Raw genomic sequence first — 72,089 nt, 5'->3', positions numbered from 1 at the left:
TTCTAGTTCACTTACCCACTGCACCTTATTTAGGAATTGCCTCATACCTGTTGTAGTTCCCTTTTTGAAAGCTTGGCTTCTCCCATCCTTCTCGTACTGCTTCACTCTCCATTCTCCATTGCTAACTCTACTATGTATTCAAAACTTATGACCACGTTATCGTTAGCGCCTAGGGGCCTTTCAAGTGTAATAGTCCCAGTGTCTGAACTGTTCAAGGTGAATACGAGGCCCAGCCTTGCTGGTTCATCATCTCGTCTCTTCTCTCTCTGGTTGTGTTCTAACACGTTGGTACACGAAGTTTTCTAGGACCGCCTCTCCACGTCTCTGGTCCCCCATGTGGCTCCAGATTCTCCCAGTCAATCTCCTAATGCTTGAAATCCCCTCATGATGAGTAACTTTACTCTGCTTATGTGGGCCCTTTTGGCAACCTCGGCCAATGTGTCGACCATCGTTCTGTTGCTTTCACTGTATTCTTGTCTTGGCCTCCTGCTGCTCGGTGGCAGGTTGCACATCACTGCTATCATAACTTTTGGACTCCCAGTTTGAAGTGTTCCTACTGTGTAGTCATCGGCAACTCTGACTAGTCTTCCCATCTCCTCTAAACTCTACTGGTTTTTGATGAGTAGTGAAACTCCTTCTCCTTCTCTACTTCCCCATTCTTTGCTCAGGGCCTGATATCCAGACATTAAGATCACATTTGTTATCTTCCTCGTGAGCTTTCTCTCTGTGATTGCTATGATGTCCTGGGATGCCTCGGTGATTATATTTTCTGCCACTCCTTACTCTTTTTTTTTGTGTGTGAACTCGCCTGTATTTCCTCGCCTATATGTAGTTGCAGATGTCAAGTCTCAACTTCTGGCCCTGCCTCTTAGCTGTCCGCTACTGGATTCTCTCTTTCCTGGCTTGGAGAACCTTACGTATGAAATGAACATCTCTGTTCATTTCATTCGACTTCCTGATCACTCTATCAATTCCTCTCAGTATTTTCTGTGGTATCATTTTGCACCTAGTTCTACTTTTCTCTCATGTCATTAGATTTAGCTCCCGTAATCTCTCCTTATATTTAATACCACTTAGCTCTGAGACGAGTCTGGTTCCAAATCTCTGAATTTCCTCCAGTTTCTTCAAGTGCTTGTTCAGGTGTGGATTTCCTACTGGTGCTGAATGCTCCAGTATGGGTCTGATGTATGCTGTACACACTGAAATGAATGACTCCTTGCCTTAGTTCATGAAGCTAATCACAGATTTGCCCGAAGCGCATTTCGTGCAGCAGTTTTCGGCTTATTTCAGGTAAAATGTCTGGTACCCTGTTCACTCCAAGTGATATTTGAAGTCTTTGCCTTCCCCTCTCCAGAGCTTGCTATTCCAGAGCCTGCTATTCCATCTATGGTCTTCTTTGTTTATTCCCATTCTTCAAAACTTGGCACTTTCTGGGGTTGAATTCAAGCAGCTATTTGTCAAACCAGACCCAAATGTTGCCCAGGCCTATGTAAAGCCTTACCTGTCCCTCACCTGTTTGTATTCTTCTCATTAGAATTGCATCACCTGCGAACAGGATACCGTCATGTTATTCACGTTCCAAGTACTAATGCTTGTGGAACCCCACTCATTACATGTGCTCATTTCGATATCTCTTCTTGGGCAATCTTTCATTGTTTCCTTCCTGTTAAGCCTTTATTGATCCATCGTTATGTCTTCCCTGTTTTTCTCTTCTGTACCTATACATTTTTTCTATCTGTTGTGCTGTATTGTCTAGTTGCTGGTTTTTTACAATTCAAAAAAAAAAAAAAATGGCAGTCTAACCATCCCTCCCCTGCCTCATTTTTTTAATATTCTCGTAGAACTCCGATAGGTTTGTAAAACAAGATTTGTCATCTCTAAAGCTGTGCTTACCTGGAGTTTACCTGTAGCTAGTTAAACTCCAGGTAAGCACAGCTTTAGAGATGACAAATCTTGTTTTACGAACCTATCGGAGTTCTACGACAATATTAAAAAAAACGAGGCATGGGAGGGATGGGTAGACTGCCAGTTTTTTTTTTTTCGAACTGAAAAAAAAACAGCTTACAGCACTGTTGTCGTGTACGAACACGCTCCTCTCTAGGTGCTCCCCACTCATCTGATAATCTCCATAACGTTGTATAGTATGCAGGTGAGTGCGAGCACCTGCGTGAGGCCCCCACTACCTTGTAATTGCCCCTTGACTCACGAAATTTTAATAAGACGATTGTAAACAAATCACAGAACGGGTGGGACTTGAACCCATGGCAGGTGATCACCTGTTATGGGTTCGAACCACACCAATTCTGTGATTCAAAATTACCTGTCCTAGTATGCAGAGCGTGAAATCTCTCTCTCTCTCTCCTTCTGACCTCTAACTTTTGGCCGCCTGACATGAAATATTTTTCATACCTATTTTTGTATTTCCCAATAGTCTGCTTCCTATATTACATTCTTTAGGTCAATATTTTTACTAATAAAATAAAATCTCATAACCCTGTGGTTCATGTAGTTCAGCACTTTCCATCTATGAGTTTTTGTTGTTTACGTCTTGGTAAAGAAACTATCCTTGCCTGCCTTGTGTAAGTCCTGCAATGTTTATGTCGTAGTTATAACGTGTTTTGTTATTCGTCTTCCTTCTTACTTTTTTCATAGCTCATTTCTCTAAACTCAGGCACTAGTCTTGATGACGTCCTTTGAGAATTTCATTAAGTGAGAGTTACCCTTATGAGAAAGTTTGGACATATTGTGTCATGGTGACTGCCATTCATAGCGCCGGTCAGGCGTGTGTTGATGTGTACCTCGATACACACGAGAACATTAATACACTGTGCACCAGTTGTTTCTAATATACAGTTAAATATTTTAGAATAATTAGAAAAGTCATTCTTTAGTAAGAGCATCAAATGAAGTCATACTCAGACCTAATTCAAAACCTACATTAACAAACACCAGGTTTGAATCCAAACTGACGAGACATATTCTTGTTATCTCAAAGCCACCAATATCCCCCGCCCAAAAACGTTGCCCATTAAGTTTGAAGCCGCTCAGAAGTTGCATTATAAAGTGATAAGCATTGGAGTGTTAAAGCCAATCGGACGAGGCGCTCAGAAAAAGACATTCACGGAAGTTCACAGGACAAAAACCAGTCCAAACTGTTGACTAGTGTTTTGAATTAAACGAGTAATTAAGAAACAAACCAATACTTTTTATTTAGGCTTGGGCTACTAAAGTCAGTTTTTACAATGATCTTGAAGGCGACCAAATGACGCATTCTCCAGTTAAAAAAAAAATCTGTTTCATTAGATGCATCAGAATAAGAATTGCTTTATTAATTCAGGGAGAAGCAATAAACTCGTAGGAATCATGTAGGTGTTAGGAAACGAGAGACATTATCCCTTCTATAAATCCAGTCAGAATAAGTCAAGTTCTCTGGAACAAGAGCCTCTCACCATCATCAAGGAATCCTTCTTAAGGAGGCAAACTCCAGTAATTTAATGCAAAATAGCACTATACCATTTTGAAATTAAAAGTGGAAAATGGCACCTTCATCCTCCATTAACAGCACCAGCCTTCTAAATAGGATACACGAGTGCTGAAATTTTGAAGCCGATCTAAAATAGATTTCTAAAGATACTACACCCAAACTAATTTCGGGAATAACCCTAAGGATAACTGGTAATTGCTAATTATCCCGCGAGCCTTCACCTGATAATAGTTCACAGGGGATTAAAAACTGAAACCGATCAGATAAGGCATTTTGTAGCTTTAAACAAAGGCCTTGTAGAACGTTAGTGGAAAGGCCCAGTAATTTCACGAAAATTAAAAACAAAATAATCATAATCTTTATTTCTACGAGTATATGCACAAAGTATACAAGCCTAGCTGGAATCAGTGACATATTACTATATAAAAAGCCGATTGTTATGCAGAGCATTTCTGCAAATTATGTCAATTTTGTCCCAGGATGCGACCCACACCAGTCGACTAACACCCAGGGACCTATTTTACTGATAAGTGAATTTGGACAGCAGGTGTCTTAAGGAAACACGTCTTAGTGTTTGCACCCGCACCGTGGATCAACCCCCGGACCTCAGTGTGTAAGCAATGTGTGCTATCAATCGAGCTGCGGGACACCTAAAACGTGAATGTTCAGTATTTCTCTTTCTTGTAGTTCTATTTAAAATTCTCCTCAATCCTTTAAGAAAACATTACCAATTTTATTGAAGTCTGATATATTTCCTGTGAAACTGGCAAACTCACTCTTACACAGCCCAGCTTCAGTACAACAATACTTCCATTAAAAATACATTAACACATTGTTTGAAGCCGACCAGAAGAGGCATTCTTTAGTTATTACTTGGAAAACTATTTAAGTAAATTGGCAATTTAACATTTACTTCCCTCTTTTAATAAAACTTATCAACAATGAAAGTTTGAAGTCTGTCGGAAAAGGTATTCTTCAGTAATTGATTTGAATCAAACGGTTTCACGTTCTGCAACAATTTCAGTTAATTTTTTGTTAAATTTCATCCTTATCGAATGCATCATTATTAATATTTCAATATTAACCAGACGAGGCATTGTTTAGTTTCTGAATGGATATCAGAATCGCTATATATTTAATAAAACTGGCAAACTGTGACTTGGGCAGCCCAATACCAATGCAAAATTTGCTTTCTCGAAAACACAAGAGGCGAACTTATATTCATCGAACGTGATTTAACGGGAATAACAAAAACTATTTTGCTTTAAGTTGGCAAATGTGCATCTACACACTTGATTTTTTATCACCGCCGTCGCCAAAGTAAGAAGCATCTTTTTTAAATGCTGGAAGTCAAGCAGTGGAGGCTTTTGAAAGTTTTCGCGAAAATTCAAGAAGTCTTGGAATGGGTTCTTCAGTATTGATCATACCAAGAGTTGCATGAACTTTGCCATAGTAACCATACATCAAAGTTTTAATTTGAAGCTGATCGGATGAAAAATGCTCGTGTAAGGGGTGATTACCAAGAGACCCCCGGCTGTCATCAAGAAGGCACTGGATAGGCTCCTAAAGTTAGTACCTGACCAACTGGGCTGTGGTTCACCCGTTAGTTTGCGTGCGGCCAGCAATAGCAGCCTGGTTGATCAGACCCTGATCCACCATAAGGCCTGATCTATTAGCTGCGGGTTTGTTGACCCCTGAAACCCCCTCCAGGTATCCAAGGCAATAGATCGGTTACTTTTTATCTGTTTTGTTCTGGTTTCTTCAAACTCAATTGCAAGTTCTTTTTTAGGAGAGATTTATTTTTATTATTACATTTATAAGAAAGCGCTAAGCCCGTAGGGGTCATACAGCGCCTGGAGAAATGGACGGCACCCAGACTCGATCCAAGGATCTGTATTATCATATATGTAGTCTTAGTTACAGCAGTACTACACATTAATGACAAATTGCATTTGCATTTATGCTAAAACCATCTGTAGGTGCAATAATTTTATCGGTTTTTCTTTATAACACTTGTTAGTGATTGATAAAAACCTGTTCACTAGATTCCAAACTGCATTTGGCCTCTGGTCCTTGAATTAAATTCTGTTGTTTCCACCCTTTTCACCCCTCAAGGGCGGTTCATTGACGCTGGTGAGGGGCTCTTGATCTAGGGAAATGGATCTGTGCTCCAGTTCCCTGAATTGAGCCTGAATGCCTCCTCCCCCCCCAACATGCGCTCGCCCATGATAATAAAAATAATCCTCCCTTATTAATCACCGTCTCGGATGTTACGTAGTTCAGTTTCAGTGCAACGCTCTAAGGAATGATTTTTTAATCAACTATTTTCAGCATAATTTTTTTTCTGCTGGAGCTAAATTACATTGACCATTTATTTGTGGTTACCTGAAGTCTGTCCAGGTCATTCTATAGTGTTCGGGAAAAACAGAAATTGCAATTAATGGCAAAATAGAGAAACATAAACTGAAAACTTATAGGAACAATTAGAAAAAATAAACGAAAAGAATGAAAATAAACGAGAATATAAATAAAGGGGAGCACAAGAGATGATGGAAATGAAAGGGAACGGAATAATCAAACCAAGATGGAAAATTGTTTTCAATTTTTATACTTCGGGTTAATGAAGATGGAAGTAGAAGAAAGATAATTAAAAAAGCACACAGTAAAAGGTTTGGAAAGCAGAGAGAAGTGGAGCGGACATTATAAAATAAGAAGTGAATGTGATGAGGGAAAATGAGTATGAAGGAAAAGTGGACATGAAGGAAAATGAGTGTGATGAGGGGGAAAATGAGTGTGATGAGAATTTGAGGATAAAGAGGGAAAAATAATTTATCAAAGGACATTGAAGAAATTGGCTAAATACATTAAAAAAAATAGGAACTGGTAAAATAAATAATACATAGAAAGAGCAGGAGAGAAGGAAAATAAAAGAGAGGGCAAAGGAAGAGTGTCACATGACAAAACTATAAGAAGTAGACACATACTGGCTGGGTCGCCTGTCAATACTTTGTGAATATATTCAGAATTATTAGGATCACCAGAGTAAGACAATATCTCTTATTTTATCTCCTCTCTCTCTCTCTCTCTCTCTCTCTCTCTCTCTCTCTTTCTCTCTCTCTTTCTCTCTCTCTTTCTCTCTCTTTCTCTCTTTCTCTCTCTCTCTCTCTCTTTCTCTCTCTCTTTCTCTCTCTTTCTCTCTCTCTTTCTCTCTCTCTTTCTCTCTCTCTCTCTCTCTCTCTCTCTCTCTTTCTCTCTCTTTCTCTCTCTAATTTACAAAACGGTTTTACACGGTTAGGTTATGAATTCTTAGCTTTATATACAAGCTAAGAGCTCTAACCTACCACAGCTCATTTGAATTCTTATTATTGTTATGAGACATATAAATAGGGAATAGGGTGAAGTTGGAGCCATCTGTGGGCCAGAAGTTTCACTGGGCCAACTGACTTATTTCATCGATGTCTTCATGGTATGCGAACATGTCCCAGACTCAGGTCATTCTAGAAATAAATGATTTCAGATGATGATGTTCTGAAGAAGGATACAGAGTGTATTTGCTCTTCGCTGCCCGTCTTGTTGTGTAGAAGCTCTGTTCTCGCTGGCCACGAAGTGGGGTTTAGTATGGTACCTTAACAATGGTTTTGTACGTAATAGCAAGGCCACCCTCATCCCTCCTGTGTTGAAGGCTTTACTGAAATGACAGGCCTGTCCAGGCTGGGTCCTGACGAGATGTGTGTCGTCGTGGTCTGTTCTCTATTCTGTCAAGAAGTCATATATGAGGCGGTGAGGGAGAGTGCAACTAATCCAAGAAAATGGAGCATACTCAAGGTGTGTGCGCACTAGTGCCTCGTACAGTCTTGCAACCTAGACTGTCGAACAGATGTGAGATATGTCTAAGTGTTGTAACTATCCTGGTTGCATTGTTTGCGAGGTATTTTACGTGTTTCTTCATAGTCAGTTTGGAAACAAATTTCAACCCAAGGATATCAGCCTCATCCACGGGCTCCAACAATCTCCCATTCATTCTTATCACTGCTCCAGCATCACTAACATGGTGCCTTGAGACTATCATTTGTGTTTTCTCTGAAGCAAGTATACCCTGCCATTGTTTTCCCCAGGCTGATATAGCTGTAAGCTGGTGATTGATGTAAGTGAGAGCAGCTGGTATTTCCTCCCATGTATAAGTATATGTTAGAGTACAGTCGTCAGCATATACGTATGACTAGGATGAGCTGACAAAGGTCAAGGAAATAGATAATATCATTTCTCTGTCTATCTCTCTTCGGTCTAATGAGCCAAAATTGCCGAATAGGCTGAACCCCCTTAAGATTTTCCAAACGAATTTTTTTACAGATTCATAGATATATTTTTTTTCATTAAGAATGATACCTATTTTAAAAACTTCACCTAACCAAACTAAAACCTAGCATAATTTTTTTTTTAGTAAAATTCTCCTATGCATAGCCTAGGTAAGTTTGTTTATTTAATATTACGTAAAATCAATGATGTATATGTTTATTATTGTAACCACGAACGAGTGATACTGATCAGTAACAACCCACAGGATCACGCAATCCTATAAAAATGACGCAACCAGCCAAGCTAGGTATTTTACCGTAATCCAAGGACATACGGTGGTGTGAGTGCCCCTGAAATAATTTCATTCTACTCCCTGTTTAGAAGTAGAGAAAACTTCCCCACATTTCTTCAGTTGCTATTCTTGCAACATTGCACAACTCCTGATGACGCACCAAGAAGTGTGAAAGTACTTGAGCTAAAGATTTCCACCCCATGTGGATTGTCTTCCAGTGTTTACATATATTATATATCTATCTTTATGTTTCGGTTAATCTGGTAAATAATCCTTTCTGAATACGCCAAACTCGCCGGTACAAGTTTTCACTTATATCATGTCCCCCAATTTAAAAACATATATTAACACAATAATGTGCTTCTGTCCCTCATTAAAGCTGAATGATACCGTGCAAAAGTCAATAATGTTTTTTGCGTATCTGTGATTAGTTGTAACAGATGTCGTGTAACCAGGTGACGCTCAACAAGTGTTCTCTCGTCACAGACTCCCTTCAGTATAAGATAATGTGTGTTAATATTATTTCCTACTCCAGTAGAGAAGATCTGGAGAGCGTCTGCTTAATTACCTGTACGAGTTTTCTTCAGGCGCTGTATGGTCAGTAAAGCCTTAATGCTTCCCCATAAAAAAAAAATTCTTGAACATGAACTCAATTCTTAATTTGTGATTGACGTGAATTAGTTTTATATTTATGAATTCGGCATTTATGTCATTTTCTAACTTGTCTGTTTTAGTTTCATTCGGAAACTGTAGCTTATGCCAACAGTATGATAAGGGTGCGACGTGAGATTTATGCCAGGGACTTCATTAATTCTTACAAAGACTTGATATTTGAGGTAATATATCTGTAAAGGTTAGATCTGTGCGGTGAAGAAAAGTCATGTCCGAGTAAGGACATTGGTGTTGGCAGTATCATTGTCAGGAAGGGAAATAGTAAATTACCCAGAGTTTTCTTGAGTTGTTGGTAGTGGTGATCAAAGCTGAATTGCCCGTCTGTTTCTCTTACAACTAATTGCACTTCAGGGAATTTTATCTAGTTACTGCACAAATTGCCTGTGTCGTCCCTCTTACACGTATATTTGTGTTCCTTCATTCTTGACCTAACATAGTTCTTTACCAGATTTCTTGGTATAAACCTTGGTAATAAATACCGACAAGCTGGTTTAGAAAGACACGTAAGCAAACACTATGACATATTTATTAGAAAACGTTTCGGTCCTGGGACCTTGATCACTTGATCACTTTCGGTCCCAGGACCGAAACGTTTTCTAATAAATATGTCAGTGTTTGCTTACGTGTCTTTCTAAACCACCACCCCTCAAGGAAGGTTCCTTGATGTTGGTGAGGGGCTCTTGATTTAGGGAATTGGATCTGTGCTCCAGTTCCCCGAATTAAGCCTGAATGCCTTCCACATCCCCCCCCCCCCAGGCGCTGTATAATCCTCCGGGTTTAGCGCTTCCCCCTTGATTATAATAATAATAATCTAAACCACCAGAGTTCTTGTTACACGAACCATAAATCTTCTCCGACGCTAAATGCATGACAGTCTCAGTTTTATTTCTGCCATGGATATCCTCAACGTGATCAAACTGTCAATATTTCTTTTTTGTTCGTGAAGTATTGCCTTTCGGGATGGGGTCACTCTTAAGTTCAGTCGTGGCCAAGCTTACATATGGAGCAACTGGAGGAGAGAGGTTGAAAATTTATTTCATAAGAAGTATTGTGTGGTTGAACAAGTCGATGGTGCCTTTGTCATCGCCCATAATTGCCCGAGCACCGCTAACCTACGATGATGTGGAACCCAACATTAAGTAGACCTCACATGAAAAACGTAAAGGACATTCGATTCTGTAGAAACAATGATAAACCTAATTTAAGGTTTATTGTAAACTCAAGATAAAAGTCTACGCTTCATATCACATGACAATAACAAACGAAACGAACGGTCATCAGGATCTTTTACTATTCAACTTCACTCAAAAGAGAATGCGAGTAAATAAATATACAGGGTCTTCACCTAGCTACACTATCCGAGACACTTCACCTCTGACTGGGAAAGGAAATTGGAAAAATATTCTTCGTGTAATAATGTTAGTAGAATTACCAACAATATGTAAAGTAAAAGGACACAAGTGCAACTAATGTGACATTTTATTGTGGCAACGTTTCGCTCTCCAGGAGCTTTGTCAAGCCGTTACGAACAGAACATGTATGTATAATGTTCGCCAAGACTGTAGTCCTGGCACGGGTCTCAATCTTGCGATGACCCGTCTCTGGCTCCCGAGGGAGAAAGGTTTCTACAATGATGCTGCTCAAGCACTCTTCTGGTCAGTTCAACTGGTGCATCTCATAAGCGACAACACCATATGTACTAACTATGGACACTAGCGAGGAGGAGGTTATGTCGTTATCACGGGAAACAGCTTGTCTGGTTCGTTGACTCCATTTTACACTAGTGTGGCCGCAGTCATCTCTGGGTCCACTTCGGGAGGGAATATCACTCCTAGTTGCCTGCGGAGTGTCTCAGTAACTTCGCACTCCAGAAGATAGTGTGTTAGGGGCCGCTGGACAACGTGCAGACAGTACTGGCACATCTTCTCAGCCTTGTCTACCATCATCTTGGCTGTGGGAAAGCCCAAACGAAGCCGATGGATGGCGGTACACTGCGCTCTGGACCAGCTTCTATCATATGGAGGGGTTCTCCCTGAGTCGCTGCTCGGTACCACTGTTGAGATGGGGTATCACCTAAGACCTCTCCCATAAGTTTCATGGCTGGCGGCCACCAGTCTGGTCTGTCGCAGGCTGATGGGGACAGTAATTCTAACATGTGGATAGTCTGCTGCTGCCTTGGCTGCATCATCTGCCGCCTCATTTCCCCGGATGCCAGCATGGCTGGGGATCCAGTTCAATGTCGATCTGTTACCCTGAACTTCTAAGGCTGTCATTATGCTCAGGATCGATGTGATGTGGTGAACATTGTCCTGTGGTTGAGGATGGGAGAGGGCATTGATTGCGGAGGTGGAATCAACATGTATGACAGGTCTGGGTCGATGTCGTAGGGCATGTGACAAGGCCTGCTGAATCGACACCAGCTCAGCTTAAAGGATCGTGCAGTGGTCAGGGAGTCGCCAGCCTTGTGTGTGACCATTGTGGTACAGTCCAGCTGCTGCTCTCTTCCTGTCAGGGTCGACAGAACCATCTGTGAAATACACTGCACATGTGCCTCCCTCTGCCATTGCCATTCTTGTCTCAGCATGATTTCTGAGGGTGTCTTGACTGCAGAGACGCTTAGAGATGGGTAGCTGCATGATGCAAACATCGGCTGGATCTGGGCGCCTGGGAGGTGGTGGATGGTACCCAGCAACAGGAAGGTCACAACTCTTCTCAAGGAGTAGTTGTATAGGCAGCAGCTTCCGCCCAGCAGCACAAAACGAATGAATCCAGGAGTAGTCCGTGAAGAGTGTGGGATCTTGTGTCATGGTTGTCAATATCCGTCTCCTTAGTGGGGTACCTTGCTGCCGGTGCAGAATCGTGGCTACTTTGCAGGCGTTTATGTATCTTACTGTCAGCCAAGGAAGGAAGCCGGGCCTCAGATCTGAGACATACTGTGTTGATCCCGATGGGGGCCCCAAGCATAGTTCTTATCGCCTGGTTTTGTACGACCTCCACCCTTTGCCTGCTCTGCGGGAAGAGATGAGCTAAAGCCGGTGCACCGTAGTCAATGAGCGAGCGAATAGCTTGTATATAGTACAAGCGAAGTACATCTTCGCTTGCCCCTGCACGGTGCCTCGTCATGGCTCTCATGGCGTTGAGTCTGAGTAGAGCACGGGACCTGACATACTCGGCCTGTTTCTGAAAGGTCAGCTTTTTATCAATGTAGATTCCCAAGTACAGGCAGGAGCCTGTCCACTCAAGTTCTATATCCTGAATACGTAATCTATTCACAGGATCTGATCCCTTGAACATCATTGCAAGAGATTTCTCGGCCGAGATCTTGAGGCCTAGTTCCTTGCAAGACTGCGTAATTAGGTCCAAAGCTCTTTGAGCCTGTCGCTCTAAATTGCCTTTCCCATTCACTATGAGTGCAAGATCAGCTTAGCTGAGGAGCTGTGTACCACAATGAAAGGGAGGCTCACAAGTTCCTGCATAACGATGTTAAACAGGGTAGGACTGAGCACACCTCCTTGTGGCATACCGTTTTCCAGGGTTTTAAAGGAACAGTAGTGTCCCTGAAAGCTGACACAGGCCTGCCTGCCTGCCTGCCCCTAAGGTAGGACTCTATCCAGGCCAGGAGTCGTCCTTTGATTCCCTTCCGAGCTAGTATTGCCAGAATTGCTGTGGGGCTGGCTAGCTCAAATGCCTTTTTAAGGTCGAGGTAGACGACGATACTAGATTTTTTGTTACTATCAGCAATCTGGCTTAGTAGAATGGTTATGCACTCTGCTGTACCCACTCCTTTGGTGAAGCCAAATATGTGATGATGAGAGGGTCCAAGTTTCCATAGGAGGCGGTTTAACACCATCCTCTCAGCAGTCTTGGTTAAGCAGCTGGTCAGCGATATGGGTCTCATACTGCCTGGGTCCTTGGGCTTTGGAATTGGTACGATGGTAGCTTTTTTCCAAGCTGCTGGGAGTGTCCTGGCCCTCCACGACTTGTTAATGACGTCTAGTATGGCCTCCCATCCACTCTGCCCAGCCCGTGCAATCATGGATTACGTAACACCATCGATGCCCGGGGCAGTGTCACCTGTGTTCTTAATGGCACGTCGGAGTTCCAAGTCCGTGAGGTCTTCATCAGTCTAAACTTCCGACTCACATGCAGCTTGTATCGTTAGCTGGCGCTGTGGCAGAAGATCCGTCTGTATATTCCGGATGCCCTGTGGGAGCTGAGTGGAGGCTCCCCTGGAAGTGAAAAGCTCCACTAGTTTCTCAGCTTCCTGGGATGGGTTCGGGTGTGCTGGTGGCCTCGGCTTGCTCTTGCCAGTTGCTATGTTGAGCTTGCCCCATATCTCAGATAAGGTGGTGTGATGCCCGAATGTTGAGCACCACTCCAGCCATTTCTCAGATTTTACTCTGAGAGAGAGACTGCGGGCATGCTGCACAATGGCTCTCAGAGTATTCCTGTTCTCTGCCGTAGGGTTACGCCTGCATAGCTTCCTAAATGAGTTGATGCGGTGGTTCTGCTCCCGCACCTCGTCGTTGTAGAACCATCAGTCTCTTTTGTGAGTGCTTCCTGCGGACTTCTTTGGAATTGCGCACTCTGCTGCCTGGATGAGAACAGTGATTAGCTCCTGTTCAGCCGTATCACAGTCTTCAGATAGAGAGTATGAGGACCACCAGTCATGAAGATAATCCTGGAACACCTTCCAGTTGGCCCTCTTTACGTCCCATCTAGGAGGCAGCATTACTGTGGGAGGCCTGTTGATGTTGAAGGTGGTGATCACTGCAAAGTGGTCACTGACAAGGTGAAGATGAGTTTCCCATGTGGCTCCTGCTGCGAGTTGTCTTGACCCGAAGGTAAGGTCGAGGCAGCCACCCAACAGGTGTGTGGGGTCTCCATTGTTTAGCAACTTTACTTCGTGTAGGAGCATTGCTATGTGTCTGCCAGCAGCATTGGTTGCTGAGTGAGAGTGCAGCATTGGGTGATGTGCATTGAAATCTCCACCCACAATAATACACTCAGTGCGTGCTAGTGCGAGGAGCTCTGCAATGTCGAGGGTGTGTGTTGGGTTCTTGTAGATGTTATAGATGGTAATGGGCCCCCCAGGTATGTGCGCAAGGATGGCCTGTAACTCGACATCCTCCCCACAGTCCACAGGGTTGGCTATAACCTCGTGAGGTATTGTATTGGATACAAATACAGCTGTGCCTCTGCAGTGAACGCAAGGGTCCATGTACCGAATATACCCAGCAAAACCGGGTAGTCTTGGGCAGATAGTCGGGACAGTCAGAGTTTCTTGTAGCAAGACGATGTCAACCCGATCCCGAATTACTGCCTCCAGCAAGAGGTGTTTGCCCCTCAGGCCCTGAATGTTCCATTGTAGGACCTTGAGGGTGTGATTTGGTACCGAGGTTATTCCATCGCTGTTGTTTCCTGAGATGGAGACTGAGTCCTGCCCGCTCTGAGAACCTGCAAATTCATGGCATCCAGTGTCTCCTCCTCGGTCAGTAAGCACACTCTCAGGAGCGTTCTGACTATCTGCCGGAATACGCTCTGTTGTTCCGTGGAGTTGATTGTGTTGCAAATAAGATCTGTGAACACCTTGATGAGTGCTACGAGATCCTCCCTGGTGAGGGCCTGCTTTGGGGTTGGGTTCGGAACAGTGGATATTATCTGGGCTGTTGTGGTCTGTAGGGACTGCTGAGGGTTGGATTTCTTTATTGTATGTACCGTGGTCTGTTGCTGTATACCAGGTTGGGTAGCCGGGATCTGCTGGTGAAGTGCCAGTTGAGCCTGCAAAGCGCCTGCGCTGGGTAAGGAGTGCCTGCGTTGTCGTGCTATGGCCGGTGGGGGCTCGTTTAGTGCCGCCTGCTGATCGCATTGACCAGAGGTACCCTGTTGACGCCTCCTGTTCCTCTTGTGTCTGTTTCTTCGTTGAGGTAGGGGTGCAGGAGGTTCTTGACTTTGACGCCTGGTTGAGGCTTCGAGGGTTGGGAATTCCTGGGCATTGACATGGGTTAGCTGCTGAGAGATCTGCGGTATGGCAGGGTTCTCTGCACCCATCGTTTGCTGAGAGTGATGATCCGTCGTAGCCTGTTGCCGAGTTTTTGGCTTCTTCCAGACTCCTTGAATTCTGGCGAGCCTCTCGGGGCATCGAGGATTCCAGGCATGGTGTTTCTGCCTGCAGTTCGGGCATTGTGGAGTGGGTGGCGATGCGTTTATCAGCTTGCTGATGCATTCCTCGGTAGGGTGGTGCTGGCTGCAGACACCGCAGATTACTCTGTTCGGACAGAGTGCACCCAGGTGTCCATAACGCTGACACTTGAAACAGCGAACTGGTTCTGCTGTGAAGATCCTGACATCGTACCTGCCCCAAGAACCGAGGTCCAGCTGGGATGGCAGAGGTCCTACATGCTGAATGAGGACCTGTTGGGTTGGTGCGTTGCCTGCCGTCTTTGCCTTGAGACGTTGAGCTTACACCACACTGGGGTGAGCTGCTACTGCCTCGATGGGCATCATCAGCGGGTATCGCATCACTACACCCTTGGTGATCTGCCGAGAGTCCAGTTCCCCCAGGGTGAATGAGCGATCTGTCTCCATGACTCTCTTCAAGGTGGTGTACATTTCCTTGTTGAGAGGAGTCAATATTGGTTCTCCCCTCAAGTTGAACCATATCTTGAACTTCAGGTTGTGTCGTGATTCCAGGTATGAAACAACGCCATAGTGAGTTCTGTGGTCCCCGTAAGACTTCACCTTGAATTTGCCAGGTTGGTTGAGCTGGTTTGCCTGCTCCTTGGGCGGACGGCGCTTCTTCTTCTTGTCCATAGGGGTCCATCCTTCTTGGTTTTCGGGGGTGGGGTGTTTATTTCCTCCCCTGTTTCCATATTCGCTGGCTCCATGGTTGGAACTGTCAGATCTGCTACAATGTGAGCAAGATCTTCCTCTTCCTCTGATGACACGGAGTGGTCTCGGAACTTCTTCGTTAGAATTGCGCCCCACATTTCCAAATCCGAGTCCTCCGTCGTGTTCATGGAGCATCGTGGCCTCTTCTTTTCGGCAGAAGCCATGTGCCTGTCTTGTGATAAGGTAGTGAATTCCGTGAACTGAGTGTGTGAACTGAGGTCTACGTCTTGAACATGGACACAGAGGGAAAGACAGAGGGGGAGGAGTGGCACTGCCCATCAAAAACCAATGGGATTTTGAGGAGTTGGAGAGAGGAGACAGAGTAGAAGGAAGGGACACTTCAGAGTGGAGGTCCCAAGGTGGTGATTGCAGTGAAGTGTAACCCACCACATTATAGAAGGAGGCCAAGACAAGAATATGATGAAAGTAACAAAGCGATGGTTGACACACTGGCTGAAGTGGCCAGAAAGGCCCATGTGGGCAGGGCAAAGCTACAGGTTGCGGGTGACTTCAGTCACGAAGAAATTAACTGGGAAAACCTGGAGCCACATGGGGGCCCAGAAAAGTGGAGGGCTAAAATGATGGAGGTGGTACTGGAAAACTTCGTGCATCAACACGTTAGGGGCACTACCAGAGAGCGAAAAGGGGGAACGAACCAGCAAGACTGGACCTAATATTCACCTTTAGTAGTGCAGATATTGAGGAATACATAGTAGAATTACAAGTGGAGAGAGAAGCAGGAAGGGCAGGAGACTACACAGAGGGGGCTACACAGGTATGAGGAATTTCCTGCACGAGGTTCACTGGGACGGAGAACTGGCAGGGAAATCAGTAAATGAGATGATAGAATATGAGAACAATATGCAAAGAAGCAGAGGAGAGGTTTGTACCCATGGGCAACAGAAATAACGAGAAGCCCAGGGCGAGCCCTTGATTCACCCAAAGGTGTAGAGAGGCCTAAACCAAGTGCGCTAGAGAATGGAAGAGGCATAGAAGGCAAAGGACCCAGGAGAATAAGGAGAGTAGTCAAAGAGCCAGAAATGAATATGCTCAGGTAATGAGGGAGGCCCAACGACAATACGAAAATGACATAGCAGCGGAAGCCAAGTCCGGCTCGAAGCTGTTGTTCAGTCACATCAGGAGGAAAACAACAGTCAAGGACCAGGTAATCAGGCTGAGGAAGGATGCAGAAGTGATCACAAGAAACGACCGAAAATCATGTGAGCTCAATGTGAGATTTAAAGAGGTGTTCACATGGAGACAGAAATGTCTCCAGAAAGACGGAGTGGTGGGGTACACCATCAAATGCTGGACACAATACATACAACCGAGGAGGAGGTGAATAGGCTACTAAGCAAACTTGATACCTCAAAGGCGATGGGGCCGGATAGCATCCCTCCGTGGGTCCCAAGAGAGGGAACAGAGGTACTGTGTGTGTCACTAACAACAGTCTTCAATACATCTTTCAAAACAGGGCGATTACCTGAGGTATAGAAGTCAGCAAATGTAGTCCCAGTTTTTAAAAAAGGAGACAGACAAGCAGCATTAAACTACAGACCAGTGTCACTGACATGTATAGTATGCAAAGTCATGGAGAAGATTATCAGGAGTGAAGGAGCACCTAAAATGGAATGAGCTTATCAACGACAACCAGCACGGACTCAGGGACGGGATATCCTGTGTCACAAACCTACTGGAGTTCGATGACAAGGTGACAGCAGTAAGACAAAAGAGGCAGAGGTGGGTAGATTGCATTTTCTTGGACTATAAGAAGGCTTTTGACACAGTCCCACACAAGAGAATAGTGCAAAAGCTGGAGGACCAGGCAGGTATAACAGGGAAGACACTACAATGGATCAGAGAATACTTGATGGGAAGGCAGCAGCGAGTCATGGTACGTGACGAGATGTCGGATTGGGTGCCTGTGTTTAGCAGGGTTCCACAGGTGTCAGTCCTAAGACCGGTGCTTTTTCTGGTATATGTCAATGACATGATGGAAGGAAGAGTCTCAGTACAGTTTAGGGAGTCAAAGACCACAAACCTCCCTCAAGGAAAATGACTAGGGGAGAGTAAAATAATGAGCACATCTCCTGAGGCGCACATCAACCAAATAACTGCTGAAAGTTAAGACACATGTGCAACATCTGGATATCTTTATTGTAGACGTTTCGCCATCCAGTGGCTTTATCAATACAGATTCTAGGACATAATAGGAAGACAGTAGAACTATATACAAAAGATGAGGTAATCAGTCCCTCAGCCTTGGAGTAAGTGTTCACAGCATCGTGGTGGAGGAGAATCTGGAGCAAAGGCAAGAAGACTGGCGGTTATATAGGCGTCAGTGGATAAGGACGGGCAGCATCTTGGTTCAGAGGACATCTACAAGACCTTCTTCACGGCTGCTGCAACTAACCCATCTCTTTGGGGAGGACCTACTTCCACGGGAATCCCGCCTACCAGTGACTATGCCCTCGTCTGCTGCCCGTCCTTATCCACTGACGCCTATATAACCGCCAGTCTTCTTGCCTTTGCTCCAGATTCTCCTCCACCACGATGCTGTGAACACTTACTCCAAGGCTGAGGGACTGATTACCTCATCTTTTGTATATAGTTCTACTGTCTTCCTATTATGTCCTAGAATCTGTATTGATAAAGCCACTGGATGGCGAAACGTCTACAATAAAGATATCCAGATGTTGCACATGTGTCTTAACTTTCATATTGTCGGTATTTTATACCTTTCTTGCACAAATAACTGCTGCAGCATATTCACGCCATGCAAACCTAAGAATAGCATTCCGACATCTCGGTAAGAAGTCGTTCAGGACTCTGTTCACCGTGTATGACAGGTCCTTATTGGAGTATGCAACACCAGTTTGGAATCCACACCTGGTCAAGCACCTCAAGAAATTAGAGAAAGTGCAAATGTATGCAACGAGACTAGTCCCGGAGCTAAGGGGCATGTCCTACAAGGAGAGGTTAAGGGAAATCGACCTCACAACACTGGAGGACAGGAAAGATAGGGAGACATGATAACGACATATAAAATACTGAGAGGAATCGACAAGGTGGACAGACAGGATGTTCCAGAGATGAAACACAGCAACAAGGGGTCACAATTAGAACTTGAAAACTCAGATGAATCACAGGGATGTTAGGAAGTATTTCTTCAGTCACAGAGCTGTCAGGAAGTGGAATAGTCTGGAAAAATGATGTAGTGGAAACAGAATCCACACATAGCTTTAAGAGGAGCTATGATGAAGCTCATGGAGCAGGGAGAGTGTGACCTAGTAGCGACCAGCGAAGAGGTGGGGCCAGGAGCTATGAATCGACCCCTGTAACCACGATTATGTGAGTACACATACGCAAACACACACACATACCACTTACAAGTCTAACACAGATAACTGGAACACGATCAAGGAGTCATTGCCTAAACTTACTGAATGTCTTTCAAATCCGGGACATTCACAGAACGTATCAGACAGGTTCACATACAACTCATCCGGCAGGATCACACAGAACCCCACTGTTAGGTTCACCCACAACCCCTTCCTCAGGTTCGCACACACACGCCATCCGGCAGGATCGATATGCAAATAATATTTCCTGGCGTAAAGGTTTCTGGGTCTTGCAACATGATTTATCACAAACAGCTTGTGCTCGTTGGTTGGGTGATTAGGTGGGTGGGAGGGCTGATGGGTGGGTGGTTGAGTTGATGTGTATGTAGGTGGGTGGGTTAATGGTGGTGGTGGTATCGAATACTGAGGTGTCAGCTGCAGGGGTCAACCAACACAAGGGATCAAATATTGAGTTGTGTATCGCCTCCAGCACAGCTGTTAATGTTGTCTTGCGCAGTTTCAACTGCAGTTTGCTCACTACCCCATCTCCCCAGCAACTTGACCTCCATCCCTTTCTTCAACAGCATTTCCTACAACCTTGCCTAGAACCCTTTTCCCCAAAACCTTGTTCACCACCCTCTTTTTCCAGGAACTTGCCCTCTACTTTCTTGCACAACTGCTTGTCCCACAGCTATTCCCAGCAGCTCCCTCAGAGCACCTTTCCCTAGCGGCTTGCCTGCCACCGCCTTTTCCCAGCAGGTCGCCCACCACCACTTCCCACTGGCGTTCTTAGAAACAAAATCCTAATCTCTGTGGTGCAGCGTGCTAAGCCAGACCCAGATTAAAGCATTTAAGAACATAAGAAGGAACACTGAAGCTGGCCTACTGGTCCATGCGAGGCAGGTCCAAGTGACCTCCCACCATTTGTAGCCTCTGGGCGATCAAATAATCTTAGGCCTCCAGGATATAACTATACATAAACATTTACAATGCATACAATATGTGGGATCAAAATGGAACCTATTTACTTTATTCATTCCAAATAATGGAAGCAATAGAAAGTGGCTCCAAGTCGGGGATCAAGAGCCTTTCACCAGCAACAAGGCAGGCTCTTTGTAAAGTAGCATTACAGTGGTTTAACTGGGAGGGTAAGAGGGAATCGTCTTGATGCAGGCAAGAACCAATTCAAGGTACTGGAGCAATCTTTCTCCTTCACGGATCAAACCTGATTACCTACTTACAAGTGCGTCCCCATAACAAGAATAATATTAATTATTATAATAATGCAGCTATTATTATGATTATTATTATTTAGTATTAAAGGAGCGTAAGTTTATATATGATAAGGCATATGTAAAAAAGTGAAAACTTGTATCATAGTTCCTGCCGAATTTTTTTTTAGTACTATACCAATACATTCTGTTTTTATCAAAATACAAGAGGCGTCAGTAAGAACTTAAGAATATACGGGGTTAACACTGCAATAACTGTAAGGGTAATACAAGGAGAGAGAGAGAGAGAGAGAGAGAGAGAGAGAGAGAGAGAGAGAGAGAGAGAGATCGACGTCCCTAACAGCGGTAACAGCAGCATCACCATAACACTCAAACAAACAACTGAAACCATAACGAAAGACAATAACAAGAACAAACAGCAAAACAACAGCAAGAATAACACGCCAAAAATAACAACAGCAAAACAATAATGTAAAGAACAAAACAAAGCAACGACAGCAAAAACAAAGGAGCAGCAGCACGACACAACCACCACCGCCACGGCCGCCGTCGCTGCCGCCGTCGCTGCAGCCACCACCACTATCGTCACCACCACTATCGTCACCACCACCACCACCATCACCACCATCATCACCACCATCATCATCACCATCATCATCACCACCATCACCATCACCACCACCATCACCACCATCATCACCACCATCATCACCACCATCACCATCACCACCACCATCACCACCACCATCACCACCGCCGCCACCATCACCACCATCACCACCACCACCACCATCACCACCACCACCACCACCACCACCATCACTACCACCACCATCACCACCACCACCACCACCATCACTACCACCACCACCACCACTACTACCACCAAAACCACCACCACCACAATCACAACCATCACCACCACCACCACCACCACCACCACCACCACTGCCACCACCACTGCCACCACCACAATCACAACCATCACCACCACGCCACCACCGCCACCATCACAACCATCACCACCTCCACCACCACCATCACCACCACCACCATCACAACCACCACCATCACAACCATCACCACCACCATCACAACCATCACCACCACCATCACAACCATCACCACCTCCATCACAACCATCACCACCACCATCACCACCATCACCACCACCACCACCACCATCACCACCACCATCACCACCACCATCACCATCACCACCACCACCACCACCACCATCACCACCACCACCACCACCACTGCCACCACCACTGCCACCACCGCAATCACAACCATCACCACCACGCCACCACCACCACCATCACAACCATCACAACCAGTACAATAACAATAACAAAACCAAGAATAAGAAGAAGAATAAGGATGATTTATGCAGTGGCCACCAACTTTTGCTACAGTGATGTATACTCTGGCAGCTTGTGCAGCAGCCAACTTAACTGAGTAACACGAAAAAAAGCTTAATATCAGCTGATGTATAGCTGGTCCACGCAGCATGCAGAAGAAACTTATTGCAATCAACATTATGGTGCATGTTGCTCTATTGGACCATTCCTGTTGGCAGCATTCTGACTTTGCAGACTTTATGTATCAATTGTTACCAGTCTGCTTACAAATTTAATTCATATATATATTGTAGGTAGTAGGTTGGTAGACAGCAACCACCCAGGGGGGTACTACCGTCCTGCCAAGTGAGTGTGAAACGAAAGCCTATAATTGTTTTCATGATGGTAGGATTGCGGGTGTCCTTTGTCTGTCTCATAAATATGCAAGATTACAGGTACGTCTTACTACTTCTACTTACACTTAGGTCACACTACACATACATGTACATGTTTATTTATACACACTCATCTGAGATTTCTTTGATTTTATCTTAATAGTTCTTGGTCTTATTACTTTTCCTTTTATATCCATGGGGAAGTGGAATAAGAATCTTTCCTCCGTAAGCTATGCGTGTTGTAAAAGTCAACTAAAATGCCGGGAACAATGGGCTAGTAACCCCTTTTCCTGTAATAATTACTAAAAAGAATAGGAAGAAGAAAATTGTCAAAGTGGGAAGTCTGAATGTGCGTGGATGTTGTGCGAATGATAAAAAGATGATTGTAGATGTTATGAATGAGAAGAAGTTGGATGTCCTGGCTTTAAGTGAAACAAAGCTGAAGGGGGTGGGAGAGTTTCAGTGGAGAGGAATAAATGGGATTAGGTCATGGGTTGCAAATAGAGTTAGAGCTAAAGAAGGAGTAGCAATAATGTTGAAGGATAATTTATGGCAGGAAAACAGGGTCTATAAATGTAGAAATTCAATGCGGAGTAAAATAAAGGTTGGATGTGAAAGTGGGTTATAGTAAGCGTATATGCACCTGGAGAAGAAAGTGTAGAGGAGAGAGAGAGAGATTTTGGGAAATGTTGAGTGAATACGTGGGGAGTTTTGAACCAAGTGTCAGAGTAATGGTGGTTGGGGATTTCAATGCTAAAGTGGGTAAAAATGTGAAGGGAGTAGTAGGTAAATTTGGGGTGCCAGGGGTAAATGAAAATGAGGAGCCTTTAATTGAGCTATGTAGAAAGAGGTTTGGTGATAAGTAATACATATTTTATGAAGAAGAGGATAAATAAATGTACAAGGTATGATATAGCACGTAATGAAAGTAGTTTGTTAGATTATGTATTGGTGGATAAAACGTTGATGAGTAGGCTCCATGATGTACACGTTTATAGAGGGGCAACTGGTCGTTTCGAGGTGGGGAGTACATTGAAGGATGAGTAGGGATGCTGGGGGTCTGGAGGTGGAAAGTACATTAAAGGATGGGTAGGGATGCTGGGGGTCTGGAGGTGGGAAGCGCAGTTAAGGATGGGTTGGAATGCTGGAGAGGTGGAAAGCACAGTGAAGGATGGGTTGGTATGCTGGGGCTACTACATCATGATGCCAGGGCATTTCTGGATACAGCTGTGATGTGAATGATTTTTTTTTTTTTGGATTACTCTCTTGCAGTTACAACAAGATTGCAGCAGCGTTAATAACATTCAGCAGGGTTGCAACAAGAGCACTAAGCAGTGGTGCAACAGGAACACTAAGCAGTGGTGCAACAAGAACACTGAGCAAGGGTGCAAGAAGGACACTAAGCAAGGGAGGAACAAGCACACAAAGCAGGGGTGCAACAAGGACACTAAGCAGGGGTGCAACAAGGGCACTAAACAGGGGTATAACAGAAACGCTAACCAGGGGTATAACAAGAACACTAAGCATGGGTATAACAAGAACATTAAGGAGGGGTATAACAAGAACCTTAAGGAGGGGTATAACAAGAACCTTAAGGAGGTTATAACAAGAACCATAATGAGGGGTATATCAAGAACACTAAGCAGGGGTATAACAAAAACAATAAGGGGTATAACAAGAGCACTAAGCAGAGGTATAACAAGAACACTAAGCAGGGGTATAACAAGAACACTAGCAGGGGTATAACAAGAACACTAAGCAAGGATATAACAAGAACACTATGCAAGGGTATAACAGGGACACTATGCAGGGTATAACAAGAGCACTATGCAAGGGTATAACAGGAACACTATGCAGGGGTATAACAAGAACACTAAGCAAGGGTATAAAAAGAATACTAAGCAGGGGTATAACAAGAACACTATGCAGAGGTATAACAAAAACACCAAGCTGGGGTATAAAAAGAATACTAAGCAGTGGCATAACAAGAACACTAAGGGATAACACAGTAAAATCAAACTGTCCACTTCATACCAGTCATTCCTCCTTCATGTAAAAGGGAAATGAACAGCAGACCTCTAAGTTTGTTACTGAGATACACTGACAAGCTCCTTAAATCAGCGTTCGAGCAGCCGCGTTGTGGTTGCCTACATCTTGATTGATCAGACCATCATCTTCAGGTGGATCACAGAATCAGTTGAGTGTAGGTTATTTGGTCCTCACGCTCACAGTTTAATCCATGGACTCATTAGTCCAGTCCATGAAATTGATATTTTTTCATGAAACTGATATTTCTCATTTTATTTTTCATTGTTTATTTTTATTATTAAACTGATATTTCTCATTAATTTATATATCTCATTAAATGTACATTTCTCATTTAATTGATGTTACTTATTAAGTTGATAATTTTCATTAAATTAAAATTTTTCATTAAATTGAAAGATCGTTGAATTGGTCCCAGAGCACTAATTTTGCCATCTTTCTAACAGTCTTTGCTCTGCTTCTAGCATCTCAAGCACGTGCATGTGTAGGCGAACATGAGTGATCTCCTAATCGTGGCCGCAAGGGTCGAATCTCCGCATCTCAAGTGGCCGTGACAGAATTCACTCTTCCAAAGCCTCGCGGTACCTATTATATCAACTCCTAAACTTGTAATGGAGAGAAAGAGAGAGTGTGTGTGTGTGTGTGTGTGTGTGTGTGTGTGTGTGTGTGTGTGTGTGTGTGTGTGTGTGTGTGTGTTGGAGGGGGATGGGGGCTCGCACAGGACCGCGCATATTCTAAGTGAGAGATTAGATGAGGTGGGACACTTGGCAATGGGCGGAGGAGAGATTGTGTGATAGACGGAGATGTTGATGATTACAGTATGGATGAATGAGATTGTGAACAGCGAGGTGAAAGGATGTGTATGTGGGGTGGGAGATTAAGCGATGGGCGAAGTGACTGAGTGAGTGGGTGGAGTGGTAGTGAGTGGCGTAGGTTGGTTTTATGGGTGACCGTGGAATGGGTAATAGGTGGGGAATGATCGATGAGGTAAATGATAAAATGGTTGGGATGAGAGACGGATGGAGTGGGTGAAGGATAGTGTGGGTGGTGAATGGGGTGGGAGACGGATAGGGTGGGTTGTTTACCTGTGGATTGGGTGGGTGATAGTTGGGGGTTAAAATGACTTAGTTCTTTCTTCCATGCTAATTTATGTTCCACGAACATCATCAATATTCGTGTAACATAGATGCGGGTCTACTATTCTTCACCATCTCTTAAGAGCAGCAGCATCCTCTAAACTCGGACTGATACTACAGCAACACGTTTCCCGGAAACTAGATCTAGCCCAAAGTAGGTTCCAGCAAGTTTAATTCTCCTTGCAGAACGTTTAGTTCTTGTTCCAGGAGGATTAAATACATTTCTAGCAAGTTTAAATCTCGTTCCAGCAGTTTTATGATTTTATTCAAGCTCTTGGGAGTCTAACTGAAGCAGTTTTGGAGTCTGGATCCAGTTGCTTGGAGTTTCACTCCAACATTGTCATTCCAGCAGCTTTAGTTCTTGCTCAAGCTATTCCGTTCGTTCCGGATCTCGTTCCAGCAGGTATTAAGTCTCGTTCCAGTTGTTTTGAGTCTCGCTCCAGCAAGTTTGCTTTATTCCAGCTGTTTTTAGGTTATCATTCCTGCGGATAACATGTGATAACAGATGGCAAAACTGGTCAGTGTAACTGGGTATACATCACCAACTGTATCGTTTGTAATCCAAAATTGCATCACTATGAATTTTCCCATACAGAATGTTCCACAAAAATTTTCCAAGCGGATGTAATAGCGTCCCGCAAACCAAAAAATGCATATATTTTTGTATTTAATTGTATGCGTGCGATATACAGCGCTGTGCAAGTCTTCTATATAGGTTTAGCGCAGTTGTCCGCCATCGGTAAAAACAATGAAGGGAGATTAAAATTGTCATTTTTTTTTGTAAAGTCTCGCACATGGATGATACGTAACAACAACAACCACCACCACAACGCCACATCCACAATGAAATAAGAACAACAATGAAGAGCAACAATTAATTAACAGCAGGAACTACTTAACAGCAGGAACTACTTAACAGCAGAAGCCAAGAGCAATAATTAATTAATATCAACAACTAATTAACAGCAGTAACTAACAGCAGCAACTAATGAACAACTAATTAGCAGCAACAACTAAAGAGCTGCAGCTAATTAACAGCAACAGTTAATTAACTAATTAACAGCAACAACTAGTTAACTAACAGTACCATCTGCCATAATAAAATATTACGTATTTACGGATGATTATCATTAATAATTAGTTACATATTTATAAATTACATATGAGATGCTTAAAGAATACATTACACATTATGAAGTGACATAATCTTGTAAACATTAAGCGAAGGCAGTATTTATCTACATTAAAATACCACACTAGTGGTATGTATGTTGAACATAATGCTGGGAACAATAGCTTCATTGATCAAGCTATCAAGCATGAGGCTTAGTCTAGGACAGGGCCGTGGAAGCGACAACACATTCAGAATACATATATTTAAACATTTGATCACGCCATAACTAAAAATCAACGTTCATTCAGCGGCTTAATGACCCTTAACGAAATGGTTAAACATTCAGGATGCAACACCGTCTCATTTCTCCATGATAACAGGAGTTTTAAAACAATAGTACACGCTACATTCTGCAGGTACCCAGAACAGTAATAAGACTTTCAGCAAAATTACGACAAGACCGATCTGCGTGTGCCTATCAACCGTCATGAAGAATCATTCTCCACACTGGAGTGTTTTTTATAATTATTATATATATATATATATATATATATATATATATATATATATATATGTATATATATATATATATATATATATATATATATATATATATATATATATATATATATATATATATATATATATAATGTCGTGCCGAAAATGTAAAACTGGTCAATTAGCAAGAACTCATTTAAAATTAAGTCCTTTCTGAAATTTTCTCTTATACGTTTAAAGATACATTTTTTTCATTAATGATAATGTAAAAAATTTTAATTTTGCACCAAGAGAATCTTAGAAAACTTACCTAACCTTATTATAACAAGAACAATTTATTTTAGCCTAACCCAACAAAATATATTTTAAATACGTTTACAATAATTTAGTAGTAAACAAACACAATCAAATATATTTTTTTCGTTAGGTTCAGAATGATTTTGGCGAAATTATTGCATACACAAATTTTCACTTGACCTATATGGCAAGATGAGCGTTGCTATTTAAGCCAAGATCGCAAGTTCTGCCTATTCGGCACGACATATATATATATATATATATATATATATATATATATATATATATATATATATATATATATATATATAACACTGATCTCTGGCTGAAGGAGACTCGAACCTACGAACCTTGGAACAAGGTACGCAGTGCTTTACCAATCTACCTACACTGGACCAATACCTTGGAGTCCAGCTTGCGCTAGACTTTGATCCCTGAAAGCTGGCTGCCTTGGATCAAAGTCTAGCGCAAGCTGGACTCCAAGGTATTGATCCAGTGTGGGTAGATTGGTGAAGCACTGCGTACCTTGTTCCAAGGTTCGTAGGTTCGAGTCTCCTTCAGCCAGAGATCAGTGTTTGTGTATATTTCGCCTGCTCTTGCGAATTCCTTGCATATGTATATATATATATATATATATATATATATATATATATATATAGATATATATATATATATATATATATGTCGTGCCGAATATGTAAAACTGGTCAGTTAGCAAGAACTCATTTAAAATTATGTCCTTTCTAAAATTTTCTCTCATACGTTTAAAGATATATTTTTTTTCATTAATGTTAATGTAAAAAAATTAATTTTGCACCAAAAGAAACTTAGAAAACTTACCTAACCTTATTATAACAAGCCCAATTTATTTTAACCTAACCCAACTAAATATATTTTAAATACAGTTTACAATAATTTAATACTAAACTCAGTGAAATATATTTTTTTCGTTAGGTTCAAAATGATTTTGGCGAAATTATTGCATACACATATTTTTGCTTGTCCTATATGGCAAGATAAGCGTTGCTATTTAAGCCAAGATCGCAAGTTCTACCTATTCGGCACGACATATATATATATATATATATATATATATATATATATATATATATATATATATATATATATATGCAATAAGATCACAGTAAATAGGTGATTCCAGAATATGCAAAACAACCACTCTAAAAGAATAGAGAAATTCCAAGCGCTTTCGTGACTACTCACATTATCAAGGAACTATGAAAGTAAAGCATCCAAGGAAGGTATATAAGGGGTCTGGCCAACACCTCACTATCAGATCCCACAACGGTTAAACACCTGACGCGCGCCGGCCCAACTGGACAGGTCCTTTGCACAATCCACCAACAAACTATTCTACCCAAGAAAATTTAAAAAATTATTGTTTGTCCAGTGTATTATTAAATTCTTTCCAAATTCTATTATATATATATATATATATATATATATATATAATATATATATATATATATATATATATATATATATATATATATATATATATATATATATATGCAGTAAACATATGATATCACAATATACAAAATAACCAGTGTGAAAATAGTGAATTTCCATGCGCTTTCGTGATTTCTCTCAAGTTCTTAATATGAGTAATCACAAAAGCACTTGGATGAGAGGTAGAAGCAGTTAAAGTGCTATAGAGAAGATATGGGTGTAATAATTCGCAGGTGAAGAATTAGTGGTGTGAGATGTGGAGTCAAGTGCAGGTACGCTGGTCAGTCATGCTGGAATGCCTACTTCATAGCCACCAATTGTCTCTGTATATATTGTGCCTCAGTAGTTTGGTTTAGTTAAACGTGCCTTGGTTCTGTTTATTGGTAGCGTGTACTAATTGCAGCCTTTCCTGTATATCTTGGGGTTTTGTTCCTTTCTTTGATTATATGACTGCCCCCTTCCGAGGTCATAAGGCGCGAACGTTTGCCTCAATGAAGTATGCATACGCTGCTGGTTTTGTGATTCCGGTAAGCACTGCGGTGATCGTGAGTTCTAGAGTTTAAATTGCGTGGTCTAGCCAATGCACTGTTGTTCACAACCATCACAATAAAAAAAAATTATACTCCAACCCTAATGTGGTCCTGCTTTTGTGTCTTATTCTGATAATGACTACAGCTAAACTACACCAGGGAAGGTATGAACATTATTCTAACTACTCAAGGGAAGGTAAGAACATTGTACTTGTTGTACTTCATGGATAGAGCTTTTTTCTGGAAGGATAGGAATAGGAGACAGAGGGTTTACTTTCCTGGGGTTGAGATGACGAGTACCCAAGCACCTATTTGTCTAACCTTTACCCAAAGCTGTCCGGGAGTCTGCTTCTGTGGCCCATGCACGAACCAAATCCAGTGAGAAGGGCTGGGTTTGATTAGTACCTAAAGTGTTGAGGCAGGTTCTTGGGGTAAGGGTTGTTAAAAGATTAGAGAAATAAGTGTGAGGGAATGTTTGGCTTTGAGATAGACCTGCCTAGTATAGGCCAGAAGGCCTGCTGCATTGTTCCTCGATTCTTATGTTGACAGTCATTTTATTTTCCTTAAAATAAAACGACTGTCAATATAAAATCTTCATGACCATGTCTGTGGAAAATATTTTCTGAGAATTTTTGTCTGCAATTTTGTATGAAGTATGAAGGAAATCAGCGTGATGAAGCTATTAATGATGGCTCCTTACTCTTCTAAGTACTCGAGACCTCATATTCCGTAGGCTTTCAGAAAGAACGAGTACAAAACCTCCATTATTTTATATTGACCACCAACGTTTAAGGAGACGATCATAAAAGCTTAACTACACACATTGCACTGACCGCACATGTTTTAGAAGGCAGTCACAATAGCATAAAGAAGCTGGAGAGACAAAAACGTTTCAAAAGGCAACAAAAACGAAAGCTTATTCAGACTATATTGACCGTACATGTTTAAGAAGACGACAAACAAAAAACTTAAACATAGGCATGGTCTCACCACAAACGTTTTAGCAGGCGACAACCACAAAAGCTTAAACAAAGGCACTGGACTGACCACAACTGCTTCAAAAGAAAAATGCTCAACAAAAAACTAGTCTAAACGTACAGAGCAATTTAAACTTTGTTAAGGTAAAAGCAAGATATTTTCTGTTGGACTTGTTTGAGAGAGAGAGAGAACCTATTATCTTTCCACTGTCACAGAAGGCAAGAGAATACCATGACTTAATTAGAGAGAGAGAGAATATGATAAAGAGAAAATGAGTGAGAGGATGACAAAGAGAGAATGAGAATGAAACAGTATCTAGGGGACTTGTTGGAGCACCACTAGCACCATGCAGAACAGTATTGATCCTTAAGCGGAGTTACGCAGGCTAGGCAAACGCCTTCACTGAAGTGTTTGTTCTCCCACCTAGGCAACAACTGACTAGAAGCGAGAGGCAGCAAGGCAACAGTGAGAGGAATAAAGAAGGGAACTACACTGTGAGGAAAAGACACATGTTTGCAGAACAAGCTTTTATTGGGTCTCAAATGAAACCATTGTCTCAATAAAGGCTTTTCTTGTATTGCAGTACGCTGTTGGGACCTAGGAAATAAACTGTAAAAAACTTAACAAGGATTTGAGTAGAATACTGACGAGCATAGCGGTAGATTACTGAATAAACGACGAGTGTAGAGGTAGAAGATCAGGTGTGGGACTAGTCAACGGAAAGAATAGTGACCATTGCATGGGGTAGATTATTACTGGATGTTTCATTACAACACTGGAAAAAGATTCAAGTACTTCGTGAATGAATCCGGATTGAACTTAGGAGGACGTAATCAAGCTACAGCTGAGTAGAATGTTTCCATCAGTTCTGTAGAGAAGCGTAATCTAAAGATATATTTTCTATTTGTGAGTTACTTCCGAATTAGCCCAGTCACGGTACAGGGATTTTAATTTTTCTTCTTTCCAGGAATCTTTTGCTGGAAGATGTGATAACTATTGGATTTAAAGGCAGAAATATACAGATGCGTTTCGCTCACCTCTAAGAGAAACTTTCTGAAATAAAGATTGAGAGAGTGAATTCCAATGGTGGAATTTTTTTCGTTCTTGACATGGGGTATTTTGAAAGTAATATATTGCCTATAATCCAACTGATATTTTACAGTACATAACTGAATTTTTCTCTCACGAAATAGGAACTGTGATCATTGATACGTTCTGAGGAAAATTAAACTAGTTTCAAGACTCAACTCTAGATTATACTACGAGACGAATATGTTATCCTTCCTGGATAAACTTATACTCAGAGGAGAAAGAAAAGAGAAAGGGAGTGAAAGTCATGAAGGTAAAGACACGAAGGGATTATATTACACTGAAATAATTATTACGCATTGCATTTAGCTATGCAATAAAATAAATCTCCCTCCCCCCATCCTCTCACACGCGATATGTCAGACATACAAAATAATTCCAGGTGAATGACAACTAACAAGAAACTGCAAGGCGCTGGAATAGAGAATAAAGACAGACTACAAATATACCGGACTGAAAATATACCGGAGCAAAAGATAAAACTTGCGCAGGATCAACAGACAATCAGCACACGTCAGAGACGCGTCAGATATCAAATGGTGTGTAAAAGGCGAAGCTTAAATAAGAATTTAAACATTCAGACTCAGACATACCAATAAAAAGTTTCTTATCATGACGTGGAATGTAAAAGACTTAAGGGTTACGTCGATGCAAAAGGGGGAAAAATGTTTTAGAGGAGAGTCTTTGAGCCTTGCGTTTGTGTGGCATTTACAAAAGAATGTTTGGACTGATCCCCATCAAGAAGTGGAGCACTGCGCGAGTATTTACTCTGATCAAACTTGACTTCTGGATAAATGTTAAAAAGAACGAGAGAAATGCACAGACTTCGAGCCAAGGAAGTCTTTTAAGAGACCCCTGCAACATATGGTTCTCTCTTTTGTGGGATTATTATTATTTTCCTAATGGGGAAGCACTAATGCTAGACAGATATAAAACAATGTAGCGGAAGGAAGGTTTAATTCCCTGGATCATGATCACTTCACTAGCCATAACGCGCTTCCCTTCCCATGAAGGGTGGCTCTAATAGATGCAGCTGAGGCTGCAGCTAACGTACGGTTTCGTAACTCTACCCATAGGTAAAAAACTGTCTAGAGATAACTGATTAAAGCGAAATAGCATTAACTGGTAGCTTACGTCCGGCAGCGCGCGTTATATGGTAACCATTTAGAGCATTGGTATCCGCACTCTCGTTGTTTAAGTTGGATGATGACCCTAGTTATGATGTCAGAATAGTTATATCACAAAGACAACAGTCGTGATTAGTGATGGAGAAAGACAATTTGGGTTTCTTCGTGTTAATTTTTATTTGAAGTTAAACAAACCAAGGTATTGGTGGGGTTAGAACTCATTGTAAGTGAGATGCAAAACTCCAGACGCCTGTGCGTAAGTCACCCCCATATACGAGAGAGAAGCTTACGACGACGATTCAGTCCGTTTCAGTCACACGGTGTGACTTTGTAAATGGTCCAAGACAGACCGAAATGTCGTTCTAAGCTCCTGTCTCCTATATGTGAGTTGTTTGTGTATTGTTTCAGTCACAGTATTGTGTTTTTTTGCTCTCTATGAATTCTTAACTCGCGTGAATTACTTAGTTCAGAGTGCTGGAGGCTGGAACCTACATCCGCAAATCGTGGAAAAGAAACTCGACTCTCGCCACATAGTTCCTGTTTAACAAGCCAGACGTCGCGTGCCCACACTGGTCTAGTATTTATTGTGCGATAGACCACTGAAAAAGTTAAAAATACTCCTGTTGCCAGAAATATTGTGACTTTTTATTTATTTGCTTATTTGTGATAAAATATATGTTTTAAATATTTGTATGAATAAGCCAATCCTAAACAAATCTAACCTAAACAAACGTAAATTAATTCTAATCATACCGTAAGTTTAGAAAATAGATTTTGAAAGCTGAAAGCGTAAATAAACTGTCTTTCAAAAGCACGTCAAAAATCTGAAGTAGTTAAATGAGGATAGACTAACCAGGTTCATGGAGCTTCCTTACTCAACATTTAGCTTCGCATCGTTTACCACACTCGCTTTGTTGAGCGTAGTTTGGTAGCATGATGGATGAGCGTGGAGATTTTTTGTTGAATAGCTACTCTTAGCTGATAGGGAACGTCTGAGGGGTCTAGTTAATAATCCAGAGGGTGCCACTCTGTCTCCTATGAGGAAACTGAGAAATCGGAGATGGTTACCTGTGTGAGGATTTTAATCAAACATATAACTTGTTTTAGTAAAAGAAATTGCTTCATGCTGAGAGGAACCTTAGTAGAATGATTCAGTATAAATAGTATTTTGAAGATGGCTGCCATTTTCACTGAGAAACACACTCCTCACCATCGTCTTTCTTCAGGCAATGAACGGAAACTGGAACAGACGACATTTAGCGTTACACAAAGCAAATATTTGAGTCATATTCAAAGAACATTCACGAGGTATCTTGCGACGTACCAATAGATACCACGCAAATGGATAATGCAATATAATAAAAAATTATTATTAATTTATGAACAGGACAGTATATCTGACACACTGTCAATTTTTTCCAGCATAAAATTAATGATAATATTACTAATTGCAATATCTTAACTCGAAGCTAACTCTACTTCCATGTCACAACAATATCATGAGAACAAAACGAGGGTTAAACTAAAAGCTACAGTCTATTCCCTGACATCTAACATCCCACAACCCTCAATTTAGAGCTAAGAAAATTAATAAACGACATCCTCCATAAAGTTATTATCTCCATCATTTTCATGAAATTCTTGCATCATCTTCAAAATCATCCCCTGTCAAATGGTTTAAACAACTGTCACATTCTTCATGTTAGAAAAACACAAGGCAATAAACATAAACAACTACACATCGACATCTAAGAGGTGAGCAGAGATGATCACTGCTGTGACTGCAGTGCATCACTTTTAGGACTTTTGGCAGTGGATCCAGAACAACCTGGGGTAAACAAGATTCTACAAAGGTGTCTTTGCAAGCTCTTCCTTCTTCCTTCTGGATTTCACTAGATTGTGGTTTGGAAGTTCCCAGTCCCTCATACACGACTGTAATGAGGGACTTTGCGTTTTCATTGAATGCTTCAGCAGTCGATGGTTAAGTTTCAAGTTTTGGCAACAGACATGCACCTATTTTGTCTTGTCCTTGAGTGTCACACTTTGTAGCGAATACCAGACATTGTTTTTTACCATCAAACTTCTGACCATTGCAAGCTGCAGTGGAAGCTGTTGATTGGTGAATAATATCTTTCGTGTCTGACGAGGTATTTCCTAGACTTTTCAACTCATTGCCTGCTTCAAGAGTCTTTACAGTCTTAATTTTACCTATGCCAGAGTAACATGCCATCGAATCACAGCCACTGACAGCAAGAACTGGAAACAGTTGTAAAACTTTTATGTCTTTGTTTAGCAACTGAGTCATCTACATATACTTCTGAACGTCATTAGTTAACTTGGGGGCCCCATCATTAGTGCTGTGGTCGACTGTCTCTGTGTATTTAAGAGATTACTACGTAAAAACATCACTATCATCACTGATAACTTTAATACTTTCACATTCCAGAGTTGCCAGTAAGATCACTAGGTGAGGAATGATTACATCAGCTTCCACTTGTATGGTCTTCAAGTCATGCCTTTGCATTAGTAACGCTCTGCATATATTTATAACCTAGTGAGAAGTAGTTCACCTGCTAGGGTGGTCGAGTTACTCGTATGTAATGTTGGGGCATCTGGTCTATTACAGTTCCACTGCAATCAGAAAATATCACATACTATATCGATTACATGTCTTGTTTTTTCATGACAGCATAACTATTGAGACGGGGAGCGGATTGCAAAGGCAGCTGATGTTATTTAAAGAACTGAGTTACACAATCACATCTATTACAACTCATCGTAATGTACTCAAGGTAGCGGCCACAGATTACATGCTCCCTGATGCTCTCTTTAATTCTGAGGGTTACTTGACAAAATTCGCAACTGGGCCTTTCTACGCTCTCGGGGGAATTTTTACTGACATTCCTGACCATGTTATCACCTTCCTCCTCTTCGATAAGTCTGGGCTCACTAGGCAGATCACGGAAAACTGGCAGACTGAAAAGATCTGGAGCAGAGAAATAGGCTAAATTGTCATCAAAATGCTTCTGCGGTCATCAAAAGACATTTTTTGTGGCATTCTATATCACCATTAGATGAGAAACATCCACGCACCGCACGAATGCCAAAGCTTTGATTTATGACTCTTGATGACTTCTAAAAGCTTAACTAACACCGAATCATTGTTTTGGTGGAAGTTACATTCATTTCCTTAGTTTATTTTCCAAGTTATGAATGCCTCTCGACAAGTCACAGTAACGGGTGTATGTTATATATAAATCACTGACAGCCCCTTATAGTCTTACCTAAAGCTATTTCAACCACTCATGTTTTCTTTACTAGTCCTTTACTAGTCTTCTCCACAGTGAAAGTGCTCTTAACATACCTCAGCTAATATTACATCACTGTCAGTTTTGGGCATCAACCCAAAACTGATAGTGACAAAGAAGAAACCCCCCTTCACCCAATTAACTCCCGCCTATACCCCCTCCGCCCCCCCCCAAAAAAAAAAAAAGTGCAGTCTGAAAAAATTTAATTATCAAGTCTATATGCAAAAAAAAATCTGATTGATTGGGACGTCTCTGTCAGTCGTGGTGAGTGAAGACTTATTCCTCGTTTCTTCCTCCCGGAGGACGGCAGTTGAAATTACTTTAATTTCCTCATTGAATATCTACTGTGCAACGTTATCTTGGTTAAACTCTACTGAATATGACGATAACATTCGCCTTCATTGTCAGTATGTTTCAATATGTAAAGAAATACACACACACACACACACACACACACACACACACACACACACACACACACACACACACACACACACACACACACACACACAGGGAGAGAGAGGACCTAATAGCAATCAGTAACGAGACGGCTGTGACGAGAGGACTGTGACTAAACCACTGTGACTAGAGGACTGTGACTGGATCATTGTGACTAGACCACTGTGACTAGACCACTGTGACTAGATCACTGTGACTAAATCACTGTGACTAGACCACTGTAACTAGACCACTGTAACTAGACCACTGTAACTAGACCACTGTAACTAGACCACTGTAACTAGACCACTGTAACTAGACCACTGTGACTAGAGGAATGTGACGAGAGGACTCTGACGAGAGGACTCTGACGAGAGGAAGTAACGAGAGGGCTGTTACGAGAGGATTGTGACTAGAGTGCTGTGACTAGAGTGCTGTGACGAGAGGACTGTGACGAGAGGGCTGCTACTAGACCACTGTGACTAGACCACTGTGACTAGACCACTGTAACTAGACCACTGTGACTAGACAACTGTGATAAAGAACTGTGACTAGATCGCTGTGATTAGAGGATTGTGACTAGAGGACTGTGAGTAGAGGACTCTGATGAGAGGAGTGTGAAGAGAGGACTGTGACGAGAGTGCTGTGACGATAGGACTGTGACGAGAGGGCTGTGATGAGAGGACTGTGACTAAACCACTGTGACTAGAGGACAGGGACGAGGGGACTGTGACGAGAGGGCTGTGACTAGAGGGCTGTGACGAGAGAACTGTGACAAGAGGACTGTAACTAGATCACTGACTAGAGGAGTGTGACGAGAGGACTCTGACGAGAGGGCTGTGACTAGGGGACTGGGACGAGAGGACTATGGCGAGAGGGCTGTGACTAGGGGACTGGGACGAGAGGACTATGACGAGAGGGCTGTGACTAGAGGATTGTGACTAGAGGATTGTGACTAGACCACTGTGACTAGACCACTGTGACTAGACCACTGTGACTAGACCACTGTGACTAGACCACTGTGACTAGACCACTGTGACGAGAGGACTGTAACTAGATCTTTGTGACTAGAGGACTGTGACTAGACCACTGTGACTAGACCACTGTGACTAGACCACTGTGACTAGACCACTGTGACTAGACCACTGTGACAAGAGGATTGTAACTAGACCACAGTGACGAGAGGACTGTGACGAGAGGACTGTGACGAGAGGACTGTGACGAGAGGACTGTGACGAGAGGACTGTGACGAGAGGACTGTGGCGAGAGGACTGTGGCGAGAGGACTGTGGCGAGAGGACTGTGGCGAGAGGACTGTGGCGAGAGGACTGTGGCGAGAGGACTGTGGCGAGAGGACTGTGGCGAGAGGACTGTGGCGAGAGGACTGTGGCGAGAGGACTGTGGCGAGAGGACTGTGACGAGAGGACTGTGACGAGAGGACTGTGACGAGAGGACTGTGACGAGAGGACTGTGACGAGAGGACTGTGGCGAAAGGACTGTGACGAAAGGACTGTGACGATGGGCCTATATATAAGAAGGCCTATGTAAGGAAAGGCGCTCTGCTGGGGTGGGAAACACGAAGGACAAAGAAAATTGTGTGAAAAAGTAAACAGTAGTAGGAGGAGACGAGGACAATGACGATACGAGGACGACAGAGACGTCATTCGATGGAAATGGTATGACGAGGACGAAAGGGAGGAAAGAAGAAAGGGAATGAGTAGTGAAAGCGAGGAAAGTTAGTTGACTCATGAAAGAGGAAGACAAGACGTACAGAAACGAAGAGAGAAGGGAGCATGAAGGGAGAAGTAAGGAGAAAGTGCTGAGAGACAAAGAGAAGTGGAGAATAAATTATGGAGTGGGAAGAGTGGGAAAAATATGTTGGTGGTTCCTTATTAGTAGAGAGTGGTGTGCTGTGTTTGGTCCAGCTGAGTGGGTGGCGTGGTGGGTGAGTGGGGATTTGGGTGGCATAGTGGGGGAGTGGGGAGTGTTGGTGGCATAGTGGGGGAGTGGGTGGCATAGTGGGGGAGTGGATGGCATAGTAGGGGAGTGGGTGGCATGGTGGAGGAGTAGGTGGCATGGTGAGATAGTTCGGGAGTGGGTGACTGGAGGAGTGGGTGGCATGGTGTGTTAGTGGGGGAGTGGATGGCATGGTGGGTGACTGGGTAGCATTGTGGGTTAGTGGGGAGAGTGGCTACCATTGTGGGTGGGGGTAGTCGGTGGAATGGTGGGCGGGTGGGGAAATGAGCTGCATGATAGGGGTGTGAGCAGGGTGAGGAGTGAATCAGGCAGGGTGACTGCTGAGTCACTGCTGAATCCTACTTATATACAAGTACAATAGGCCCAGCTTCATCAAGGACACTTAGCGTACTGTTTCATACAAGAGAAGCTGTCAGGTAGTAGGAATCACTCAGGGCTAGTGAAGGTTCCATTCTCCGTGGGCTCAGAGCATATAAATCTGATATCTAATTGTGCTCACCTGTAAGAAAGCTAGTGGAACAACTGAGCAAAAGGAGCGTCAGTGAGGATTATTTTAACCTGTGGATGCGTAGCGAGATTAAATGAACTAGGTCAGGAGAAACGCATGAGCATATATACAGCTTGAAGAGCAGGTATTAATGAAATTTGATGTGACCGCTCGTAGGCAATTTATGGGGTGAAGTAGGAGCCGAGACTCAACCCCCCGCATTCACACCTAGGTTTGCATAGCGAGTTGAGTGCAGACAATGAATTACAAGGAAATCAGGAGCAGGAAAATTACATGAGATGGAAAGACAGACTAAAATATTGAACAGAGAAGGGGCTCACAGAGAGTGAGGGTACCTTAATTTATTAATAGTTTCGCTTAACATAGGATACTAGCAACGTGTCAGCTGCAAAACATGACAAAGGAGATTCACTGACACTTATTGCTTAAAAATTAGCCGTGACATAGCGCAGCTAAGTCAAAAGAAACACCCAACATTCTGTTATCAAATAAGAAAGGGAGGCTCACGTACTCTCTCTTTCTCTGGTATATAGTGAAGAGTAAAATATGAAATAGAGGATGAGGTGGAGTGACACTTTTGAAAAACCTGAATATGGGTAACTTTCGTGGCTATGCCATAAGAACTATAATAACTGGATAACCCAATATAATAGTGGCAGTAATGTATGAATCCTTGCTGAATAATACTATACAAAAACAAGATTATGAGGACCATAAAAAGTCAACAAAAGATCTCTTAGAGATAACAATGAAAGCCAAAATAACTTGAGTAAAGTTATTAGTTGTACGGTATTTCAACATCAAAAACAGAGACTGGAAGAATTGGGATCCGCATGGAAGACCAGATATATGCTGAACAATACTGATGGAATATGTGATGGGTAAGTTCATAACCCAACATGTGTAGGAAATATTAAGGACAATAGCACGTGTCTGGTCTTTAGCCTTAGTGACTCAGTCATAGAAGGAATTAACTGCTGAGAGGTACTAAGAGTTAATTACCATGCTGTGTTAAATTTTGAATATCTAGTAGAAACAGGAATAGAAAGAAGGAAAGTAAGGAGCAGTGGAAAACCAGACTGGAAGAGTAGACTACGTACGAATGTGAGATTTCCTAATTGAAATGCAATGGTGAAGAATAGCAAAGATATTCAGGCCATGGTATAATGAAGGAACGTAGCAAAATATGCCAGGAGGCTGCAATTAGATCCCTACAAGGCGAAACAAAAATGTGAAAATCGGAGAAGTCCCATGGATCATTATAACTCTGAACATCCTCTAAACAAGAAATAAAAAAATAACGAAGAAGCACAGAGCAATGGGGACAACAGAAAACACGGAATCAAGCAGAAGAGCTGGAACCGAATACGCTAGGAAACGAAGAGAAGCCGACAGCATCAAAGGTACAATGAAAATTGAAACTTCTCTACAATAATGTAAAAAGAAGTTGTAAGGAAAACAATGGAGAACTCACGAAAGATGAGAGCAGGTTGCGCAGCAAGTGGGCAGAAAATTCAAAGAAATATTCATTGAGGAGATCAAACAGTACCCACAAATGTTATGGGTGCTGGAACAGACATCCAAAACGTAGAAGGAATCAATGAGGTTATTAAAAGAACTGGCCTCCACAAAGGCTATGGGGCCTCAAACAGCATTCCAGCGGGTCCTGGAAGGGGCGGACAGTTAAAAGAAATTGCTAATGTGATCCCAGCAGGAAGGAAACTGGCAACATGCTATGAATTACAGGCCAATATCATTGATGTGTGTGTTCTGCAAAGTGTGCCGACAAGGATAAGCAGAGAGAGATTGATGATGCATCTGGCAAGGAGGAACTTCATTGCAAGTAATCAGCATGAATTTAGAGAAGTTTTAAACTACGAACTTGCTGAGAATCTACTGCAGTAAATTATAAATTATGCATGAGAGAAAGAAGAGATTAGATACAGTACCACAACGGAGATCGACCAACAAATTGAAAGAAAAGTAGATGACATTAGTTTGAGAGTGACAGCAAAGATCCTAATCAGGACCAGTGATCGGTACAGCCCGGAAGATCAAGAACTATCTTGAGAAACTAATCATGTTCCTTCTTAGAGAAAGCTAGGGGCCTGTACTTTTTGTAGCCCTGCTTGTCTATGGATACGGTTTGCCGAGACTTTTCTTGTAGGGAGTAATTTCAGTGTGCAGATTTTGTACCAATCACTCCAGAATTTTCCATTTGCAAACTATGATTACTTTTCCTCACCTATGTTCCTGGGACTTCAGGTGTTATCAATAATTTAGGTGCTTGAGAGAATTTATATGGGCTGTGAATGTTATCTATACTTTCTCCGGTTTTCCAGTTTTGCATGCCTTATAAGGGGCTTTTAATATGCAGATATATTCAGGTGTAGAAAGTACAAGCAACTTAAATTATCATCATTGGCTTGGAATCTTTTCTTTCTTTTCTTTTTAAGGCTCAAGATATTTAGCTTTTAAATTTCCTTGTAGCTGCGATAGCAACGCTGCTGTGACCCTTGAACATAAGATCTTCTGGCTTTGCCACTCTTAAGTCCCTCATTCCTCTTCTTGTTCTATTGGGTAGTTTGAGTTCATTTTATTCTCCGTTTGTAATTCTGCAATCTTTCCATAGCTGAGAAACTGAAATTAGCCCTCAATGAACATACCGTTTGTCGTGGCCTACTACAATTCATGGTCAATATGTGTCTATAATTCTATGTTGGATATTAGAATGAAAAAGAGAACAGGCATAAGAACTGTACTTTGAAGAAAAGTGCTTTTCGGTGTGTTATCTTCTTATTTTACTTTGTTGACTATTACTCTGCACGTTCGATTAGTTAGAAAATGAAAAAAAATCACCTGCCCATTTTTCCAGATATTTATTTTACATGCATTATAGGTGCTATTACACCATACACACACTTGTGGATGGCGTTTGTAGAGTCTTCGTATTGTATACCGTATTTACAATCTTTTGAAGTGCATCCAGGACGGCGTAATAACTTAGCTGTTGCGAGAGACAAGGAGTGACTTGCTTAGAATCTGTTATCTTGGATAGAAAATTCCCTGCGTTTATCAATTTTCTTTTTTAAAACTTTAATGTCAGTCAGTGCTGACGGTCCATTTTTATTTTTTTATTTTTTATTTTTTTTTTTGCAATTGCTTTGCTGCCTCCTTTGGGGTGTGAGGCTGCATTAGGTGTTTTAATGACAGTTGGATAATTCCTGCATTCAAACTCAGTCTTCAAGACATATGATGCTTCTTTTTCTATTTTTATTAATAAGAAGTTTCACGAGCCTGGGCCTAGGTCAGTTCATGTGTACGCTTTCAATGGCTTCTTGGGCGAGGCTAGGGTTATGTCAGAAATTTTGGAGATCTTGGAAGAATTTTGGGTTTCAGCCTTAAAAAAAATCATGTGGCTTGTCATTCTTCACTCTGATTAACAACTTCGCTGAAGAGTCACACTGTTACCTCAGTATGTCGTACAGTTTGTTGTTGTTATCAGTGTACTTCCATCTTCTTTAAGCTCAATACTAGTTGAAGTTTTTGCTCTGGATTTTGCATGTGGGGGAAAAAGTATTTTGATTTTCTTTATTAACGGCGTTTTGCTCTCTGTCTATCCTGGATTTTGATGCTTTCAGAAAGTGTGAGAGCACTGAAAATTTTAGTGAATCTTCGTCCTCTCGCTCTATCTTCTCACTTTTTCAACTTAATGAGTCTGGATCACATTTGTAGTGCCAGTGAACTCATTATCTCCAGATACTGCTTAAATTAATGTTGTTCTATTTTCCCAGCATATGTGATTGAGTTCAGTATCTGTTTCATCCCACTTAATGTAATTATTACTGAACACACCCCTACGACTATTTGTATTTGGCTGTTTGGCATCTCTATACCATTATGTATACACGCATGAGCTCCAGTTAGATTGTGATCCAAGTTTCCTGTATTCGAGACTGTTATGATATATACCAGACCTTCACTGTTTGTGGATACACTGTAATTTCAAGAGTGTTTTCGTAGTCAGGCTAATTCCACCATTTGCTGGGGAGACAAACACCATACATAACTTAGAGAGTTGCTATGAAAGTACACAAACTGGTTCCTGCTCAAACCGAGAACCAATATATGCCAGCATATTTTTGAGGTAAACAGACTGGGGCCAGATAATGAGTCACGGCCAACGCGCTCACACCTCGGTGCGCACACCTCGGTAAGTACAACTTGGTGCGCACACCTCGGTGAGTACAACTTGGTGCGCACACCTCGGTGAGTACAACTTGGTGCGCACAACTTTGTAAACAGCAACTAGGCTCCAGTAAAGTCCCCCCTCACTCGCCACTAGACTCCAGTAAAGTCCCCCCTCACCCGGCACTAGGCTCCAGTAAAGTCCCCCCTCACTCGCCACTAGGCTCCAGTAAAGTCCCCCCTCACTCGCCACTAGGCTCCAGTAAAGTCCCCCCTCACTCGCCACTAGGCTCCAGTAAAGTCCCCCCTCACTCGCCACTAGGCTCCAGTAAAGTCCCCCCTCACTCGCCACTAGGCTCCAGTAAAGTCCCCCCTCACTCGCCACTAGGCTCCAGTAAAGTCCCCCCTCACTCGCCACTAGGCTCCAGTAAAGTCCCCCCTCACTCGCCACTAGGCTCCAGTAAAGTCCCCCCTCACTCGCCACTAGGCTCCAGTAAAGTCCCCCCTCACTCGCCACTAGGCTCCAGTAAAGTCCCCCCTCACTCGCCACTAGGCTCCAGTAAAGTCCCCCCTCACTCGCCACTAGGCTCCAGTAAAGTCCCCCCTCACTCGCCACTAGGCTCCAGTAAAGTCCCCCCTCACTCGCCACTAGGCTCCAGTCAAGTCCCCCCTCACCCGCCACTAGGCTCCAGTAAAGTCCCCCCTCACTCGCCACTAGGCTCCAGTAAAGTCACCCCCGCACTCGCCACTACGCTCCAGTAAAGTCCCCCCTCACTCGACACTAGGCTCCAGTAAAGTCCCCCCTCACCCGCCACTAGGCTCCAGTAAAGTCTCCCCTCACTCGCCACTAGGCTCCAGTAAAGTCCCCCCTCACCCGGCACTAGGCTCCAGTAAAGTCTCCCCTCACTCGCCACTAGGCTCCAGTAAAGTCCCCCCTCACCCGCCACTAGGCTCCAGTAAAGTCTCCCCTCACTCGCCACTAGGCTCCAGTAAAGTCCCCCCTCACCCGGCACTAGGCTCCAGTAAAGTCTCCCCTCACTCGCCACTAGGCTCCAGTAAAGTCCCCCCTCACCCGCCACTAGGCACCAGTAAAGTCCCCCCTCACTCGCCACTAGGCACCAGTAAAGTCCCCCCTTACCCGCCACTAGGCTCCAGTAAAGTCCCCCCTCACTCGCCACTAGGCTCCAGTAAAGTCCCCCCTCACTCGCCACTAGGCTCCAGTAAAGTCTCCCCTCACTCGCCACTAGGCTCCAGTAAAGTCCCCCCTCACCCGCCACTAGGCTCCAGTAAAGTCTCCCCTCACTCGCCACTAGGCTCCAGTAAAGTCCCCCCTCACTCGCCACTAGACTCCAGTAAAGTCCCCCCTCACCCGGCACTAGGCTCCAGTAAAGTCCCCCCTCACCCGCCACTAGGCTCAAGTAAAGTCCCCCCTCACTCGCCACTAGGCTCCAGTAAAGTCCCCCCTCACTCGCCACTAGGCTCCAGTAAAGTCCCCCCTCACTCGCCACTAGGCTCCAGTAAAGTCCCCCCTCACTCGCCACTAGGCTCCAGTAAAGTCCCCCCTCACTCGCCACTAGGCTCCAGTAAAGTCCCCCCTCACTCGCCACTAGGCTCCAGTAAAGTCCCCCCTCACTCGCCACTAGGCTCCAGTAAAGTCCCCCCTCACTCGCCACTAGGCTCCAGTAAAGTCCCCCCTCACTCGCCACTAGGCTCCAGTAAAGTCCCCCCTCACTCGCCACTAGGCTCCAGTAAAGTCCCCCCTCACTCGCCACTAGGCTCCAGTAAAGTCCCCCCTCACTCGCCACTAGGCTCCAGTAAAGTCCCCCCTCACTCGCCACTAGGCTCCAGTAAAGTCCCCCCTCACTCGCCACTAGGCTCCAGTCAAGTCCCCCCTCACCCGCCACTAGGCTCCAGTAAAGTCCCCCTCACTCGCCACTAGGCTCCAGTAAAGTCACCCCCTCACTCGCCACTAGGCTCCAGTAAAGTCCCCCCTCACTCGACACTAGGCTCCAGTAAAGTCCCCCCTCACCCGCCACTAGGCTCCAGTAAAGTCTCCCCTCACTCGCCACTAGGCTCCAGTAAAGTCCCCCCTCACCCGGCACTAGGCTCCAGTAAAGTCTCCCCTCACTCGCCACTAGGCTCCAGTAAAGTCCCCCCTCACTCGCCACTAGGCTCCAGTAAAGTCTCCCCTCACTCGCCACTAGGCTCCAGTAAAGTCCCCCCTCACCCGGCACTAGGCTCCAGTAAAGTCTCCCCTCACTCGCCACTAGGCTCCAGTAAAGTCCCCCTCACCCGCCACTAGGCACCAGTAAAGTCCCCCCTCACTCGCCACTAGGCTCCAGTAAAGTCCCCCCTTAACCGCCACTAGGCTCCAGTAAAGTCCCCCCTCACTCGCCACTAGGCTCCAGTAAAGTCCCCCCTCACTCGCCACTAGGCTCCAGTAAAGTCTCCCCTCACTCGCCACTAGGCTCCAGTAAAGTCCCCCCTCACCCGCCACTAGGCTCCAGTAAAGTCTCCCCTCACTCGCCACTAGGCTCCAGTAAAGTCCCCCCTCACTCGCCACTAGACTCCAGTAAAGTCCCCCCTCACCCGGCACTAGGCTCCAGTAAAGTCCCCCCTCACCCGCCACTAGGCTCCAGTAAAGTCCCCCCTCACTCGCCACTAGGCTCCAGTAAAGTCCCCCCTCACTCGCCACTAGGCTCCAGTAAAGTCCCCCCTCACTCGCCACTAGGCTCCAGTCAAGTCCCCCCTCACTCGCCACTAGGCTCCAGTAAAGTCCCCCCTCACTCGCCACTAGGCTCCAGTAAAGTCCCCCCTCACTCGCCACTAGGCTCCAGTAAAGTCCCCCCTCACTCGCCACTATGCTCCAGTCAAGTCCCCCCTCACCCGCCACTAGGCGCCAGTAAAGTCCCCCTCACTCGCCACTAGGCTCCAGTAAAGTCACCCCCTCACTCGCCACTAGGCTCCAGTAAAGTCCCCCCTCACTCGACACTAGGCTCCAGTAAAGTCCCCCCTCACCCGCCACTAGGCTCCAGTAAAGTCTCCCCTCACTCGCCACTAGGCTCCAGTAAAGTCCCCCCTCACCCGGCACTAGGCTCCAGTAAAGTCTCCCCTCACTCGCCACTAGGCTCCAGTAAAGTCCCCCCTCACCCGCCACTAGGCTCCAGTAAAGTCTCCCCTCACTCGCCACTAGGCTCCAGTAAAGTCCCCCCTCACCCGGCACTAGGCTCCAGTAAAGTCTCCCCTCACTCGCCACTAGGCTCCAGTAAAGTCCCCCCTCACCCGCCACTAGGCTCCAGTAAAGTCCCCCCTCACTCGCCACTAGGCTCCAGTAAAGTCCCCCCTCACTCGCCACTAGGCTCCAGTAAAGTCCCCCCTTAACCGCCACTAGGCTCCAGTAAAGTCCCCCCTCACTCGCCACTAGGCTCCAGTAAAGTCCCCCCTCACTCGCCACTAGGCTCCAGTAAAGTCTCCCCTCACTCGCCACTAGGCTCCAGTATAGTCCCCCCTCACCCGCCACTAGGCTCCAGTAAAGTCTCCCCTCACTCGCCACTAGGCTCCAGTAAAGTCTCCCCTCACCCGCCACTAGGCTCCAGTAAAGTCCCCCCTCACCCGCCACTAGGCTCCAGTAAAGTCCCCCCTCACCCGCCACTAGGCTCCAGTAAAGTCCCCCCTCACCCGCCACTAGGCTCCAGTAAAGTCCCCCCTCACCCGCCACTAGGCTCCAGTAAAGTCCCCCCTCACCCGCCACTAGGCTTCAGTAAAGTTCCCCCTCACCCGCCACTAGGCTCCAGTAAAGTCCCCCCTCACCCGCCACTAGGCTCCAGTAAAGTCCCCCCTCACCCGCCACTAGGCTCCAGTAAAGTCCCCCCTCACCCGCCACTAGGCTCCAGTAAAGTCCCCCCTCACCCGCCACTAGGCTCCAGTAAAGTCCCCCCTCACCCGCCACTAGGCTTCAGTAAAGTTCCCCCTCACCCGCCACTAGGCTCCAGTAAAGTCCCCCCTCACCCGCCACTAGGCTCCAGTAAAGTCTCCCCTCACCCGCCACCTCACTGCAGCAGATGCTGCTTCTTCTTTACCATCCTTGATAATTATTCCCCATTTATATTTTTATTTCGCCAGTACATTGTGTTGGCTTCCGTTGCTGTTGCTTTGAAGCATCACGTTGAATAATGAGATTTCTTGTTTTACATGAATTATACATTTTTTTTAAAGTTTATTCAAATTTCATTCCAACTTACCAACGTCGTGTCCTTTTTTATTTACGTGTACAATAAATGCTTTCATTTTGCAAATTACTTTTTAACTCTCTTGAAATTTTTACCTCTTTTGCTTTCCTGTGTACCTCTCTTTTCCTTTATCTTTTCATCCTTCTTTCCTCCTCTTGTCTTTCCTCCCTCCCTTCTTTTGCTTTCCTTCCATTAACCTTCTCTCACATTACCGACCGATCTTCCTACCTTTCCTCTCTCACCCCCCTTCCGCCAGGCTCCACTTCCTCCCGTTTAGAGTTTCTTTTTGATTATAATATTAATCTCCTTTCTTCCTACCTCCTCTTCCTCCCTCCCTACCTCCCCTTCCTCCTTCTTACCGCCCTTTCCTTCCTCACCTTGTACTCTACCTCCCCGTCCTCCCCCTCTCCCTTCAATCTTCTCTTCCTCCTTCCCTCTGTTTTTCTTCCTTCTTCCCTCCCCCTGTCTTCCCTCCTTCTAATCTTTCATCCTTCCCTCCTTCCTGTCTTCCATCCCTCCCTCACCCTACTTTCCCCCCTTTCTTCCTCTTACTCTCCCAAGTTTACAACCCCTGGCGCGTTACATCCACCTACATCCCTTCCACCCAGCAACGCTCCCTCCCTCCCAAATACCCTCTGTCCCTCCCTCCCAACTACCCTCCCTCCCTCCCAGCTACCCTCCCTCCCTCCCAGCTACCCTCCCTCCTTCCCTCCGTCCAAGCAGCCTTTCCCCCTCATAGTTACCCTACCTCCCAGTAACATCCTCTCACTCCCAGCTACCCTCTCTCCCTCAGAGCAACTCTACTTCTCTCCCTTACAGCTACCTTCCCTCCAAGTTATCGTCCCTCCCTCCTAGCAATCCTCCATCTCAGCACACAACCATTCCTCCCAGCTAACCTCCCTCTCTCCCAGCTTTCCTCTCTCCAGATCCCTGCCAGCTACCTATCGGGCGACGCACCAACAGGAAGTCTGCCGGTGGCCTCTCGCAAGAACGCATAAAATATTTACGACACAATCCATGCACCACTAATGTCCTGGCTGGCACCTGTAACTCCGCAACGTCCTCCTAGAGTCCCCCCAGTCTTCTGGCGTTCTCCCATTCTCCTGGCGTCCTTATCGCAGCGTCCTTGCGTCTTTATCCAAGTCATCTTGCGTCCTTATCCAAGTCATCTTGGGTCCTTATCCCAGGCTCCTGGCATTCGTATACCAGCCTTCTGATATTCGTATCCCAGCCTCCTGGCGTCCTTATCTCAGTCTCTTGGCGTGCTTATCCCAGTCTCCTGGCACTCTTATTCCAGCCTCCTGGCTTCCTTTTCCCAGCCTTCTGGCGTTCTTATCCCAGCCTCTTGGCATTCTTAACCCAGTCTCTTAGCATCCTTATCCCAATTTCTTAGCGTCCTTATCCGAGCCTCCTGGCATTCTTAGCCCAGCTTTCTGGCGTCCTTATCCCAGTCTCCTGGCATCTTTATTCCAGTCTCCTGGCGTCCTTATCCCAGCTTCCTGGCGTCGTCCTCCTTACAACCTACTGATGTTTCCCTACTTCCCTCCTGGCGTCGTTCCCCCCTGACACCTGGCGTCTTCCTTGCTTTCTGGTGTCCTCTTCCTGGCGTCCTCCCCCTTGGTTACTGGCATCCTCTTTCTTGCTTTCTGGCGTTCTCCTTCTCCTAGCTTTCTAGCTTTTCCCAGTTTCCTTACGTCCTCTAATCCTACTGACTTCCTTCCATCCTTCTGACGTCCTCCCATCCTCCTGACTTTCTTCCATCCTCCTAACGTCTTCCCACCCTCCTGACGTCTTCCCATCTTCTGACGTCTTCCCATCTTCTGACGTCTTCCCATCTTCTGACGTCCTCCTACCCTTCTGACGTCCTCCCATCGTCCTGACGTCCTCCCATCCTCCTGACGTCCTCCCACCCTCCTGATGTCCTGTCTGCCTCCTACATGAATATTACTAACATATATCTTTACATCCTCGTAATGGGAATGGGATGGGAACGTGGGTGTTCAAGGGAGGACAGAATTGTTATGGGGAAGGGTTGTTAAGGTGTGGGGAGGTGAGATAGGGCAAGTGGGTGTTCAAGGAAGGCGAGGGCAAGAGAGGGGAGGACTGGAATGGGAAACAGAGGTCAAGGGCAGCGAAAGCTAGAAATTACGGGATTTTAGGAGAGAACAACTGGAATACCAGTTAAATAGGAGAGGGAATTTTGGAATGGGAGTTAAAGAACCTGGAAAGAGAGGTGTGGAAAAAAACGATAGTAATGAGAGGAGGAGCATAGATGTTAAATGAAAGAGGAAATGACTGGGAATGAGGAGTTAAAATTAGGGAATAAATGGAAATACGGAAAATTAACGCAAAGGCAGGTCTAGCAGCGGGAGATCTCGAAAAAAGGACAAGAGTTGGACTGGGAGGATTTTAAAGGAAATGAGACGTTTTAAAAGAAATGTTTAGCATTAAAGGAAATAGTAGTTTTTTATGAGAGGTTTTAAAGGAAATTCCAGGTTTTAAAAAAATGGGAAGCTTTAGAGGCAATAGTACGTTTTAAAAGAACTGTGACGTTTTAAAAGAAACGTTTGGTATTAGAAGAAATGGGAGGCTTCAGAGAAAATGGGAGGCTTTAAAAGAAATAGGACGTTTTAAATGAAATGGGAAGCTTTAAAAGGAATGGGATGCTTTAAAGGAAATAGTACGCTTTAAAGAAAATGTGAGGTTTTAAAAGAAATTGGACGTTTTAAATGATATGAGAGGTTTAAGAGTAAAATGGATGATTTAAAGGAAAATGGGATTGTTTGAAGGTAGCGAAGGGGAAATGAAGGAGCTGGAAGTTGATGTCATACTTTGACCGGAGAGATTGTCGTGTTGTTACCTGCCAGTGGTCGTATTGCCACCTTTATCATACACTTTTTATGTGGAAGCGTTTCTTCAGTCAGTGGCGTCCACAGTCCAGTACCGAGAAGAATGAGGGGGAGTTTGGGGCAATCAGTCCCTCAGCCTGGAGTCGATGGGTCAGTCCATCAATCTTGACAGACTGATCACATCAACTACAGGCTGAGGGATTGATTAGCTAGGATGAGTAGTTTTATTATTTTTATAAGTCTAATAATTGTTTCTAGATTTATTAGATTTAATAATCACGTTATTTTTTTATAATTTTTATATATTCATTGGTTTTATTAGGCTTATCAAATCATAAGTTCAATATATTTAACAAGCTTCAGGTTTATATGGTGCGTTTAAAGCTTATCAGTTACTTAAGTCATGAGAGCACCTGTAAACTACCAGTCAAGGTAGTTTACAGGAGGGATAAAAGTCAACTCTAAGTGTATACTTGCTGAGATATACACCGAGAGATATATAGAACAAGTCATATATGGGTGAAAAATCTTTCGCTAAAGAGCTAGATTTCCATTCCCATGTTTGTTCTGCTTTAAGATCGCCTGTTGCGATTATACTGCATCGAGAGATATACTCGACTGAACATACGCCTAGTGACCGTATGATGTCGACTGTGGCTCTGGCTATTGTCGATCACTGGTCGAACGCACCTGAAAGAACCGAATCTCGAGTCGATTGCTGACAGTGTTGCTGGAGATAGGTTAACCCCCATCCCACTGGAAATGATTTAACCTCCATTCCGCTTAAGGTGGTTTAAACCCCATCCCCCTGAAGGTGGCTAAACCTCCATCCCGCTGGAGGTGGTTTAACCCCCTTCCCGCTGAAGATGGTTTAACCCCCTTCCCGCTGAAGGTAGTTTAACAACTATGACGCTAGAGATAGTTAAACCTCCATCATGCTGGAGGTGGTTTAACTTCCATCCCGGTGGAGGTGGGTTAACCTCCATCACGCTAGTGGTAGTTTAACCTCCATCACGATGGAGATGGTTTAACCTCCATCCTGCTGGAGGTGGTTTAACCTCCATCCTGCTGGAGGTGGTTTAACCACCATCCTGCTGGAGGTGGTTTAACCTCCAGCCTGCTGGAGGTGGTTTAACCTCCATCCTTCTGGAGGTGGTTTAACCTCCACGCTGGTGACTGTCTCCCGTCCATCGAGGAAGCAATGAGTTACGGCTGGATTAATGTCGGTCGTCGCAGAGGACACTGAAATGTCTGTTGTCCTGAATACATGTCAACATGAGAACACCCAACATACCAGGCAACACACCATATTGGAGTAAACACACAAGCTAAACACAATATTGGAGTAAACACAATAGGTAAACACACGAGGCAAACACAATGCTAGAGTGAACACGAGGTAAACACACAATTTTCGAGTAAACACAAGAGGTAAACACACAATACTGTAGTAAACATACGAGGTAAATACACATTAATGGAGCAAAAAAAAAAAAAAATACGACACTGGAGTTTACACGCACATAGAAAAAACACAAAGAGAACAAATACAAAGTAAACACTCATTGGAACAAATACACACACACGCACAGTAAGCAAACAAATCCTCCTCCCTTAAAACAAGCACCTTCATACCCATTCCTTCCTCCTGTCCACCACTTTGCACCCACTCCTTGCTTCACCCCTATTTTTTCACACTCAGTCTTCCCTCACACCCAATACTGCTCCCCCCCACTACTACCTCACACCCACTCCTCCCTCTCCCCCTCCTCCTTCACCCTCACTCCTCCTTCACCTCCACTCCTGCCTCTCCCCCACTCCTGCCTCTCCCCCACTCCCCCTCTATCACTCCCACTCCTCCCTCAGGAAGAGACAATAATCTCTACCATTCAGGTTGTTGGTGTAGTTGTAAGAGGTCATGGGAGCCGCCAGCTAACCAGGCAACACACACTCAAGTGCTAACGAGGCAACACACACACACACAAGTGCTAACGAGGCAACACACACACACACACACACACACACACACAAGCGCTAAGGGTCTATAAACAATGATTGTCCTCAGCAGCTCTCTGCAACTTCTAAAGTGAACAAAAGCTCTCAGAAAACTTTAATATTTCGCTCCAGACCGGAAATGCGGCCATTTTGTAGATCAATCGTAATTGCTTAGCATGTAATTTTTTTTTTTTCATGATTTTTTCTTATGCTGGAAATATGCACAGATTATATCAGATGAGAATGAAAGGATGTGAAAAGTAGAACTCTTGAAAAACTATCAAAGAAGGAAAACTAACTCTCTCTCTCTCTCTCTCTCTCTCTCTCTCTCTCACACACACACACACACACACACACACACACACACACACACCGGGATGATAACAAACGCAATCTTCCCACCCGGATATCAGATCCCGAGGAAAGATAGAGGGAGCAGAGGGGGAGGAGGAGTTGCTTAATAGCAACGATCTTCTTGCCAAATAAGGCAAGCAAAAATTCGTGTATGCAATAACTTTTGAAACGTTATTATGAATCTAACGAGAAAAAGCAAATTTCATTGTTTGTTTATTATTAAATTATTGTAAAATTATATAAAATATATTTAGTGGGATTAGGCTAAATTAAACTGCGCTTGTTATATTAAGGTTAGGTAAGTTTTCTAAGGCTCCTTTGGTACAAAATCATTAACTTTTATAGTAACATAAATGAAAAAAATATCTTTAAATGTATAAGAGAAAATATCAGAAAGGACTTAAATAAGTTTTTGCTAAGTGACCAGTTTTACCTATTCGGTACGACATATATATATATATATATATATATATATATATATATATATATATATATATATATGTATATATGTATATATATATATATATATATATATATATATATATATATATATATATATATATATTTTATTATTATTATTATTATTATTATTATTATTATATAAACACGTCAGCCATGTCCCACCGAGGCAGAGTGACCCAAAAATAAAGAAAAAATCCAAAGAAAAAATTGCATTTTTATTCGAGTTTGTAGTTGCCAATTTGATGAATTTATTGGTGGGCATTTTGTCTACATTAATACTGTACACTACCAGAAGCAGTTATAAAGTACATACGAATTATGTAATTAAAGCGGGCATTTCAGTCATGCAAATTGGTAAAGACATTCCTTTAACGGGTACTATTTAGTGAGCGGTGCACTTAGGAGTCTGTGAAGACAAAGAACTTTGTCCTGGGAGGCAAAGAGGGAAATGTATGAGAGTATAGTTTTACCAACGCTCATATATGGGTGTGAAGCATGGGTGATGAATGTTGCAGCGAGGAGAAGGCTGGAGGCAGTGGAGATGTCATGTCTGAGGGCAATGTGTGGTGTGAATATAATGCAGAGAATTCGTAGTTTGGAAGTTAGGAGGAGGTGCGGGATTACCAAAACTGTTGTCCAGAGGGCTGAGGAAGGGTTGTTGAGGTGGTTCGGACATGTAGAGAGAATGGAGCGAAACAGAATGACTTCAAGAGTGTATCAGTCTGTAGTGGAAGGAAGGCGGGGTAGGGGTCGGCCTAGGAAAGGTTGGAGGGAGGGGGTAAAGGAGGTTTTGTGTGCGAGGGGCTTGGACTTCCAGCAGGCATACGTGAGCGTGTTTGATAGTGAATGGAGACAAATGGTTTATAATACTTGACGTGCTGTTGGAGTGTGAGCAAAGTAACATTTATGAAGGGATTCAGGGAAACCGGCAGGCCGGACTTGAGTCCTGGAGATGGGAAGTACAGTGCCTGCACTCTGAAGGAGGGGTGTTAATGTTGCAGTTTAAAAACTTAGTGTAAAGCACCCTTCTGGCAAGACAGTGATGGAGTGAATGATGGTGAAAGTTTTTCTTTTTCGGGCCACCCTACCTTGGTGGGAATCGGCCAGTGTGTTAATAAAAAAAATAATATTTAGAAATAAAATTATTCAATTTTTGATCAACTACCGTAACATGTTACGGAATGACCCTTTAACTCGCCTAGAAAATCAGAAAATCAACGCAATGCACCAAAGTACTGTATAACTGTCCTATACGAGCAAACAAAATATAAGAATATAGCATGTTGTAGCAGCTTATCTACCAAGATATTCCGTCATTACATATCCACATGAGAAATAAGACAAATATGAGAAAACACCGATAGGAATGCTGAACACGAGCACGAATGGGGACTCGGGTTTTTTCGACATAGTATATTGCTATCGAGATCGAGTGTTTTTTTAACATTAGGTTTGAATCTCCAGGCAGGAAGTTCCAGATTTTAGGTACTTTTACGCGCACTGAATTTCTTATGGGGTTATTAAAGAGATTTTTGTGTGTTGCGTTATGCCTACTAGCTCTGCTGTAGCTGTCAAGGAAGCGTTTCAGAGCTGGGGTAATATTAGAGTTGACTGTCCTGTGTATATTTAGCACGCACAGTACTATGGGTAAATATTAGGTATACTGAGTAAGTTTAAGCTTTTGAAGAGGAGTATTTGTCCTTACAGCTGCTTTTCTTTATTGAGTTATTACTTTTTTTAAGTGACTTTTTGTAGATTTTCAGGCACAAGTACCGTAGTTGAGAGAAGGATATGTTAGACAATAGGACAAATTAAGTAGCTCTGTTTGAGTTACATAGTAACGTATACAGAGGATACCTACTGATTTGAAGACCTTAATGCGTTGGATATTGGTAATGAATTTCAAATTGCAGCCAAGGTACATAACTAAGAATTTTCCCGTCGGTTTCTCTTTCGATGAGAGAACCGTTAATCATTATATTTAGCTGGATATTTACGGCTGAACATTTGCAGCCCAAACATCGTACAGAAAGCCTTGTCAATATTAAAAGTAAGTTTAATAGTACTCATCCAGATAGATATCTTTATGCGCTCATCTTTAACAGTATAATTGAGAGAATTCGGATTTGAGTGGGAGAGGACAAAAGTTATGTCATCTTGAAGCAGAACAGCTTTAAGTACGAGATGCATTAGGAAGATCACTGATGTATATGAGGAAACGTATAGGCCGAGTTAAGGTTGCGTTCTTCATGGAGACATATTGTATCTGCTATTTTGATGGGATTTTAGGTACGCCATAATGACACTTGTCCACAGGAATCTTGTATTTGAAAGCTTAATAAGCAAAGGTAACCAACAGAAGGAATGCAGCAGATTTCTAGAGGAAAATGTACTAAAAATAATTGCACAGATAAAGAATGAGTATTAGGAAAGAAGATTGGCGAACCACAAGATCAAGTCATTCTTGCAGGCGGGACTTTGAAAGGAATATCATCGGTCCGAAATAATCAGCAATATCATAATGCTACACAGTGGAGTGAAGAAAATATGCCCCCCCCCCCATATTGAATCTCAATCCACTGTGAACTTCGAAAATTGACCGAAAATTATCCTTTCATTAGGCTCATCATGTGTTGTAAAAGAGAGGGACATCAAGAGGAGCAAAGATAAAGCTTCAGGAATAAAGACAAAACAAGACAAAGATCTCTCATATTTAATGCAGCAGTTCCCTCGCGCCAAAGATAATTTATATGCCTTACCCGCAAAAAAAAAAAAACAAATCCGTAAAACTACAACTTATCTCCCGCCTGGAAGTGAGTAAAATTGTTGTGAAAATTATATCAAATGGAATTGACTACTACATTGACTACCGCCACCTCTTTACCAAGAAAGACCTTGAGTAAGAGCCCTTAGGTCTGTGCAAGTCGATTAATCCTACATTCAGTGTGGTGTTTAACTGTATAAAAGTTCTGATCACAACTAGACTTTTTTAAGACTGACTTTGGGCTTCATTGGTAACAGAAAAGTTATCCCTTTTTTAAGGCTAAAATAGCCGAGGCATTTACAACAATAACAGGAGTTCTTCTGACATACTGCATAAGATTGATACTCTTTAACATACGTAAACAATCTCCCTCTATCACTCAATAAAGACGCTGTAGAATATGCAGTCTATGCGACATCTGATCCAACTAGAATCAACCGATGAAGATGCAAAAAGGTTATTAAGAAAAATAGAGAAACAGTATTTAAAAATGGGAAAAGGAAATTGAGGAAAACAATAAACCCCGATACAGTCCAAGTCAGCATCCTAGGCTGCTTACCAAGGGGATTTGAAGTCGAAGGAGCACTTGCCTTAAGAGAAACTTCAGTAGCGATCAAAGGGTCAAGAATAGTTCTCTTTAACGCAATACAGGAAACCCTAAATTCTTCTAAACACGTGCGTATCTAGACAGTCCTAGTCGGAGATAACCTATCCAAACCCTACCGGTTAGATCAAACTTAACCACGTCACAAGCGGTGTTCCTCAGGGGTCAGTGTTGGGCCCGTTGTTGTTCACAATTTACATAAACGACATAGATGAGGGAATAAATAACGACATAAGCAAATTTGCTGATGACACCAAAATAGGCCGTCCAATTCATTCTAATGAGGACATTAGAGCACTCCAGGATTTGAATAGACTGATGCAATGATCGGAGAAGTGGCAGATGCAGTTTAATATTGACAAATGCAAAGTTCTAAATGTTGGACAGTTAAATAACTATGCCACATATAAACTAAGTAATGTAGATCTTAATACTACTGATTGCGAAAGGTATTTAGGAGTTCTGGCTAGCAGTAATCTAAAACCAAGACAACAGTGCATTAGTGTTCGCAATAAAGCTAACAGAATTTTTGGCTTCATATCTAGAAGTATAAATAATAGAAATCCTCAGGTTGTTCTTCAACTCTATATATCATTGGTTAAGCCTCATTTAGACTATGCTGCTCAGTTCTGGTCACCCTATTACAGATTGGATATAAATGTTCTGGAAAACGTACAGAGGAGGATGACAAAGATGATCCCATGTATCAGAAATCTTCCCTATGAGGACAGACTGAGGGCCCTAAATCTGCACTCTCTCGAAAGGCGTAGAATTAGGGGGGATATGATCGAGGTGTATAAATGGAAAACAAGAATGAAGGGGATGTAAATAGCGTGCTGAAAATTTCCAGCCAAGACAGGACTCGCAGCAATGGTTTCAAGCTGGAAAAATTCAGATTCAGGAAGGATATAGGAAAGCACAGGTTTGGTAATAGAGTTGTGGATGAGTGGAACAAACTCCCGAGTCCAGTTATTGAGGCTAAAACGTTGTGTAGCTTTAAAAATAGGTTAGATAAATACATGAGTGGATGTCGGTGGGTGTGAGTTGGACCTGACTAGCTTGTGCTGCTGGGTCTGGTGCAGTGCTCCATCCTTGAGTGGAGGTGACCAGACTGGGTGGGTTATTGGGCTAATCCGGGGGGGTGGGTCATTGGGCTAATCCGGGGGGTGGCTCATTGGTTTAATCCGGGGTGGGGACATGGACCTGCTCCGCATGGGTCAGTAGGCCTGTTGCAGTGTTCCTTCTTTTTTATGTTCTTATGTTCTTTTTAAGTTGTTCATAAGTTCCTTGTATTTCATAAGCCTTTGTACCTAAGAGAAATTCTCTACAGCTGCTACTATTACAAGGCAAGACTCTGAGATTTGTTGCGAACGCACATCTAAATGATAGAATAAATGGGAAAGAACCGCACACAGCCTTCCTTGTCGAACCTATAAATACAAGGTTACACCAACTAATTACAAATATGAAAGAATTAAATATTCCAAATAGAGAAGACCCTTTCCGAGTAAAAATTGCAAGACGTATCTTCAACTCAGAGAGCTCATCTCCTCCCTGAACATTAAAATGGTATAAAATACCGACAGGTTGTTAGGTAAGACACATATACAACTGTTGCATATGTGTCTTACCTATCATCTCCTCCCTCTTGAGTGGCCTCACCTTAAACCAAGGTAGGTGCACTAATATTCAAGAGTTAGGCCTAAAAAGAATTGGTCTTTTCTGTCAAATAAGCAGAGTGAAAACATTTTAATGGCATAAATATGCGAAATTCTATTTGAACATAACGGAAAAATAAATATCATTGATTTTTAGTGATGTTAAATAAATTAAAACTGATCAATGATATATTTAATAGAATTTAGCTAAAAAAAATTAAAATAGGTTGTTAGGTTAGGTGAAGTTTCTAATTTAGGTTTGGTCAAAATATTTTTTTTTTGCATCATTGTAAATAAAGAAATATATCTAAAATATAATGAGCAGGAGAGGAAAGCAGGAGACGGGTAACACTGGTGTCTGCCCATCTACCAGCAATACTATTACCATTAGCACAATAATTCCGGGACTAACTTAAATATCATTGAGTAAGACACATGTGCAATAGTTGTATATCTGCATTGTTGAAACGTTTCGTCTAATGTGTAGGCGATACATTTTAACAATAAAGATTCCCAACTGTTGCACATGTGTTTTACTCATCAACTTGTCGGTATTTTATATAATTTTTAACATAACATATAAATGCTTTAAATAGCGAACACTTCGTGAAAATACTGAACAGCATTTCTTCACTAGTTCAATTCAAACACAAAATCCAAATTCGATGGGCCTCATAATTTTTTTCCCCTTATCTCTCTCTAAATACCTTATCATATTTCACTGTTTAATCCTATACATTTCCTCTTCCTCCCCCCAGCATTACCATCTCTATGATCTACAGTTAATTGCCCTTCACTGGCAATATGGAATTGAGGAAACAAGCTTAAAATTTAAACTCGCGTCATGGCATCGTAATTCTACACTACATTTTTGTGCAATTTCCTGTCGCTGCTTTACAGACTGCAATTTTTGTCTTGCACCCCACAACAATGGAAAGTGATTAATGTTATCGAAGCTTTTAATTATATTTTTTTTCAGTTTGATGTACTTGAGTATATAAAGATAACTCCATGAGCTACCGCGAAATGACACCGAGAGTAACTACCCAGCCGTATGGTAAACTCCTATAAATGATCAAAACTCTACGGACAGAGCCAACCCAGTTTCGTTTAATTTGTGTCGTATATTCACATTGGGTCGTTCCAGCTCCTTGGCCTTTTGAGAGTTTTGTTCCGCATCTTCTGTTTCATGATGGTGTTTTCGTCTCCTGTGCCTCTGTCAGTAGTATCATAATTATCTCTGGGCCATGTAATACATGGTAACAACCAGTATGACGGTTGGTAGACCTTTCCATATTCGTATTCCCCAACACCTCCGCGTGGTCATTTCAGTTGAAATTTGGACCTAGTATAAGTAAGACCTCGGCTTGGTAGACGAAGATATCGTTACATACTGAACCTCAGCCAGAGCATACAACGTCTCTACCGGTCATCTACACTCCTACACTCTAACCACAACACCTTGAATCTATGATTCAAGAGCCTCTTGAATGAGTTGATGAACAGTTCCTGTCCCAGATGCTGTTGTGTCTCGTAGATCTGCAACTCGTGGATATCTTATGGAATGGAGATCCAGCTCCTGTCTCTTGAGGTAGTTGAGCAGTTCACCTCCTTTGCCACTTCAGGGTTTTGATGTAGAGCTATTATGCTTCCTGAGTGGGACTTAAGCGAGAAAGAGACTACATCTCTCGAACAGCGCAGCGAAATAAAGAAATATCCAGTTAACTGGGAAATATGTTTATTAGCTAAAACACTTGAATTTTTACTTTCCTGAGATCAGAGGAAACATATTCATTAAATTTCCAGCTCGTAGAAATCATAAACTTTAAGAGCCACTCAAAACGCATGACGATTTACGTATTTTTTTGGTATAAACCTTGGTAATAAATACCGACAAGTTGGTTTAGAAAGACACGTAAGCAAACACTATAACATATTTATTAGAAAATGTCTTTCTACCTCTGTATGTTAGAAGTGATCAAGGTCCCAGGACCGAAACGTTTTCTAATAAATATGTTATAGTGTTTGCTTACGTGTCTTTCTAAACCAACGTATTTTTTTCCATTTGAAAATAAAAATACAAAGACAAAGGCCCTTCTACGAGAGAAGGGATGGAGTGCCTTGATGCTGCATGAGAGGTCCTGATCTAAGGGTCAAACCTTAATGCCTCTCACTCCTCAGGCGCTGTGAACTCCAAGTGTTTGGCGCTTTCAAGCGAAAATAAGACTAAAGAGAGTGGAAAGCCGTGAATATTAAATATTTCATGAATTCAAATGAGAGAAAAATCTTTATTAAGCTGATGAAACTAATGAAAGTCTGACCAAAGTAAGAACTGACTCTAATGTATTTAAAATTATTTTAAAGAAAGAATGCACAAATATTTTTCACTGGAACAAAGAAAAAGGTATATTTTATAAAACTCTCTCTCTCTCTCTCTCTCTCTCTCTCTCTCTCTCTCTCTCTCTCACACACACACACACACACACACACACACACACACACACACACACACACACACACACACACACACACACACACACACACACACACATACACACACACTGTCTCTCACACACACACACACATACATACACACACATACACACACATACTCATACACACACACACACACACACACACACACACACACACACACACACACACACACACACACACACAGACATACACACACACGCACACACATGCACACACACACACACACACACACACACACACATACACACACACAAACACCCAGACACACACACACACACACACACACACACACACACACACACACACACACACACACACACACACACACACATAAGAGGATTGGATCATACCAGAACGTTGAAGTAAGGGGACCAAGAGCAGTGACTGGTATTAAAATTACAATCTCCCATTCCATCTAATCATCTCCTCTTGGTATATTGTACATAGTAATCATGTCTCTCCTAATCACTCTATCTGTTCAAATCGTCAAGTTCAAATTCCTTAGAATCTCCTAAAAATTTTAAACTAATCTGCAAATCACTGAAATTTTCGGGTTTCTGAAATTAAATGATGCTCCCACGCTGGTGCTGTGTGTTTCATGTTGGGTCTAACATGTACATGTGTAGAGCTTCATTCAGCTCTGCACAGAGCGTAATTCTGTCGAAATGAAGGCCAGTTCTGCAGTGTGTGCGCTTCACTATAGAAGGTAGTACTCAATGCGGATTCACCACTACAACTATTCGACTGGTGCTCGCCCCTGGTAATATGCTTTATGTGATGCTGACTTTTTTATATAACTAAGGTTTATGTATTTCGTCCATTAGTCAGTATCTTTTTAAGAATTTTATTCTTCCTCAGTTTTCATGACTATACACCCGATAAATCCTGCAGACTGCCCAAGTCTACTCGTAACCTTTTTCAGTCCTCTCTGACATTTATTATTACCGTTAAATTTGTCACATGAAAATACACGCCTTGTTTACGTACATTATGCAACTTAAACATCGTGCGTGGAGATACGTTGCCTCTATGGCAGAAGTTTCCATTTTTTTTTTAAGTCACTGGACCATAATCTTAAATCCCAGAATCTTGTTCAGACGGTTCAGTTTTAAAGCTACGAGGCAAAGGGAAATAAAATATAATTCCTGGTGCTTTACTGAATGTCTACATGTATTTATATTAATTTCACTCAGAACGCCTAAACGTTTGGAAATTCACAAGTAAAAAGTACAGTCTACTTGTAACCTATTTGTAATATATTTAAGAATGAAAATATTTTTATTGACGCATTACTAAATTTGTGTGTTAAATCAAAAGGAAGTTCCAGTGAAATACTTATTATTGATATTATTATTATTATTTTTATTATTATTATCAAATTAAGCACTAAGCCTACAAGGGTTAAACAACGCTGCACTCAGTAAGACGCTCTCTTCTCGCGACTTGTACAACTGAGCCAACACTATCGCGAGACAGCAACCGAACTTCGGCTTGAATGAGTAATGTATTTTGTGTGTGACGGGGGGGATGGAATGTCTAATTTCTTCACACGGTGTGATAAATATCCTTGAATCAACTGGCCTTGCTTTAATAAAAATGATGGATATTTTTACTACCTCGCTGAAGACATCTTTTAGTACTCGTTTATTGCATGTGAATAACGTTTGAGTCAGCAACGGTATTGCTCAATGCATGGATCTCGGATCTACAACTTTCACCCATGTCACAGGATCTGACATTTTTTTCCTGCCATAGCTGCGAGTCTATTAATACAAATAATGGAACATAATTGCTTTTGTATCTCGTGTTTCTCCACGAATGAATTTATCGAACTGAATATTTCATTACCCGTGGTTTTGGTACAAAAAGGCTTATTAATAAGTGTATCTCTGGTAGGAAATTCATGTAGGTAATGGACAGCCACAACCAGCCTTACTGAACCTGCAGTGTCGGTGGACACAACTATCTGCCGCGAGGAAACTATTCCGGTTCTCATACAGCAGACATAACCTTAACACGTCTAGTGATATTCAGTAAATATTTTTTGCACAGTTTTGCATTTTGATACATTCTAATAAACAACAGAACGGGTAGGGTTTGAATCCTTGGCGAGCGAGTCGTAAAACGCACCCGTTCCGTGGTTTCTTGGCAATCGTGTTATTACAATTTTCAGTACCTGTTTTATCACACAATCCACGACAGATTAAATAACATTAGCAGTACAATAATTAACATGGTATGAAGCCACAAGAACATTTTTTGTTACAAATAACCTTGTAATAAAGTTGGTAGAATTACCGACAATATGTAAAGTAAAAGGACACAAGTGCAACTAATGTGACATTTTATTGTGGCAACGTTTCGCTCTCCAGGAGCTTTGTCAAGCCGGCTTGACAAAGCTCCTGGAGAGCGAAACGTTGCCACAATAAAATGTCACATTAGTTGCACCTGTGTCCTTTTACTTTACAAATAACCTTCAAGTAGGAGACTGAAACTGATGTTTCATCCCGACCTGGATCATTATGCATTGTTCCAGCCACGGTATTGTGCCTTTTTATTCTTCGGCTTTTTTGTTGTTTGAGACAAATGAACTGTACATTATGCACTTGTTCTCATATCGAATTTGGCAGATTTTTCTCTTGCGATGCTCGTAACTATTAGCTGTTATTTCAGAATGTGTGATTTCACCTTGTCTTAGTAATTTCGCCGAGATTCCGACTACTGTTATTCAACATTTCTTCGACACGAAAAATCGTGAAGAGTTCCACATTGTTTTTTGAGGCCTAGTCATGGACCAGGCTCTGGGGGGCGCGACTCCAGGAACACCCTCCAGGCATTCTCCAGGTATATTCAATATCACATGCTCTATGGAGCCCCATCAAGTTTCTCGGAACATAATTTTCAAATGTAGGCCCCCTTCCCTTCCGTTAATTCGTTATTGTTGATTAAGTATGAGTAACTTAAGGGTTAATTTACATTAATTTAATCTTACCTAACTCAGTCTAGATTAACAAGTATTAAATTTTTCCAGAGACTTAGATTAGTAGAATATCAAATAACTGTAACGTGTGTATGTGTGCGTGGTGCTCGCGCGCACACGACAACACTTGTCCCGTGTGGAGATCCAAGGTATCCCCGGGGAATACCACTTACCAAGCTCTCCTCTCTCGATACATTTTTTTCTGAACTTCTCTCTGGCTCCTTCTACCATAGAATTTTGACCCGTTGTGATGTTTACTCTTCTAATATTGCACTAGTCTCTTGTGTGGTACAACATGAAATGCTAAATTTAAATGTTAAAATATGCTGTTCACTCCCCCTATACTTTCCTGCATGATATCTGTTACATATAATTCACGCATAAGAGAGAAAACTGAACGAAGAAAAAAAAACAGTAGAGGCCAAAAGAGAAGGTACTGGGGAAGATGGAAATAGTCGTAGAATTAGCAGGAGCATAGGTTGTAGAAGTAGCAGTAGTATTAGTAATTCTAGAAGCAGTGGTAGTAGTAAAAATGAGGAAGTAGCAGTGGTAGTTTTAGTGGTACCGTAGAATAGCAGAGTGTATAGTAGTGGTGATAGACTTGGTAGTAGTAGTAATAATAATAATAGTAGTAATGTGTAAGAATTGAAGCACAGAGCAGTGAATCACATATACTGGCCCAGATCTAGATAATAAACTCACAGGTAAAAAAAAACAGTTATTAAAGAAAGGTAGTTTTGGGGAAGAAAAAAATATCCCAGGGAAGGGAAATAGTTAACCAAAATCCAATCTAACTTAATCTTACCTGGCCTTACCTGAACTAACCTAAGATATTGTAACATTGCTTATGTGAATTAACTAAATGATGTTTGTACCATTATCTTTTTTCCTGTTTTTACCTGTGATTTTATTGCCTGCCACCACTTAGCCCTGCTAAGCAAGAAAAAGAAACAAGAAAGTGAAAGTTAGGAAAGAGGAAAAGCCACGTCAAGAGGAAAGGAAGGGAGGCGAACGTCAGGTCAAGTCACAAGTATTCCGAACATTAGAATATTTGACTATGAACTGAGAAAGGAGAGTAACCGCGGAAAAAAAAAAAGGTCAGACAGCGTTTGTTATGGGTAGATTGTTTTAGTAGAAGACCAGTTAATAAGCTGGCTAAAATATCTAAGATAACAGTGCGATAATTATCAAGGTATAAAGTCACGAGACAATTTGTTTTTTTTCACAAATATACATAAAGCACTTTTTTTTACGTGTACTTTAGGGGGTGTTTCTTGTGAGAGGCTCATCATCATCTCTGTCATGTTACAGATCACAGCCTATCTACCTTTCGTCTTTCCTTCTAAGACGCAGCCTCATCGAATTGGCTTTTACGACTTTCCTAACATGAATCTTAATTCTGAGTAAGACACATGAACAGATTTGGGATGCCTTTAGTATGACGCCGTTTCGCCAGCCTTTAGGTATTTTCGGAAGACGGAGCATCTTCGTAATAAAGATATCCAGGGGTTAGTTAAAAGGATACATGAGCAACTAATGTGACATTTTACTATGGCAATGTCTCGCTTTCCAGGATCTTTGTTGAGCTTCGTCGGTTTGACAAAACTCCTGGAGAGGAAAACGTTGCCACAGTGGAATGTTCATTTATGTGCATACGAGACCTCTTGCCTAACATATTATCGGTAACTGTACCAACATTATAACTACCCAGAGGATATGTATTTTATTCATCATCTAGGCGGAATTGCAAACAGTTTCTGCTACCATGAGTCTTAGTCTTAGCTATGTGCCTGTAGATGTCTGCATTTCTCAGTACTATATTTTCGAATACCCTAAGATTAGAGTATTTGACAGTGTAGAGAACGCTTATGATTTTGCTTCTTCCTTTTTTTTTCTTCTCCACCTGCCTTCCGTATTTCATTCGCCTCACCTCTTTTCTGTATTTCCTCTGTCTTGCTTACTTTCCTCCACCGTCTTGAGATGTGGCTTATTCTCGTTACTTTCATCAATAATCCTGCTCAGCGCGGGGCCAGTGGAACTCTGTACTTCTGTTCATATGTCTTACTAACATTACTATTTTTCTTACCATTACTACAATCTTTACTGTTACTTCTGCCACTAGTACTAACTACTGCTGCTAAATCGTTACTATTATTACCATTGTTGAAAGAATTAATACTAATACGTCTTCAATATTTCTGTTTGCACTGAAGCATTCATTAATACTACTACTACTGCTATTATGCTATTACTATAATATTACTCGACTACTACCACTATAACTTCTGCTGTTATTATTACTGTTACTTCTTCGCAACTCGAACGCTCCCTCCTGTTCTCTCTTTTCGTCTTCTGTTTTTTTTTTTTTCGTTCAATTGTGACTTGACAATTGTCCAAAACAGATTAATACGTCGCTATAAGTTTCCTCTCCTAAGTTTGGGTTAATTTTACTTGTTCCAGCCACTGTATTGTGAGTTTTTATCCTTCCATGATCTCTGTTGCAGTGATTTAGTAGATTTGTGAGAGAGAATTTACCTTGTCTAAAACTCGTGCTGATTGTTATTTATGACATCATACCTCTCCAAGTGTGTGAAGTGTGTGAAGTGTGTGTGTGTGTGTGTATGTGTGTGTGTGTGTGTGTGTGTGTGTGTGTGTGTGTGTGTGTGTGTGTGCGCGCGCGTGTATGTGCGTGCGTGCTCACCGAGTCTGGTTTTTGGAGAAATGAGTCCCGGTTCCTGGCCCCGCCTCTTGAACTTCAGTCGCTGGTTTCATAGGTTCCTGGTCTCGTGGGCCCTGTAATTTCTATACTTCAGACTGTGCACTGAATTTACCTCAGCTGGTTCCTCATCTAGCTTATTCCATTTACCATATTGAGACTCAAAAAATGTTTCCTTACATCCCTTTCGTTCATCTACGTCTTAGCATCTCTGTCACTCCTCATCTATATGCCTCTCGTCTAAAATCTTTCGTCCCTGTCTCATCAGTCAAAGCCTCTGAGTATGTGATAATCTTTATGTCTTCTAAAGTTGTCAGGTTCTGCTCCTTTAGTTTCTCCTCAACTCTGAGGCTTGTCTTGTTGCAAACCTTAAAACATATTCTAGTTTTCAAACATGATCAGGCGGGGCTCCATGATAAATTTAACATATGTCGTCAAGAGAGGCCTAAAAGATACTATACTGAGGTTTCCGAAGGCTGTTCTGAAATAAGGCAACTCTTGCATATGCTGCATAGGTTATGTAGACTATTAACACATGTGCAACAGTTGGGTATCAATTATTGAAATGTTTCGCCTACACAGTAGGCTTCAGTCAAATACAAAGGGAGCAGTAGTGATGAAATGAAGATAATGTGGTCAGTCCCTCCAGACCATGAAGTTGAATTCTGAAAGTTTCATCAATAAATGACCCAACTGTTGCACATGTGTCTTAATCTTCCGCTTGTCGGTCAGCAAGAGGTTATGTAATTTACCAGTACCTCTGGCGATATCTTGTTTGCAATCGTATTATTGCGATTTAGTGAGTTAGGATAGCAACTTCGAGGGGACTTGAGCTAGAGCACATCATAGCCAAGCTGATGTGAGATACGTCTGTAAAAACGTGAATATTTGGCAGCAATCAGACCTATGCGAACCTTCTTATGGTGAATAGATATATCACTAGTTGGATGAATCGTGCCAGGCAGGCAAGGTCCTGTGGTTAGCGCTTTGGCATGATAGCTTTAGGCCTGGCTTGTCATGGGATTAAACCTGTTCAGTGACTTTTTTTATTTGTGAATGTGTGTGTGTGTGTGTGTGTGTGTGTGTGTGTGTGTGTGTGTGTGTGTGTGTGTGTGTGTGTGTGTGTACTCACCGAGTTGTGGTTGCAGGGGTCGATTAATAGTTCCTTGCCCCGCCTCTTCACTGGTCGCTACTCGGTCACTCTTCCTGCTCCATGAGCTTTACCATACCTCTTCTTAAAACTATGTATGGATCCTGCCTCCACTATATCACTTCCCAGACTATTCCACTTCCTGACAATTCTGTGACAGAACAAATACATCTTAACATCCCCGTGATTCGACTGAGTCGTCAAATTCCAACTGTGACCCTTTATTGCTGTGTCCCATCTAGGGAATATCCTGTCGATTCCTCTCAGTATTTTATCTCGTTATCATATCCTCCCTATTTCTTCTGTCCTCCAGTGTCGTCAGGTCGATTTCCCTTAATCTCTCCTCGTAAGACATGCCCCTTAGCTCCGGGACTAGTCTTGTTGCAAACCTTTGCACTTTCTCTAATTTCCTTACGTGCTTGGCTAGGTGTGGGTTCCAAACTGGTGCTGCATATTCCAATATGGGCCTAACGTACACGGTGTACAGGGTCCTGAACAATTCTTTATTGATGTGTCGGAATGATGTTCTTAGATTTCCTAGGCACCCGTATGATGCAGCAGTTATTTGGTTGATGTGTGCCTCAGTAGATGTGCCTGGTGTTATACTCATCCCAAGATCCTTTTCTTCGAGTGAGGTATGTAGTCTCTGGGCCCCTAGACAGTACTCAGTCTGCAGTCTTCTTTGCCCTTCCCCAATCTTCATGACTTTGCACTTGTGGGGTTGAACTCCAGGAGCCGGTTGCTGGACCAGGCCTGCAGCCTGTCCTGATCCCTTTGTAATTCTGCCTGGTCCTCATCCGATTGAATTATTCTCATCAACCTCACATCTGCAAACAGGGACACTTCTGAGTCTATTCCTTCGTCCATGTCGTTCACAAATACCAGAAAGAGCACCGGTCCTAGGACTGACCCCTGTGGAACGCCGCTCGTCACAGGTGCCCACCCTGACACCTCATCACGTACCATGACTCGCTGTCGTCTTCCTGACAAGTATTCCATTATCCACTGGAGTGCCTTCCCTGCTATACTTGCCTGGTTCTTCAACTTTTGCACTAATCTCTTATGTGGAACTGTCAAACGCCTTCTTACAGCCCAAGAAAACGCAGTCTACCCAGCCAGTCTTGTCTTACTGATGTTACCCTGTTGTAGAACTCCAGTAGGTTTGGGACACAGGACTTCCTGTCCCTGAAACCGTGCTGGCTGTCGTTGATAAGTTTATTCCTTTCTAGGTGCTCCACCACTCTTCTGATAATCATCTTCATGACTTTGCATACTATACATGTCAATGACTCGTTTGTGTGTGTGTGTGTGTGTGTGTGTGTGTGTGTGTGTGTGTGTGTGTATGTGTGTGTGTATGTACTCACCCAGTTATGGTTGCAGGGGTCGATTCACAGTCCCTGTCCCTGTTTGTGTGTATGTGTGTGTGTGTGTACTCACCCAGTTATGGTTGCAGGGGTCGATTCACAGTCCCTGTCCCTTTGTGTGTGTGTGTGTGTGTGTGTGTGTGTGTGTGTGTGTGTGTGTGTGTGTGTGTGTGCGTGCGCGCGCGTGCGCGCGCTCATAGAATTGTAATCGTCGAACAGAGCTTGCGGGGAAGAGGGAAAAAGATTCTTATCACTTGATCTGGTCTCATAACTTGCAATCGACTGACGCTGTTGCTTCTTTGCCTCTCGGCCTCACACACCAGATACGTTTTGGGCATTTTCTGTCATATTTCAAATTTTAAAAACAACTTGGACTCTGAATTACAATTTATAAATAAAAGTGAGCTCTCTCCCACCACTTGTTACAGGTCAGTTTTCCGTCTCCCTACCAGTACAATAAGGGGACTGGGGAACGATGAGGAGTTTGAGGTAATCAGTCCCTCAGCCTGGAGTCGATGTGTTCAGTCCATCGATCTTGACAAAATTACAATATATGCGTGGAGAAGGGACTTAATTACTGTAGACTGATGAGGTGGAGTAGTGGCAGACGGAGTCACAAGTAGAAGTATGTCGTGCCGATAAGTTAAGCAAACTTTGAGGAATTGCTTGCATTAAGATCTTCAAATGATGTTGATTGACTTAACACATCGACTCAGGCTATGGGATTGCCTACCTCAAACTCACCTTTCATCGTTCTCTATATAGGACTGACGAAGCCACTGGCTGGCGAATAAGGGGAAAGTTTCAGACCGTCCCTGTAACTCGTCTAGATTTTTAACTTCCATCTCTGTACTGTTTTTCCTGTACCTCACATGTTATTGTCGCACTGTTTTGACAACGCGGTGGTTGACCTCAAGCTCTTGATCCCTCTTTATAGTCTTCACACAACTGATTTGGTGTGTTTTTTACAATCATTGGTTCTCTGTATTTCTAAATTTGTGTATAGAGTTAGAGTTCACTATCTCATCAGCTAACTCATTCTGTCTATTCATAAAGTTAGTGAGTTATTAAAAAGTTAGTCAAGGCTTAATCAAGATCAAATGATCTAGCGCTTAACTTAGAATGTGACAGTGTGACCCATAGTGTGACTCTTGCTGTGACCCAGGAGTCATAACCTAGTGTGACCCAGGAGTCATAACCCAGTGTGACCCAGGAGTCATGGAAGATAAATGAATCTCAGCATGGAATCACGAGAGGTCGTTCCTGCCTGACAAACTTACTGACGTTCTTCAATAGAACATTTGAGGCAGTTGACAGTGATAAGGAATATGATATTGTTTATTTGGATTTTAGTAAAGCCTTCGACAGAGTACCTCACAAGAGACTCTTAAGAAAAGTGGCAGCTCATGGTATAGGAGGTAAAGTTCTAGCATGGATTGAGGCATGGCTTACCAATAGAAAGCAGAGAGTTACCATTAATGGAGTGAAATCTGAATGGGGATTAGTCACAAGTGGCGTTCCACAAGGATCAGTTTTAGGCCCTCTCTTGTTCATAATTTACATTAATGACCTTGATGAAGGGATTACTAGTGACATGAGTAAGTTTGCTGATGATACAAAGATAGGCCGTATAATTCACTCTGAGGAGGATATCAATGAACTCCAGGACGATTTGAACAAATTAATGTCTTGGTCTGAGAAATGGCAGATGAAGTTTAATGTGGATAAGTGTAAGGTACTTGCCCTTGGTAATGAAAATAACCCTCGAAGCTATAATCTAGGTGAAGTAGAGCTTGGTCATACAGAATGTGAAAAAGACTTGGGAGTCATGGTAAGCAGAAATCTAAAGCCAAGACAGCAGTGCCTCAGTGTGTGCAACAAGGCCAACAGATTACTTGGATTTATCTCAAGAAGTATAAGTAACAGAAGTCCAAAAGTTATTTTACAGCTCTATACATCACTAGTGAGGCCTCATTTAGATTATGCTGCTCAGTTTTGGTCCCCTTACTACAGGATGGACATAGACTCATTAGAGAACATACAGAGAAGAATGACTAAAATGATTTACTGTGTAAGGAACCTCCCGTATGAAGATAGACTTAAAGCCTTAAATCTCCACTCTCTGGAGAGGCGTAGAATGAGGGGAGATATCATTGAAGTGTATAAGTGGATGACGGGCATAAACAAGGGAGACATTAATAAAGTACTGAGGGTGTCGAACCAGGTAAGAACCAGGAATAATGGATTTAAGTTGGATAAATTTAGATTTAGAAAGGACATAGGTAAGTGCTGGTTTTCTAACAGAGTTGTAGATGCGTGGAACAGTCTTCCCAGTGGGGTGATAGAGGTTAGGACCTTGGGTAGCTTTAAGAAGAGACTGGACAAATATATGAGTGGGAGGGGCTGGGTTTAATTGGTGTCAAGGGGTACGGGAGTTATTTCTTGAGTAGCTTTAGGTAGATGTCGTTTTGATAAGGACCTGCCTCGTATGGGCCAGTAGGCCTTCTGCAGTGTTCCTACATTCTTATGTTCTTATGTTCTTATGACCCAGTGTGATCCGTAGTGTTACACGTCATGTGACCCAGTAAGCATGACACTGAAGGCTAGACCCATAAAGCAAGGTATGACCTGGAGATATAGACAAGAGCGTGGCCCAGTAGATATGGACCAGAGCGTGGCCCAGTAGATATGGACCAGAGCGTGGCCCAGGAGATATGGACCAGAGCGTGGACCAGGAGATATGGACCAGAACTTTCAGTGGAAGGATTTCTGAATACGAGAAAACAACCTTCAGAATTCAATACATACCAAGAAACAGGATAACACATAACACTATGGTAACACAATATATCACACAAGATAACATTGTGATAACACACAAGATAACTGATAACACAAGATAACACTGACAAACAAAATAACTCTAGATAATACTATGATAACACTTATAACACTCAACAACATATTTACACACAAATATAATAGTTACCGTATCAGTACTACGAAATGCTAAATCTATAATCAGTAACATATGGGACAGAACTGTCTTTCCTTTCCTCGGATCATGCTTGTTTCCCTAATCCCCACGATTGGTTGGTTAATGAGATTTCAAGCCCATCGGCCACACTAATACCATGAAGGCTGCACCTAATCTTTTCAGCATGGGAATTTTTTTATTTTTTTTAAATTCCAAGGCTGTGGGTTATATCAAACGCCCACCATACATACACCGAGAAAAATACACTTCTTAGTGTATATATCTTGTGCATGCGCTGTATATTACCTATGTGTTTAGCGCTCACTCTTTAATATTATATTGCAAATATATAAAAAATCATTTATATTCCATAATTAGTATAAATTTTGAACGCGTTGAACTCTAGTTTATATTTTTTTTTACACAGAAGAATTTACCACTTTATTTAAATATTTTCAAACTCATCAGAATTCTTTTTTAAAAATTCAGGAACTTTAAAGTTATAAAGTTTACCTGTGGCATAAGGGTAGGTTTTTCATGAGGAAATTTCAGGATTGGGTGCCCCATTACGGAGCAGAACTAACAATAATAACCCTAGATAATTGTGTGTTCTGAGACATTCACTGAATGTCTTCATTCATCCTAGTGTGTATACTAGTTAGATCAGTTAATGATTTGCTTATTCATTATTTCATTTCTTGCTTACATATGCAACTATTTTTTGTCTGTCTGTCTGTCTCTCTCTCTCTCTCTCTCTCTCTCTCTCTCTCTCTCTCTCTCTCTCTCTCTCTCTCTCTCTCTCTCTCCGCAAATGGGTGTTCTTGTCTTATAAAGCTGCT

The sequence above is a fragment of the Cherax quadricarinatus genome, chromosome 4 (genome assembly GCF_038502225.1).
Source record: "Cherax quadricarinatus isolate ZL_2023a chromosome 4, ASM3850222v1, whole genome shotgun sequence".
NCBI classification, from domain to species: Eukaryota; Metazoa; Arthropoda; class Malacostraca; order Decapoda; family Parastacidae; genus Cherax; species Cherax quadricarinatus.
This window is presented reverse-complemented; position numbering follows the sequence as displayed.